The 72,089-nt window shown below is 32.2% G+C and overlaps 2 protein-coding genes and 1 pseudogene across 3 annotated transcripts; 1 reads left to right on the forward strand and 2 right to left on the reverse strand.

Annotated features, from left to right (window-relative positions):
• Nucleotides 1–3,710: 3,710 nt before the first annotated feature.
• Nucleotides 3,711–5,899, reverse strand: LOC144553878 (uncharacterized). The gene is made up of 4 exons (XM_078302066.1): nt 5,430–5,899; nt 4,596–4,647; nt 4,372–4,509; nt 3,711–3,995 (listed from the first exon to the last, which is right to left on the reverse strand). Exons 1-4 carry the CDS (start codon nt 5,441–5,443, stop codon nt 3,711–3,713), a joined length of 489 nt encoding a protein of 162 aa, XP_078158192.1. The 5' UTR covers nt 5,444–5,899.
• Nucleotides 5,900–18,123: 12,224 nt separating this feature from the next.
• LOC144553879 (uncharacterized) lies at nt 18,124–21,070 on the reverse strand (annotated as a pseudogene). The gene is made up of 3 exons (XR_013511460.1): nt 20,884–21,070; nt 19,252–20,576; nt 18,124–19,160 (listed from the first exon to the last, which is right to left on the reverse strand). The product of XR_013511460.1 is annotated as an uncharacterized LOC144553879 (transcript).
• A 530-nt stretch (nt 21,071–21,600) lies between these two features.
• Nucleotides 21,601–23,820, forward strand: LOC144553880 (uncharacterized). The gene is made up of 5 exons (XM_078302067.1): nt 21,601–21,754; nt 21,995–22,177; nt 22,561–22,847; nt 23,214–23,348; nt 23,707–23,820. Exons 1-5 carry the CDS (start codon nt 21,601–21,603, stop codon nt 23,818–23,820), a joined length of 873 nt encoding a protein of 290 aa, XP_078158193.1.
• Nucleotides 23,821–72,089: the final 48,269 nt, after the last annotated feature.

Genomic DNA, 72,089 nt, shown 5'->3' on the forward strand with positions numbered 1-72,089 from the left:
AGAATGTTCTCTGTACAAAATACTTTACAAAGCTATAATTTAGTTTCTGATCATATATATGGCAACAATTATGTGATGATATAAGGTTACATATTTTATTTCTATGGCAACCTCTCACTACCTAATTAGCTAATTGCACATTGTCGTGATGATAAGAGTTGCGGTATACTTTAGGACATGTTTTCAACAAAATTTTATACTCGAGGAAAATATAGATATTTAAGCCAATTGCAATATATTTCTTGGGAAATATATGTATTTATTATTATTATTTTTTAAAATACTTCAGTACAATAAGTTTTTATCGGATGCCTTATATTCATTCAATAGGAAGAGCAAATTTTAGGTACTCAATTACTCTTGTATATGAGTGACTGGATGGTGAAAATTAATTATTGAATTTTTCTCATAAAAATGGTGTACGTGAGAATAACTCAAAGTTTTGAATGTCTTCCGTAGATAATTATACCAACTTTTCAATTTCTATTTAAAATAACTGTTGGCACGAATTTTTTTTTTTTACTGACAAATGAGTTTTTTTTTCTCATTTTCTTCTTTTGCTCGGAATACTATATATATATATATTTCCCGTTCATATCAGCGGATAGTCTCTTTATAAATTGATATTTTAAGTTCTTTTTTTTCACAAAACATATTACTAATTATTCATAACCCTCAATTAAAAACATTTGGAAAAAGTCGAAATGATCAGATCTTGGAATAAATCATTTCTACTAAATAAAAATTGATCTTGGGATCTTTTCGACTACATCAAAAATGAGCGGAATGAAAACCGAACCGACCCAATCGACAGAAGTTCGACAATTTGTGTCCGCCTTTATTTCTAGTATATTTATTTCAAATTATTGAAATACCACATTAATAATTATATTTCAAAATTCATATTACTATTTTTATAATCATTTTATTTAAAGTCAAATAAAATTTACATATATTCAAAAATTGAGATATTACACAACGACACTGGTTTAATTAAGGTCGGTGATGCATTGAATGAAGGAGAGGAGCATCTTGGACCCATAAACACTTCCATTATTTAAAATGTTGTTAAATGACATTTTCATTTCTTATTTAGTTCTCGGTTGACATATAGTATTTCAACTTAATTTAACCTATAATTGAAATAAAATAGCACATCTTTGTATAAAAAAAAAAACAACTGAAACCAAAATTCATATTTTTGGAGGGCTCAAAGTTTTAATACTAGCAATTAATCAACGGTTTTATTTTTATTTTTTAAAACAAACTTTATTTTAAATAAAATCTATAGTCTTAAATATTTGATTTTATTTTTGTTAAACTTCTGCTTTTATTTTAAATAACTTATAACAACTAAAATTGTGCTGAACTTGCAAGGAAAATTTAGATATTGATTTCATCCAATATATTATTTTTATTATTTAAATTAGATTATCACAATAGTTTAAAAAATAGTTGTCATTTAGATTCTTTTTATGTGGCTATATATATTGTGGTGTGGAAATTAACTTTATTTTATTTTTTTCCAAAACCTCATTAGATTTTCATTTATATATATTAACATGTATTGTAAATTTGTCAAGTCACACTATTTTCATTTTTACTAGTCCTAGAAACTCGGTACCTGAACTCATTTTAAGAGCTCACTCACACTAGTGTTGTGTGAGAAGCAATTTACATGAATTTTATATGATTAAAAACCAATGATTATTGTTGCCATATGGTCATTCATACCGTGAATCATTTTATTTTAAATCGGATCATAAAACTGAATATAATTGTTAACATTCGATAAAATTTTCTCAAAATAAAATAGAACAACTAAGACACATGCTATACTAATTTTATCATAAAATCAGTTTTTGTTCTAGTGGTAAAGATAATATTTTCATATAAAAGGTCACAAGTTTTGACATTCAGATAGGAGAGATCGCGCCTGCTTTCAAATCTGAATGAAAACATTTGCAAATATTAAATAATTGGATTATTTTATTGCAAATTTTAGTAAAACTAATTGTTTTTTTTCTTTTCTAATTACTCTATAAAATGGGGGAAGCTCAAAATCCTAATTTTAGAATTGGACCCATAAGTCACGTTTATGTGTTTTATGTCTATATATATTACTATAGTGTCTTAATATATGACATATATAGGTAATTTCTTTATTTTACCATAAAAAAATTATTATAAGGTGCTAGATAGAAATAAATATTTTCTTATGAGGATTTTGAGTTTTCCACTTTAAAGAAATATTTTCTTCTTATTAATGAATTGTAAATTTATGGAAAAAAAAACTTTAGAAGAAATAGAAAGAAATTAGTCATGCATGAATATCGAAATAGTATATTATAACAATTTATATTATCTGGCATATTTTACTTCACTTATAGATAATACTCCCTTAAAATTTAAACAATTTTTAATAACATAAAAGTAAACAGTGTGATGTTGTCGAAGCACTACCTGATATAGATTAATTATTGTCAGAATGTACTTGATCTGAATTTTTTTTTCGAAATCAGATGCTGAAATTTAACCAAAATAAATAAAAATTAGATATTGAACGGATTTGAAACCAATCGGATGTTAAAACGAAAATGTATATGGATATGAATATTGATTAGAAATTGAAACCAAAAAAAGTTCAAATTTTGTACAGTGTACCAAAATTGTTATGAAGTAAATTTTGTAATACAAAATACAGATATTTATCCATATTGGTCATATATATTCAGAACAATATTTTATCCACTTAAATTATTTCAATATTTTTAGTTGCATCTAGAAACATTAGAATATTATTGTATCCGTAAAAAAATTAATATTGATCGAATACGGATGGGATAACTATGTATTGATTTTCATCTATATCAAAACCCTATATAGATGTGTCGGACGAGTGTCTGTATCAAATATTTGTATGATATGGACACGTCTTAGTGCCACGTGTCTATACTATGCAAGGAATTTTATTGGATTCTACACTTACATGACAAGCCCAAAATGTACTTGGGCTTTGATTTGGGGCAGATAGTGATTCAACCGTTGATCTACAAATTAAAGTGCAAATCAGAATGCATGCAGTCGAATGCATGTCTAATAATAACAAGATTTTTAGTTAGTTTTAGTGGCAGAGTAACTGTCATGTTAACAAAACATGGAACAAAAATGTGCATAGCTAATTATCTCCTTGTGTTCAGATAATTAGCAGCATTAAATGCTTATCTGCATTTCATGCATGTTTAATTATCTCCTTGGGTTCAGATAATTTTTTCTTTTGTACGGAAATTGATTTTTTTTTGTATAGTAGTACCGCTTAATTCTTCCAAACTTGGTTTAGAAAATAGTAAATAAGAAAAACTATATATGAGTCTAATTAATATATATAGCCGAGCACTTAATATACGCACATCTCTATGACATGAAAAAAAAATTAAAATAATAAATACCTCTTACATATTAAGCAAAACTCCCCTTCCTGTTATCGTTTTACTATCCATCCCTATTTTAACCCTCAAAAGAACCATGTCTCTACAATCAATAATTCCCTATAACTCCAACATACAGTTAATTAATGGACTGGTAACTTTAAATCGTATAAGATGTATAAGATTGTAATGATATATATGTTAATAAAATATTAGATGTCCATAGCGAGAGCAATAGTAAAACACAGAGACCACAATAAAGTACAAGAAACTATTAGTTAATTAACTACATTTTAAGCATGATTTGTAAAACACAAGTTTTTCTAACTTGTTTGATGGAACATTTGATGAAACCATGACATTATATAGTCTATAGTAATTGTCTTTTTTAAGCATATGAAGAAGTGCTACATCATTGTCAGCAATCCGCACCAAACGAGTACTGCGATAGTGTTCCTCTTCTGGTATGTAGAAATCGAACTCCCGTTTCCTGCATAAGCCCCAGCTAACACATATCTTTTTGTCAGACACCTGGCAACTTGCAAGAACCTTTCTAAGATCTTTAAGCTGCAATAATTTAACATAATCCAACAAAAATAAGCAACTTAATAAGTACTTTCAACGATATTATAATGGAAAATTTATTTCTAGTAACAAAATGATCACATTTCCAAAATAAGCCTCTAAAGAGAAAAAGAAAAAATTATATAATGTTCTTTTCAGTCCATATCTTTCAACTAGATATGACCTTGCAGACCAAACTTGCAAAATTGCCAAATTTATGGACCATAATGCATGCAAATTTGGAAATTAAAAGAACCAAACAGGGGTTTGAGTGATACTTGGGAAACCAAATCTGAATTTATTCCTAATGAAAACAAAGTTCAACAAATAGTGCTCCATAGAAACCAAGGAAGAAAAAAACATTTTAGAAACAACTTACAGGTAAACCCAAATGAAAGAAAGAATAGTGCAACCTGAGCAGGTTAAACACCACATTGATGTCCTTTCTGAAGAAATATAAATATATATCTTCAAATCCAAGTTTTAGGCATTCCATATCATGGATTGCTTGCAAATACTGGAAACGAAGCAGCGGTTCAGATTCTGTGACAGTAGCAAGCATGTTAGACATGAATATATGACAATGTGTAGCAAGCATGTTACATATGAATGCCTCCTGATGTTTGTGCTCTTTACTATATGCAGTCTTCCATCCCTGCATCAGAAATAAGAAATAGAGAAAATGTTGTTTATTATACATTTGGTTTTTCTCAATTGGTCCTTGGCATGTTACACAAAAGTTTACTTAATGCAGTTTATCTAGCATCAGCACATATATACCTCTCTATAGCTAAGTTCATTCACTATCTTGTTAGCCCAGTTGTAGTACAACTTGAATCCAATCAAATGGGAAAATAATGCTACTAATAGAACAATGTTGTTACTTGAAAAGGTAAAAAGTCAATATTAACCAAAAAAAAATTACATGTTAAACATATTTGATCAAACTGCAAAATCTACTTTGAAATAACTGCAAAAATATTGAGTTATGGTCCTAAATATGAGAGTTACGGGTTCAATGTACAATGAAATTTAAAATATGAATATTCTCCAGTACACCATATTTTATTAGAGAATATTCAGTACTTAATTTTGACCATCCCATTAAGAAAGGCAGCTAGAAAATGATTGCTTTGTTTTTAAAACTAATTCCTAACTATAGTCAGAAAATATTCACTAATAAATATGAATCATAATAAAATTAGTTTTATGTCATTATCATTTCATTACAGCAAATTTCAATAGTATGTAGCAATAACCATCTGATTAAATTAGTATGAACCATCCAATAAAAACATGACAAACTGGAGCAATTTTCTTATAAATAAAAATCTATTTTACGGAAAAACCTTCTTTCATTCTGACCTTCCAAAACCAAGATACTCTTAACACACATTTTGCGCAAATAAGTTCTCAGACCAACAAATATCACCTGACCTTGAAATTGACATTGTTTTCAGGTAGATACCGCAAGCTCCGCTTATAGCTAGCTAGAGTTCCTTCCAGGCTTCAATGAAGTCCTTGGAACAATTACCCAGAGATAGCTCGTCCGGCACCTTAATGTATTGCAAACATATTAGTAACAAAATGCTCACAATTCCAAAATAAGCCACTAAAAAGAAAAAGAAAAAAATTATACAATGGTCATTTAACAACAATCACCAAAGAACCAGTTGCATTTTGATCACCAGTCTTTTTTATAAGTATCATTTCACTCTCCGGCCAAAGATAGAAAATATATTACTCATACAGACGCTGAAGCATAGACTATCAGTCCTTGCACATTGACACTAACATGGTTTTCAGTCCATATCTTGCAACTAGATATGACCTTGCGGACCAAACTAACAAAATTGTCAAATTTATGGACCACAATGCAAATTTGAAAAAATTAAGAATCAAACTGCAGGTTGTTTAAGTGATACTTTGGAAACCAAATCTGTAATTTATTCATAATGAAAACAAAGTTCTACAAACAGTGTTCCCTCGAAAGTCGAAACAAAGAAAGAAAAAAACATTGGAGAAACAACCATCCGATTGAATTAGTATGAACCATCCAATAAAAACATGATAAAATGGAGTAATTTTCTTATAAATAAAAAAATAATTTACTGAAAAACCTTATTTTCATTCCGATATTTACTATCTTAGGTAGATACAACACTACCGAAAATCCGTGTACACGGTTTTTATATAAAATTGTCAAATTCGTGTACAATGTGCAATGTACAATGACCCTTTCTGTAGTAGTGAATCTGACATTTCTATATTTTATATAGACAAGTGAAGTTTCCCCGTGCCAGTATCGTGGCTAAAATTGTGCCACTAATAACGTTAGTTTTTGCAAAAATAAATAAATAATTGGAAGTAGTTTTTTTTTGTTAATAAACCATAATTATAAGTTGAGTAAATCATAATGTTATAAAAAAGTGACCACAGTACTTCCTTCATGGGAATATTTAACATAATAAACAATGCATATTAAATGGGATTACGTTAATTAATGGTCAATGTATATAGACTTTATCTATGTTTCAGATGAAAATAAGTGATAACCTCTCACTCTCTTCGGTTAAAGTCACTAGACTTGCTATATTGATTATGATTATTGTACGTAGAAAAGAAAAAAAACAGGTACATTAATTTTTTTCTTACATTTGAAAGAAAAAAAAAAATATTTCTGTTACGTTGTATATTTTAGTCAATAACAGAGAGGTTTACATACATATTTAAAGTAAAAGAAAAAGAAAAAGAGATAAATTCTCTTCTTGAAAATGCAAAACAAGAAATGATATTAAATCCAATTTTAGTAAATCAACAAAACTTTGATTACTGTTTTGACTCTTCAAACTGCTTAATTATTTCTTAGAAGATCGCCATGCAGACCCTTAGATTTCACCCATTCAGTTAACGAAAGCGCGCTCTTAATAAAAATAAACATTCAGTCAAACTTGTTGAGTTAATTCAAAAGTTTTCTTGGAAATACGGCTCATGTTATTGAATATGTATGTGAATCAAATTTTAAGTTGTATATACAAGTCCTTAATCAGTCTAAACCTGGTGTGACCATCATTTACGTTCGAATATGAATCAAATTATAATAGTGCTTGATTTTCTCTATTTGAATTTATATTTGATCCAATGTTTTTTTTTTTTTTTAAAACTATATTTGATCCAATGTTACAGCTCAGAATTAAGAACAGTGTATGACCTGAGCCGCTCTGAGCTAGATTGTGGGACCCGCTCTGAGGCTGACTCACTGGCATGCCTTTCACGCCAAATCACCTGAGCCGGATTTGAGTGGGGGCCATAGAAGCTTTGGACCATTATTATGCCAAGGCAATAATGCTACTCCGACCATTCTTTGGACCATTATTACACCAGATCATTCTTATGCCAAGGTCTCGGGCATCAACTATTATACCCTCAATGGTTGGCCATACAATCGGTATTCATAATGGAAAGGAACGCTACTACACCAGATCATTCTTACGCCAAATCACCTGGTAAGTTTGTTTATTCCCAAGACTTTAATCATCACAATAGTTACAATCAGCTCCATGCTTCTCTGAATTTCATTAATGATGTTAGTACTTTAACTATGGACTATGGACTATAAAACACCAATAAATAGATAAAATTGGAGAAGATGATTGTGACTTGCGAGAGTATTAACCAAATAGAAAGAAGCTATTTTCAATAAATATCCAAAAAATACAGAAAATTGCCAGTATCTTGTATTTTCTTTTCATTCTGAAATGTAAAGCCCGTAGGCTTCCATTTCATATAAACTTGAGAAGATAAACCCTATCAGACTTTAATGCAAGTTAGATTTTGATGTAAGTTTAAATTCAATGCTAGCTTATTTAATGTAAGTTTAAAACCGGATATCATATTTTCATTTTGAGAACCGAATGCCATTGCCAGTTTTTTTTTTTTCCCAATTTGTCAAACGATTAGACTGAAATTTTCTGCTTTGTTGAAGTACCGGGAAGCAAAAGAAAAAAGTGAGAGAGATGGAAAGGGAGATAGGGTCATAGGGATCTGATTTTATTCTCTTACCACCAATTTTCCGCTTTTTATATAAACAAAAGTACAAAACAAACAACATATATATAAGAAATCATTATGTGTTAGATATTAAAGTATGTTTGAGTTTCTAAGACAGAAAATGTGTCCGATCTGCTTTAAGATATTAAAGTATGTGTCCGATCTACTTTAAAACAGAAAATGTGTCCGATCTGCTTTAAGATCTGTGCACGTCGCTTTAATATCTGTGCACATTTTTTTCAAAACAAACATATTTGCCGATTTTTTTATTTATATCCATAAAATAAAAGGAATTTAAAAAAATAACCAAACGGGTTATAAAAATAAAAAAGTATCCAAATCGGCTAACGGTTAACCGGATCCGAATCAAATTTCCGGTTAACCATTAACCAGATTCATTGAAATAATCCGGTTAACCATTAACCGGTTTGGAGATTTGGATCCGGTTAACCGTTAACCAGACTTCTTTTTTTTTTTTCAGTGTGGGGTTTTAACCGGAAATGAAATAGAGTAGGTGCTGACAGTAATTGGCTCCCAACACTAGTGGAAAAACAGGAATCAGGATCGGTTATATACACATATCAGTATCGGAATCCAACCGATCCTGATGAAGGCGATACTGATACTATCAGGATCGGTTTTATATTTTTCAAGAACCGATCCAAATAGAAACTATTAGGATCGGTTTTTTAATAAAACCGATCTTAATAGTTGTTATCTAGATCGGTTTTTGACTAAGAACCGATCCCGATACGTACTATCAAGATCGGTTTTTATATAAGAACCGATCTTGATAGTATTTTCGAATTTTTTTTTTAAATTACATAACAACCGATCCTGATACGTACTATCAAGATCGGTTTTATATTAAAACCGATCTTGATTGTATTTCAGATCATAATTCCAAAAAAAAAAAAAAAAAACTTTTAGGATCGGTTTTTATTTAAAAACCGATCCTAAAAGTTTTTTTTTTTTTTTTTTTTTTAATTATGATCTGATAAAAAAAAAACTTTTAGGATCGGTTTTTATTTAAAAACCGATCCTAAAAGTTTTTTTTTTTTTTTTAGAATTAGGATCGGTTATTTTAAACAACCGATCCTAATAGTAGTAATCTGGATCGGTTGTTTCAAATAACCGATCCTGATGTTTTATTGAAGCTAAAAAAAATATTTTTATTTATTTGACCAGCTTCCATATATATTTTGCTGGCCAGCATCCTAAATTTTCTTTTGTTGCACAGTAAGAAGCAATAATCAATTAAATATCATATACACATTCTAAATTAATTATCATACACATCTTAAACTATTACAAAAAATTCATGTACTTCATAAAAAGTTTTGTGAAGCATTACATGTTATAACAAGAAATTTAAATCCAAAAAAAAATTAATTAACAAACATACAATTGACTAATTGGGCTATTTCTTCAATTAACACACATTTATACAATATACACATTTATGCAATTAATGTAAAGCACAACAATAAAAAAATCAATAATTACCTCTTTTGCAATCACATCACTTGAGCTTAAAAAAGACCCTAAAAACAAAAACAAAGGTAACAATTAGATGGAAAAACATTTTCCAATAAAAAATACAAAAAAATGTGTTTTAAAAGTATAATAATGAGAAAATTAGATAAAGCTAATACCATGATAGTTGATCGGCCGGATGATTAAGTAACTTGAGAGAGATGTCCTCAAAACTGTAAAACAATATATAAACACCATTAATTAATTTTTGAAACAATAAAACAAATTAAAAACTGGCACAATTGAGTCGGAGGTGCGAGAGGCTCGGATTTGAGAGGAAGAGACGGAGAGAAAGAGAGAGAGAGACACGGAGGAGAGGGAGAGACGGAGACAGAGAGAGAGAGACAGAGTACTGAGGATTTGAGAGGAAGATACGGAGACAGATCCTAATAGAGACAGATGCTAAATTGAAAATGAGAGGCGCGAAATGAAAATAAGAAGAACCCTAGCTAAGCTGGTTATATAGGAATTATCATTAGGATCGGTTGTTTATAAAGAACCGATCCTAATAGTATCAGGATCGGTTTTATAATAAAAAAACCGATCCTGATACTAATTTTTTTGTATAAAAATAGTATCAGGATCGGTTTTTTATTATAAAAAACCGATCTTGATACAAATTTTTTTTTTCAAAATTGATTCTGTAAAAAAAAAAAAAAAAAAAAAAAATCAGGGTCGGTTTTTTATAAAAAACCGATCCTCATAGTATCAGGATCGGTTTTTTATAAAAAACCGACCCTGGTTTTTTTTTTTTTTTTTTTTTTTTTTTTTTTTTTTTTTTTACAGAATCAATTTTGAAAAAAAAAAATTGTATCAGGATCGGTTTTATTGCTAAAAACCGATCCTGATAGTATCTGGATCGGTTTTTAGCAATAAAACCGATCCAGATAGTTTTTTTCTTTTATTTGGAAACTCTTTTCATATGGTTATGTTTAAATAAATATAAAAAATTACATATTAGAAATATAAGTTAATTATTTAATAGAAATTTTATTTAATTTTCAAATTCTACTTAAATAATATTAAACAGGAGATAGGTACTATTTGACATTGACATTTCATTAATGTAATTTTGATGAAAATTAATGTAATTTATATTATTAAAATTTATGTGATAATATAATTAATTATTTGACATTGATATTTCATTTTGAAGTCATTTTGACTATTGAATTTTTTTATACAATCTGCATGATGCATCAATGACTTGTGCCATATAATAATATACATAGGACTTGAATCCTTGTTGTGTGGGGTTGTGAAGGAACGAATACGAACATTAGCATTTGGTCGATCGGAACCGTTAAAATGAAAGAATGTCATATTAATTTCACCATTATAAAATTTGATACAATTCGGGATTCATTTACTAGTTCATCAAAGCAAAACAATATAGCAACATCGCACGGCCGTAAATAGTTTACGTTGGATCTTAATATTATTTAAGTAGAATTTAAAAATTAAATAAAATTTCTATTAAATAATTAACTTATATTTCTAATATGTAATTTTTTATATTTATTTAAACATAACCATATGAAAAGATTTTCCAAATAAAAGAAAAAAACTATCAGGATCGGTTTTATTGCTAAAAACCGATCCTGATACAATTTTTTTTTTCAAAATTGGTTCTGTAAAAAAAAAAAAAAAAAAAAAAAAAAATCAGGGTCGGTTTTTTATAAAAAACCGATCCTAATAGTATCAGGATCGGTTCTTTATAAAAAACCGACCCTGATTTTTTTTTTTTTTTTTTTTGCAGAACCAATTTTGAAAAAAAAAAATTGTATCAGGATCAGTTGTTCTAAACAACCGATCCTAATAGTTTAACTATTAGGATCGGTTTTTTAGAACAACTGATCCTGATACTATCAGGATCGGTTTTTTAGAACAACCGATCCTAATAGTTTAACTATTAGGATCGGTTTTCTAGAACAACCGATCCTGATAGTATCAGGATCGGTTTTATAAAAAACCGATCCGGATAGTTCACAAATTAGGATCGGTTGACTAAAAAACCCGATCTAACTAGTTTTTAGGATCGGTTTTGTTCAAAAAACCGATCCAGATAGGTATTAGTATCGGTTGTTTCATATAACCGATCCAGATAGGCCGATCCTGATTCATGTTTTTCCACTAGTGCAAATTTCTATATTACTTTGAATCCCCTTCGTTAGTGTACCAAGTTACTGCATTTCTTTTTTTATTATCAAAATGACCCGTTATATGAAAAAGATATGCCGACAAATGACGCAAGAGAACAAAAGTAGATGAGGGTGGGTACTCTTTTTAATTGTTGATTTAAATATTCATTTTTCAATGCTAAAGTTTTGCGAGTTTTACGGCTGGGACAACGCTGGAGACCAATCATAAGGTCTTGTGTGTGTGGGACCCAGTCAAATCTCACTTTGACTCCTCAATCCCGGCTTTGCATCTCAAAATGGACGGATGAGATGGACTCAACATATGACTCAATAACCAAAATCCCCAAACCGGTTAATGGTTAACCGAATTATTTCAATGAATCCAGTTAATGGTTAACCGAAAATTTGATTCGGATCCGGTTAACCGTTAACCGGTTTGGATACTTTTTGATTTTTATAACCCGTTTGTTTTTTTTTTAAATTCCTTTTATTTTATGGATATAAATAAAAAAATCGGCATATTTGGAGCAAAACTAGGGTGTGATGTGCTCACCAAGAGGGGTTGGTGAGCACACCTCCAAATGACTATCGGATTGACTTTGAATTATGAATCTAAACCGTTGAAATTCAAGTATTTCATGAGTGATGCATGTACATACAAAAATTTTAAAGTTTGGAATTCATTTAGCACATGGTCAAGCGGTCAAAACAATAAACATTTTATAAATTATTTTTTTAATTGTTTTATGTATTAATTTTTCATTATTGTTTTGACCGCTTGACCGTGTACTTAATTAATTTAAAACTTTAAAAATTTTGATGTACATGCATCACTCACGAAGTACTTGGATTTCAACGGTTTGGATTCATATTTCAGAATCAATCCGATAGTCATTTAGAGGTGTGCTCACCAACCCCTCTTGGTGAGCACATCACACCCTAGTTTTGCTCACATATTTGACTATTTTAACAACATATTTGACTATTTATATTTTTCTATATTATTTTAATTATGTTAGAGTTTCTAAGAGTTAGTCATTATGTGTTGTTAGCTTCTAAGTTAGAAATTTAGTTTTTTTTTTTAATTATTTATTATATAATTGAAATATTATAAGAAAAGATGGTATACTATTTTTTTTAGACTTTAATTAACATATGAAATGTTTTCTTATCTTCTATCTTCTTGTAATTTTTCTCTTCTTTATCTAATTTATCTTTTCAAATATTTAATATCTTTCTAAATTAAAAAATTGTAGATACAAAGGAGAGTTTGAGATATGTTGTTCAGATACCCTCTATATCTTATGCAACTGTTAATTCATCTTTTTCTTTTTTCCAAAATTCCGAATTGTCATGTCATGCATGTAAATACTTTTGTCACAATCAAAATAAAAATATATAATAAATGTGTAATTATTATTTCAATATTCAAAATTTGCTTATTCAGGATACTTTGCATCTCTTCCAATATTAAAAGACATGAAAACGTGAACAATGTATTAAAAATCTATTTAATATTGAAAGTGCTGTTAGACGGAGTTGTTGCAAATAAGATTTTTTTTTTTTTTTTTTGAGAAAATGCAAATAAGATATTTATTCGTCTATCAGACAGGTGAAGTGACCACTGACTAGTCAAGTCGGTTGACCTTTCACAAATAATATTTTGAACAGAGGTACGAATATTTTGCACAGAGGTAGGAACCTACGTTATACATCTCTGTGCGATATATGAGAAAAAGTTTGCGATCTTTTTTCTCTTTCTTTTTTTGTAAAATATTTTTTTTCTTACCCAGATTCACAAATAGAAATGATACGGGACCACTCTCCGTGCACGCACACCTTGTAGGCTTGTACTAGATTACATGAGGCATATAATAGCACCAAAGAAAAAAAATAATATGTTCAAACTTTGTAAACTTTCAAAACTGTAAATGCTTCATTATATAAAATTTAATGGTTTATAAAGTGTAATTAGGTTTATACCTGTCCAAGTCAAACCGTGTCTCAAAGGAGTTGTCGACTAAAAATTTGTATTCAGTGAATCAAACGGTGGATGAAAAAGTAAAATTTTTACACATAAGGTTCATAATTATTCGTCTTACCCCTACTGTTGGGTGGAGCACTCTAGTACAAGTGTTTGAATCCAGTGCACAAATTAGATCTAAGAAGTAGAGGCACTTTCAATCATAGAATTAAGCTGCAAAGTAGAGGTGATTTTCCAATCCAAACAATCCAATGCAATTAAAATTGATGTAGAGGTAAGTTACCTCTACCCATGGATCGTTATTCGTTCATGCATTTTATCATTTTTGGTTGAGGTTCATTGAACCTCTCCTTCCTTTTGCCAACATGTGCGGTTTTATGAACGTACGACTATGTAAATTTAAAAAAAAAAGAACCAGGATTCGTAATTTGTGGTTTAATGGAAATCGCAAAAATATTTTTTTAATAAAAGTTGGAGATCAAATTATTCAACTATTTAATATTCACAAATAATTACTTTTTTCGGATTTTGAACATGCAACTTTCCATATAGAGAGAAATATTGTTTTTGCCAATAGATCAAAAACTAGTTTTCAATTCAAAAAATATATATTAAATTAGCTCCTTCGATTTTGATTCAGCTCGTCATGACAAGTTCATTCTTGACTTAGCTCGATTCGAGCTTGACTCGACTTGTTTTTCAACTCGTTACAAGAAGAAGGTCAAATTATTTAACTATTTAATAACCACAATTAATTGCTCATTTCGGATTTCGAACCTGCAATTTCCCACATAGAGAGAATTGCTTTGCCACTAGATCAAAGACCGGTTCTCAATTAAAAAAAAAAATTAGCTTGTTCGATTTTGATTCGGTCCGTCATTGACAAGTTCATTAATTCTTGACTTAGCTTGATTCGACCTAACTCGACTTGTTTCTCAACTCGTTACAAGAAGAAGATGAACTTATTTGCCGACTCTTTCACTATTTCTCTTGAGCAAATCTAGTGTATGCTATGTTCATCAAGAAAGCTATCTATTATATTGGCTTCAAAAATCAAAACTATTAAAATCGATATACTTTACGAGTAATGCATGTACATGCAAAATTTGAAAATTTTGAATTCATTTAGTATACAGTTAAATAGATAAAAATATAAACATATTAAAAAAACTTATAATTCATTTTTTTTTTTTGCCATTTACAATATACTATTAGGGATAATTTTTTTTATATATGTGTGTAAATTTATTGCTTACGAAAAATCTCCCATATATCGTTATATAAATTTAATGTGATTTACTCAAGTTTTGCATTTGTAATTTTACTCTTTTTTTATTAAGAAGGTAAATGCTGCTTACAATGATTTTTTTGTTTATGCTATTGTAATTATTTGTATACATATGTTTTTATTTAAAACTTTTTTATCATTATTAATCTCCTAATTATAACATTATAATTAATTTGGTATGATCTTCTAGAGATGGAGATTCATTGACAACCTTAAAAAAATATTTTCGAAATCCAATAAGTAAAATGTGAAATAAATTTTATACATGTCATCCATAAAAAATAATGAAAACCTTGTGCAAATTTATGAGTGAGTCTATGGTACTATGCATATTACGATTTGGCACTGTGCTACGGCTTTATATTTGAGTTTTTAAATCCTAACGGTCGATCCGAACCGTTCATCTTGTTCTCCATATTAATATGTGTTTGGAGATCAAATTTTACATTTTTTGAAATTTTTTTACTATTTTTTTAGATTTAGTGAAAATCACTGTTTTTGGATGGTCCAGAATTTTCAGATCAAGTGATTTTATAAATATCTAAAAAAATAGTAAAAAAATTTCAAAAAATGTAAAATTTGGTCTCCAAACACATATTAATATGGAGAACAAGATGAACGGTTCGGATCGACCGTTAGGATTTGAAAACTCGAATATAGAACCGTAGCACGGTAACAACCCGTGATATGCATAGTACCATAGACTCACTCCAAATTTATTGTTACTCAAATGACATAACATTCGCACCATTTCTTATTTAATAATATGGATTAATCTATTAAAAAGGGGGATTGATTTTAATTACCCATAACATTGTAGAGAAATATTTTTGTTTAAATTATCAAGCTATTAGTTTGTAAAATGTTTTTAGTTTCCACATATATGCACAATATACCCAGAAAGGTGGTATATTAGGTTTTAGCTTCTGGGTATTAATATAATTGAATGTTTTTATTTTGTTAAACATATTTATTCTTTCTTTACTTCAGCATTTAAATATAATTATTTCATCCTGGAAATTCGGTTTATTCGAATAAAGTGATTAAAATTTTGGGAGCATAGGTTAATTACATGACTTGTTGTTAGGTGCCGTGTTGTCATTAAATTAAGTTTTTATGTGAAATATCGTATCAAAATAATTACAACACGCGAATAGTCACGGTACAAAATACTAACACAAAATACAAGAGATCAATTTAGTATTTTTCATGCTAATAACATAACGAATTATAAAGTTTGTATTGTATCCTATTTCCAATATGGGAAAATGATTTTTCTTAACAATTTAACATATATAGGTCGATTTAGATATTTGGTTCAAGAAATTATAATGGATCAAAACACATATGGTTTCTGTATTATTATCTGTGATATCCAAATTAAATAAACTATTAGCACGTACTTGGTTTTTAGATCCATACGTATACATATATAGATCCACTTCTCGCACAGGAAATATTCACACAAGTGTGTGAAACAGAGTCACAGTGAAGGAAAATTATGACATGATGTTACTTGATATGATGACCAGAATTATGTAAAATTATGAGTAATAGATGAATAAATAAAATAAATTCAAACAACAATAATGTAATTTAACTGTCATAGTACACATTTGAGCCCTCTTCATATAACAAATAACTTAAGTGTTGTTGGACAATTCGTATCATAAATTATTTTTAAATTATTTTTAGTATAAAATAGTAAATTTATTTTTCAATGTTGTGTAAATATCATTATTAAATGAGGGATCAGATTAATGGTTTAGTTATTTGAAAATGTGTTAATGACTTTGTCTGTTACTAATTTATTTCTAAAAATCGAAATTCTAATATACAATCGATTGCACCACGCCTCTCGTACAACTAAGTCATTTTTCGATTTTTAAAGTCCAAATGATCGATCCAAACCGTTAGATGTCATCTCCATATTAAAATGTGCTTGGAGACCAAATTTTACATTTTTTGAAATTTTTTTACTATTTTTTAAGCCACTTTGAAAATCGCTGATCCAACGGCCTGAAAAATATTGATCCGGGTTATTTATTGCAGTCTTTCTAATAAATCAAATTTTATTGTATTCTATCTATTTTCAAAGAAATATATTCAACATTTCTAATATTTCAATACAAAAAATAAAAAATAAAAAATTCAAAAATTTCTATTTTTTTTAAAAAAAAAGGCAAAATCTATAACTTTCCAGTTACTAAGTAACCGGAGAATTTAGCCACCGGAAAGAGGGCCCAAATCCGGTTATTTGGTAACCGGAAGGGGTATAAATCGAAATTCATTCAAAAGTTGGGTAGATTTCATAATTCCATATTTTTTTTGGGTATTTCTAAAAATTTCGGTTATTTTTTTTTTTGATGGTTTATATGGTTAGTTAATGCTAGGGACATGACCTCTGTATTTTTTTTATGAAAACATGACCTCTGTTGAAATGTGTTACAGTGAGTATACCCTTAGTGCGTATCCTCTGGGATATCTCAACTTTTGCGTGACCGACGTGTCCGGTGCCTATTCGGGGGTGATGTGGGGGGCGTGCTTTGAGATTCGTGTATAACGCAATTAAACGGTTTAGATTTTCCATAAAGTCACGCAAAATTTGAAATATCTCAGAGGATAAGAATTCGTATACCCTTAGGTCTCCTCCTCTCCGTCTCCATATTTAAATTGACCCAATTGAAATGTTCGGGTCCGCCCAGCACAAATCCCCTCCCCGTCTCCTTCTTCTCTTCGTCTCCTTCTTCTCTGTTTCGCGCAAGAAGGCAGAACCCTCCCTGTCTCTCCTCTTGCCGCTGCCAACTCTGCCCCACTCATCTCACTCGCTCTCTCCATTTTCTTTCTGACAGCCATGAGGCGAGGTGATTTCGTTGGAACCGGCCATTTCTATTCCTCTCCATCTCGTGCTTGCTCTAATCGGGTAAGTTTTAGCACCTTGCCTTTTTCTGTGATGGTGCTGTGAAAGATTGAATTTTTGCAGCTTGCTCGGGTTGTTGATTTTCCCGGCAAGCCAATGCACGTGGCTGTGTTGCCGTGCTCAGGGGCGGATCCAGGATTTTAGTCAGGGGTAGGCACAAAACACTAATAAGAGCTCAAAAAAAAAATTTATCATATAATCTCATAAGTTAAAGTACAAAATGCTAACAAGACTATAAAACAAAAAAAATAGTATTGTTTTACATATAAAAAAATATATAATAATACCTATCTAGTCAAATCAAGTCGATGACGATGAACCAAGGTTGCCTCTACGGTTCTTCATATGTTGAAATCTTTGCATAATTCTTTCATTATTAACACCCTTGAACAAATCCCTCTCAATATAAGTAACCAAACAATCATTCAACCATTGATCTCCCATGCTATTTCTTGAGTCGTTTTTCACCACATTCATTGCCGAAAATACCCTTTCGACACTAGCGGTAGCCACCGGCAATATCAATGTCAATTTCACTAATTTATAAACTAAGGGATAAACAATATGTTTTTTCTTTTCCACAAGTTTTTGAGAAAGTTCAACTAATCCCCTTAACTCCAAAAAATCACTATTGCTTTTCAAATCCAAATGATAATTCTCCAATTGATTTTCTAGAGTACCAAGCTCCCATTGGTTGAAATCCGAGGGATAGAATTGAGCAAGTTTAAGCAACTTGTCTTTTTTAAATGAAGAAAAAGAATCATTTGGGTCTAAACATGACATACACATAAGAAGTTCGGTAGTTGTTTCCGTGAATCTATCATTAAGCTCTTGTAATTGCATATCAATAACCGTGTTAAACATTTCAACACGATAGTAATGCAAATTATTAAATCCCGTTGGCCGACGCCGTGATATACCGGGACGGATACCCTCCATGTCCGGAATTTCAATACCGTGTTTCTCACAAAATGCACACACTTCTTGGAATAACAATCCCCATTCCCTATCCCTCATTGTTGCAACCGAAGTTTAGCGGTTCTCACCAAACACATAGCATTAACCACATCTTGATTTTTACGTTGCAAGGCTTGGGATAAATCATTGGTGATGCCTAATAAATTTCTCATGAGATGACAATTAAACACAAAATCAAAAGAGCGCATCGTTTCCAATAGTCCAATTGCCTCTCCTCGATGTTCATCTTTTACCCCCTCCAATTCTACTTCCTCAATTACATCTATTGTGGCTGAAAATAATATAATCAAACTATTTAAAGTTTTGTAATGAGAACTCCATCGTGTCACATGGACGTGCAAGACTCATTTCTTGGTTCAAACCTTTTCCAGTTACAATCTCATCATTTGAAAGAGCTTCCACAATTTTCTCTAATTGTTTCTCACGTAATTGATCACGCTTTTTACAAGATGCACAAACAATATTAAGAATAGTAGAAACAATTTGAAATAAACGCCAAACCTTATTATGTTTCTTGGCCACCGCAACAAGAGTTAGTTGAAGTTGATGTGCAAAGCAATGCACATAGTATGCGGACCCATTTTCCCGCATGATTAATGTTTTGAGCCCATTGAACTCCCCTCGCATATTACTAGCTCCATCATACCCTTGGCCACGTAATCTAGAAAATGTTAGACCGTACTTACCAAATAAACTCTCAAGTGCCGTTTTCAATTGGAGAGATGTAGTGTTGGGAACATGAACAATACCTAGAAACCGTTCGACAACATAACCTCCTTTATTCACAAATCGAATCACAACTGCCATTTGCTCTTTGACTGAGACATCCCTTGACTCGTCAACCAAAACAGAGAACCATTCATCTCCCAGTTCTGCAATTACCTCCTTAATTGTCTCCTCTGCACAAGCATTCACTATCTCCTTTTGGATTGATGGTGCGATCAACTTTAGGTTTTGAGGACACTTGTCCAAAATCACCTTATCTATTTCTTTATTATGATCTCCTAAAAATCTCATAAACTCAAGAAAATTTCCTTGATTATTAGAGCTTTCGGACTCGTCATGCCCGCGAAATGCCAAACCTTGCCTCAAAAGAAGTCGAATTGTATCTACAGTAGCATTTAGTTGTATTCGATAATCTATATCTTCTTTAACACTATGTCTATCTAACACAGTTTGAATGCTTTGATTTTGATTCATCAAATTCATACACATCCTATATGCTTGGTTGTGCAAACTATTTGAATCACCGACATGTTCGTCAAACCCTTTCTTTGATTTCCAATTTCTATAACCCTCTCCAACAAAAATGGTCCTTCCACCTGAACCAACATAATTCGGTCTAAATAGATAACAACAAAGGCAAAATGCCGCATCTTTTTCAACGCTATATTCCAACCAAGTATTGTATTGGTTAAACCAATCTTTGTTAAATCTTCTCATCTTACCACCTATATCTCTTTGGGGAAAATTATGGTTGTAAGGTTGAAATGGTTTTTTTATTAGATAAGAACGACGTACACTGTCTTGCTCATTGGGGTTGTATTGAGATATAGGTGGCCTTAAACCAGGATCAGGAGGAGGTTCTTGTTCGGCACTATTAGGCTCAATTTGTCTTGGTTCTTGTGAAGTTGAACCAATTGGAGACTTAGGCACAGGCTTATAGAACTTGTTCATTTTTAATACCCTAAAATGTAGAATTCAATGTCATTAATTAGATCAAGCAAACTATACCCTTTCACCAAACTATATACAATTCACAATTCAAGATTTTCAACATTTCAATTCTCAATTCAAGCACACTTTAATTTCACAATTCAAGGTCTTCAACAATTCAAGGTCTTCAACAATTCATTTGAGAAATGTGTGAAATTGAGAAAGGATGTGCAACTGTGCAAGAAAGGTTTGAAATTGAGAAGGTTATGAATTTTCTACATGAATTATGCAAGATATTAATTTAATTAGTCAATTCAAACTAGCAATTGAGATCTTACAAAAAAAATTAAGAGAAGGAGAAGGGTGTGCTGATGCGTGAAGAGAGCGGGCGGAGAAGGAAGAGGCACGATTCTTCTCTCTAGTGGGCTGGCGCGTGACAACGTGAGGCAAAGGACGGAGCCGCGGAGGTGCCGACGGGTGGTGCTGCTGCCTGGCGTGACTTAGCGATGACCTAGCGGAGGTCTTTTTTTTTCTCAATGGTCTTTTTTTTTTTCGTTTGCTCTCTGGCTCCAGAGATGCATCACGCATAGGTCTTTGTTTTTTTCTTTTGGTTTTGCTCATCAGAATATCTAAATTTATCTGGAGCGGGCCTTGTTATTTAAAGCCTGTTATTTATTTTTTGGTTTTGCTCTCTAGCTCCAGCGATGCAGTTATAATTTTATCTGGGCCTTGTTATAATTTTATCTGGGCCAGGGTTAGGCACTGTATCTGAACCAGGGTTAGGCACAAGAGTAAAAACGTACTGGGCCTAAAAAAAAATTCAAATTCAGGGTTAGGCAAGTGCCTAACCCTGGGCCTATGTGGATCCGCCAATGGCCGTGCTCTCTGACTTGTGCCTTGGCTGTGCTCCCTGCTCTGTTCTGGTTCTGTTTCATATTAGGTTTCGTCTTCAATTTTAGTTTCCTCTTTTTTTTGGTTGCTCAGGAACTTCTTTGAATTCCTTGTTTATTCTCTGAGAAGAACAAAATAGGGCGCCTCTGCCTCGCTATACTCAGATGTTTACACGGGCTTTCAACCTCCTTCAACATCAAGAGAGGAGGAGAAAGGAGAAGGAAAAGGAAAAGGTACCCTTTGTAACTCCAACTGAAGCATATCATCATGGATCTATTATATTGTCTGTGGAGAAGAAAGAGACCGGCACTCCCGGAGGTACAAAAGAATTTTCTTTACCTAAGTATATTTTTATGTGGTTATCAAAATTACCCAAATATAGAAACCACTTTTCCTTCAAAAATGTAACAAAACAAGCAGAAAAGGGAAAAAAATGCAATATAGCTTTTAGTTCTTGCTAAAACATATCAATTGTAGAACTTTTAAGTTGTCTCTGGATTTTCTGAGAATTTCTCTTGTTCACCTTGGTTTCCTAAATTATTGAAAACTTAATGACAGATACACTGGAGCAGTTAGGCCAAAAGGCATCTGGATCAATGCAGAGTGGGTTGGCCACTGCGGAGGCAATCCGGGAAGGACGAGAAAAAATCATGGCAACGGTCTCCTCTAAACCCAGCAAAATTGCCTCTGATTTTACATCATCTGTCCCGCTTGTCAAGAAGCAGCAGCAGCCAGTTGCTAGTAAGTGGTTTTTATTGTAGTTATCATATTATATTATTGTTCTTCTGTTACATTGTATGGCACTCAAGATGCACAAAAAATACAAAAACAAAAAAATAGATCTGGTGTGGGCAACCATTAGTTCTATAGCTTTATTTTGCTAATTAGATTTGTAAACAAAATAGGTTAGACCTGTAACAGTACACTCTAGCTGGTACTGACACGCACCACATAGTGATGGTACCTAACACTGATAGCTATCTCTACAAAAAGGGTTGTATTTAGGAAATGTATGCTCCAAAGTATCACAAGATTTAACAATGTAATGTTCTGCAAAGTCCTTGAAGTAAGGATTTGCATTTGTCTGGTCAATTATATAAAGATTGTATTGGGGGTAATTGTAGAGAAGAGAATAGTAAGAATTCCAGCGCTGAAGGCTGCGGAAGCGAATAGAAGACTAGAAGAGAAGAAAAGAAATGAGCGTGAGCTGCAGAATGCAGCAATGAAGGCTGCCATGGCATTCAAAAAGCAACAGAGGGAGGAGAGAGACAAGAAAGAGAAGGACAAGGAAAAGAAGCACAAGTGCACAGAGATAGATCGTCAGACTCAAAGGGAAGAACAAACCAAGAAAGAACCACCGAGGAGAGCTCGTGTGGTCAGAGAGGTGAAAGAAGTGCAGTGCAATGTTATTGTAAGTCTACACCTTTTATTATGTAATTTTTTTTTGCGCTTGTCTGTGTTTGTTGGTTTATGATGAGAGACCTTTTGCTGCACCTTTTCTTGTTGTCCGTAACAGGGAGAAGCCTATTCATGGAAACATCTGTATAGCCTGTTAATGGAATTACATTAGGAACATGTCTTTTTAGACAATTCTTCTACAGGGAACACAAGTTAAACACATAATTGCTTATGTAATAATTTAAAATTAACGCAACACAGTTAAAGCTCCTTATGAATAGACTGAGTCTGATTTGGAACAAGACTTGTGTGATTAATTGATTGTACTTTTGCATATTGTTTTCTCTGTTTGATATATATGATTTCAAATTGATAATAGGATGACAAAGAACAGTCAAAAAGGAAAGACTGTGGGAAAGAAGATGCTTTTGTCAGGCCCAGAGAAACAGGTTCCTCAATTATCATTATTGATGATATAGTAGAGGTTCCAGAATTGCCTAGAGTGGTTGAGAAGGTAAGATGAGCTCGATGAATTACTATTATTGGTTGATGTTGGAATTTAAGATTTACCTTACCTATTTGAAAATTGCAATTATTCTCTAACAGGATCCTTTACTCAGAGTCTCATACTAGTACCAGTAGAACCTCCTGGTTTGATTTAGGATAGTATGTCAAAAAGAACTTGCAAAGGACTTGAAAGAAAGAAAATGAAAAAGTATTGGATCCTACTGCTATAGTTATGGTACTTACATATTCTTGAGATTTTCAGAAACTATCTAAGAAGAAACCTCACTTTCAAAACCAAGGAAAAAAATGTTGTTTTGATAATATGAAATGTTGTTCACAACGACTAACATCTAATGTTTTTCCAGTCATATGAAATGTCCCCATACAAGGACTCTGATGCAGAAGGTGATGATGGCCTTCATGAGTTAGAAGAAGATATGACCGGGCGAAAGAAGTACATCCCTTCATGGGCGCGGTAATTTTCTTCACCGACTTGTTTGCTTGCCAAGACACTTTTCTTTTCCAGGCATCATTATTCACCCTACTCTTATTTTTCCAGGAGTAAACACTTCCTGATCAGTATTTTGCTAATATGCAAATTCATCTTGGCATCGACAGGATCCACCCAAGCCTATTTAAGAATTCAATGAAAATCTGAAATAGAATTGGAGCATAACGAATCCAAATGGTCCAGGCCTTGACCTGAACCCAAATAATCCAAAAGGACCTAGACCTGATTTGACTTAACCAGTACAACTTGGCACCTGAACTGCTAGGACCAACCTGTAGTTTATAAATACTAAAAGTGCTAGAGCTTGCATGTGAAAGATTTTGTGGCTGCTATTGGCAACTGATATAGATCTGGGTTTGATTTTTCAATGCACAGGTTGATGTTGCAAAGATTTGAAGGTTGATGTCTTTTGCTATTGGGGTTTGGGATTTGGGGTTTAGGGTTTGATATCATACTGTATCCTATGTGGAATTAAGTGGAATTATTGTATATTTATTGTAGCTTCTGTGGTTTTTAATATCATACTGGACCCTATGTGGTATCTATATACGTTCAATATTTCTCTTGGTATTTACTATTTAAGATGAAGAACTTGGATCAGACAGTGAATTTTTGTAATGTAATTACTAATTAGGCATATATATACTTGGGTAGATAATTAAAAAATATTTTGGTCTACAGAATTATAGGGCATTTAAAATATTACTGCAAATAATACATTAGGAACCAGCTGATGCTCATCTGAAGCGTAGAAAAAGAACAGAGGTTTTACCAAATAATCAGTCCGTTTATTGGAACAAAAATCAGACAATGTGAATAATATATCATTATTCACCCTACTCTTATTTTTCCAGGAGTAAACAATTCATGATCAGTATTTTGCTAATATGCAAATTCATCTTGGCATTGACAGGATCCACCCAAGCCTATTTAAGAATTCAATGAAAATCTGAAATAGAGTTGGAGCATAACGAATCCAAATGGTCCAGGCATTGACCTGAACCCAAATAATCCAAAAGGACCTACACCTGATTTGACTTAACCAGTACAACTTGGCACCTGAACTACTAGGACCAACCTGTAGTTTATAAATACTAAAAGTGCTAGAGCTTGCATGTGAAAGATTTTGTGGCTGCTATTGGCAACTGATATAGATCTGGGTTTGATTTTTCAATGCACAGGTTGATGTTGCGAAAGATTTGAAGGTTGATGTCTTATGCTATTGGGGTTTGGGGTTTGGGGTTTAGGGTTTAGGGTTTGATATCATACTGTATCCTATGTGGAATTAAGTGGAATTATTGTAGATTTATTGTAGCTTCTGTGGTTTTTAATATCATACTGGACCCTATGCGGTGTCTATATACGTTCAATATTTCTCTTGGTATTTACTATTTAAGATGAAGAACTTGGATAAGACAGTGAATTTGTGTAATGTAATTACTAATTAGGCATATATATACTTGGGTAGATAATTAAAAAATATTTTGGTCTACAGAATTATAGGGCATTTAAAATATTACTGCAAATAATACATTAGGAACCAGCTGATGCTCATCTGAAGCGTAGAAAAAGAACAGAGGTTTTACCAAATAATCAGTCAGTTTATTGGAACAAAAATCAGACAATGTGAATAATATATCATTATTCACCCTACTCTTATTTTTCCAGGAGAAAACACTTCCTGATCAGTATTTTGCTAATATGCAAATTCATCTTGCCATCGACAGGATCCACCCAAGCCTATTTAAGAATTCAATGAAAATCTGAAATAGGGTTGGAGCATAACGAATCCAAATGGTCCAGGCCTTGACCTGAACCCAAATAATCCAAAAGGACCTAGACCTGATTTGACTTAACCAGTACAACTTGGCACCAGAACTGCTAGGACCAACCTGTAGTTTATAAATACTAAAAGTGCTAGAGCTTGCATGTGAAAGATTTTGTGGCTGCTATTGGCAACTGATATAGATCTGGGTTTGATTTTTCAATGCACAGGTTGATGTTGCGAAAGATTTGAAGGTTGATGTCTTATGCTATTGGGGTTTGGGGTTTGGGGTTTAGGGTTTAGGGTTTGATATCATACTGTATCCTATGTGGAATTAAGTGGAATTATTGTAGATTTATTGTAGCTTCTGTGGTTTTTAATATCATACTGGACCCTATGCGGTGTCTATATACGTTCAATATTTCTCTTGGTATTTACTATTTAAGATGAAGAACTTGGATCAGACAGTGAATTTGTGTAATGTAATGACTAATTAGGCATATATATACTTGGGTAGATAATTAAAAAATATTTTGGTCTACAGAATTATAGGGCATTTAAAATATTACTGCAAATAATACATTAGGAACCAGCTGATGCTCATCTGAAGCGTAGAAAAAGAACATAGGTTTTACCAAATAATCAGTCAGTTTATTTGAACAAAAATCAGACAATGTGAATAATATATCATTATTCACCCTACTCTTATTTTTCCAGGAGAAAACACTTCCTGATCAGTATTTTGCTAATATGCAAATTCATCTTGGCATCGACAGGATCCACCCAAGCCTATTTAAGAATTCAATGAAAATCTGAAATAGAGTTGGAGCATAACGAATCCAAATGGTCCAGGCCTTGACCTGAACCCAAATAATCCAAAAGGACCTAGACCTGATTTGACTTAACCAGTACAACTTGGCACCTGAACTGCTAGGACCAACCTGTAGTTTATAAATACTAAAAGTGCTAGAGCTTGCATGTGAAAGATTTTGTGGCTGCTATTGGCAACTGATATAGATCTGGGTTTGATTTTTCAATGCACAGGTTGATGTTGCGAAAGATTTGAAGGTTGATGTCTTATGCTATTGGGGTTTGGGGTTTGGGGTTTAGGGTTTAGGGTTTGATATCATACTGTATCCTATGTGGAATTAAGTGGAATTATTGTAGATTTATTGTAGCTTCTGTGGTTTTTAATATCATACTGGACCCTATGTGGTCTCTATATACGTTCAATATTTCTCTTGGTATTTATTATTTAAGATGAAGAACTTGGATCAGAAAGTGAATTTTTGTAATGTAATTACTAATTAGGCATATATATACTTGGGTAGATAATTAAAAAAGATTTTGATCTACAGAATTATAGGGCATTTAAAATATTACTGCAAATAATACATTAGGAACCAGCTGATGCTCATCTGAAGCGTAGAAAAAGAACAGAGGTTTTACCAAATAATGAGTCAGTTTATTGGAACAAAAATCAGACAATGTGAATAATATATCATTAGTCACCCTACTCTTATTTTTCCAGGAGTAAACACTTCCTGATCAGTATTTTGCTAATATGCAAATTCATCTTGGCATTGACAGGATCCACCCAAGCCTATTTAAGAATTCAATGAAAATCTGAAATAGAGTTGGAGCATAACGAATCCAAATGGTCCAGGACTTGACCTGAACCCAAATAATCCAAAAGGAGCTAGACCTGATTTGACTTAACCAGTACAACTTGGCACCTGAACTGCTAGGACCAACCTGTAGTTTATAAATACTAAAAGTGCTAGAGCTTGCATGTGAAAGATTTTGTGGCTGCTATTGGCAACTGATATAGATCTGGGTTTGATTTTTCAATGCACAGGTTGATGTTGCGAAAGATTTGAAGGTTGATGTCTTATGCTATTGGGGTTTGGGGTTTGGGGTTTAGGGTTTAGGGTTTGATATCATACTGTATCCTATGTGGAATTAAGTGGAATTATTGTAGATTTATTGTAGCTTCTGTGGTTTTTAATATCATACTGGACCCTATGTGGTGTCTATATACGTTGAATATTTCTCTTGGTATTTACTATTTAAGATGAAGAACTTGGATCAGACAGTGAATTTGTGTAATGTAATTACTAATTAGGCATATATATACTTGGGTAGATAATTAAAAAAGATTTTGGTCTACAGAATTATAGGGCATTTAAAATATTACTGCAAATAATACATTAGGAACCAGTTGATGCTCATCTGAAGCGTAGAAAAAGAACAGAGGTTTTACCAAATAATCAGTCAGTTTATTTGAACAAAAATCAGACAATGTGAATAATATATCATTATTCACCCTACTCTTATTTTTCCAGGAGAAAACACTTCCTGATCAGTATTTTGCTAATATGCAAATTCATCTTGGCATCGACAGGATCCACCCAAGCCTATTTAAGAATTCAATGAAAATCTGAAATAGAGTTGGAGCATAACGAATCCAAATGGTCCAGGCCTTGACCTGAACCCAAATAATCCAAAAGGACCTAGACCTGATTTGACTTAACCAGTACAACTTGGCACCTGAACTGCTAGGACCAACCTGTAGTTTATAAATACTAAAAGTGCTAGAGCTTGCATGTGAAAGATTTTGTGGCTGCTATTGGCAACTGATATAGATCTGGGTTTGATTTTTCAATGCACAGGTTGATGTTGCGAAAGATTTGAAGGTTGATGTCTTATGCTATTGGGGTTTGGGGTTTGGGGTTTAGGGTTTAGGGTTTGATATCATACTGTATCCTATGTGGAATTAAGTGGAATTATTGTAGATTTATTGTAGCTTCTGTGGTTTTTAATATCATACTAAACCCTATGTGGTGTCTATATACGTTCAATATTTCTCTTGGTATTTACTATTTAAGATGAAGAACTTGGATCAGACAGTGAATTTGTGTCACACCCCAAATCCACCGGGTCTGACAGCCTGCCGCGTGTATTTATCTAGTGTCACATATACACGCAAGGCAGTGGATCTTTTATATGCATTACCTATATCCTCATTTGTTGCGTCCGTGTAATGAACCTGAAAATAATCGGTGAGAGGGGGTGAGAATAAATTATCAGTGCGAAATTTGCCACAGTTTAGATTATTGGACTTGCAATCAAACTCTATATTCAACAATGAAACCCAAACAATAACAATGCAAACAGATATATATAACAATTCATAAATAACAGAATGCCAATGCTCGACAACAATTAATCAACCTGAAACACAGTTCACGGAATTTCCAATATGAATTTCAACACACAACATATATACTTGGCTTAACTCATTTCATTATGACTGGTAGCAACCACAGATGTTCTTTCGAGCTGAACCGTTATCAAACCCACATCTGTAGGGTTACAGACGCCTACAGATGGCCAACCAAGCTGGACCCTTTATCAGACACCCATCTGCAATTGCTGTTTGGCTTAACCCTTTCCTAAGGTCCGGTTACAAGTCACCAATACAGGTCAACTTGACAAATGCAATCACATGGAATCAAAGTTACCAATACAGGTCAACTTTGCTAAATCTCAAGCAAATATATCAAAGCCACACATATAGGTCAGCCTCGCAAAATCATCACAGGTCAACGCATAAGTCAGCAGCGTCACCTCATCCAGCCGCCTAAACAGGTCGGTCTGGCAAATTCGAACAGGTCAACGCATAAGTCAGCAGCGTCACCTTATCCAGCCACCTAAACAGGTCGGTCTGGCAAATTCTAACAGGTCAACGCATAAGTCAGCAGCGTCACCTTATCCAGCCACCTAAACAGGTCGGCCTGGCAAATTCGTAAACACAGGTCAACGGATAGGTCACCGTCACCTTATCCAGCCACCTAAACAGGTCAGTCTGGCAGATTCATTCACATCAAGAACAATTAATAGAACTAATCAAATAATAACCATACCAACATGCCAAATAACCTTAACCGAACAATTCAAATCATTATCATTTATGCAAGAATTCATATACAGCATGAATTCCAAAATATGCAACAATTAAGCATTCAACATGACAAACGAATAAACAGTTTAATTCCTGAAAATAAAGTATCAAAGAAGTCCAAGAATCCCGCACCTGATTGACGAGCGTACCGCTTAATTTAAACATCAGGCGTCTCGAATTGCCTCGCGAAATCTTGCTCGACTGAGCCTACACCTATATTATACGTTTACTTGGTTTAGTTCGGTTACATTATCAAAACTTAAATTCCAAAAGCCGTCTTTTAATTCGTCAATTCTTTTATACCTTTCGGCTCATTTACAATAATTTAATTCAAGTCCAATTCCAAATTTACATATACACATCATGTCATATTCATTTCAATATTACAAGGCTTATGAAATTACAAGTCCAATTCACCTTATTTATCCAATTAAACATTCAAAGGCCCAATTTACTCAATTATTTCTCTTTGGCCCATTTACGTATCAATTATTTTATTCTAATTCAATTTAATTAAAGGCCCATAATTTAGCAAAGGTTTACGCCTCTAATTAACGATTCACAATTTACTCCACGTCCATTTATAACATTTCTAATGCATAGGCCGGCCATAGCCTCAAACAATTTACATCTTCCAATTTGGTCCCTTATATTTATACAACTCACATAGGCCTTATATTTTATAATTCATACCCCTTATTTTTATAAAAATTCCCAAGGCTCGTATTTTGCACAAAACAGCCCTCAATTTAATTTATTTACATTTTTGGTCCCTGTCAAGTCAAGGACTGGTACACACACAAAATCAGCACAATACCAGTGGTATCACTGGGCCAATACCGACTGGTACCAGCAGCACATACACAACAACAACATGGATGTACTAGTCGCAATTTACCAGTACAACATCAACATAAAACCAGCAAAACAGAACAGAAAGCAAGACAACAAAGCGAACCAGCAAAACAGAAACAAGTCACAGGTCAGATCAGGATAGACACACCAGAAATCAACATCACGGCTCAAGCCTCAAGTCAGCACCATTTGTCGGGAAAATCAACAACCCGAGCAAAGGTGAAATTAACTACAATTCCCTTTAATTAATACAAATCACAATGGTCATATATTTTACAATTCTGACCATTAATAAAAATCATTTTGCAATATAACCCCTTATACTTAATTTATTCGAGCAAATCAATCGAGTCGGGAAAATCAACAACCCGTACTCGAAACTAACAAATTCACATCCTACGACATTAATCAATTCATTAAGACACAAATCAAGAAGTTTAGAAATTATTTTAGCAATTACCCGAACTAGAAAATGTCAAAAGAAGCGGCCGATTCCGAGGGTTTCGCCTCGCCTCGCGGCCATCTCACTCGAGCACTAGCAATCACCATAGCACCCCAAGATAGCACCAATCGAGCACCGAGGCAGCACACATCCTCAACCCTAGAAAGTAGGGTTTCATGGGAGGGGAGGGGGCAGAAACCGAGAGAGAGAGAGGGGCGGCTGTGGCTCTCACAGGCAGAGAGGAAGAGAGGAAGAGAGGAGAGATCGGAGGCGGGTCCGGTGGGGTTCGCCAGCGACGGAAGAGGGGAGGGCGGAGCCCTCTCTGATTTGGCGGAGAGGAGAGGAAAGGGGGGCGGGGCTGTGGGGGGTGGCGGGTCTGGCGGGTCAGACCGAGAAGAGAAGGAGAGATATGGGGCTGGGGCGCGGGCGGCTCGCCGGCGACGGGAGAGGGGAGGGGGCGGAGACCCCCCCTTGGTTTGGCGTAGAAGAGAAGACAGAGAGGGGGGGCTGGGTCTCACGGGTAGGGAGGGAGAAGAGAGAAAGAGAGGGAGAGGAGAGTGATGTTATTAATGAATGCTTCAAGATTCGTGCTAGATTAGATCCAAGGGTTCAAACAATTCTGAATTTCAATAGGATCTCATTTAATTGGTTTAAATCTGTTTCTCCTATAAATTCGAATCGAAGTTTCGTAAAAATTATTATAACATCGTACTATTATTTTAGGGCTATAATAATAATGTTTTTAATGTACATAATATCCAATTAGTCTGTATAATTTATTATGAACGAAATTTGAAATCTTTTATATAATGTTAATCATACAAAAGTTTGTATTTTAATCTCTTAATTAGAACTTCATATATTCGTTATAATATTTCAGATGTGAAATTCTAAATTTCATATTCGAATAATTTCGATATCAAATAACATGTTCATACACACATATTTCTAATCCCTAAATTTTATTATACATAATTGCATACATTATTTATTATTTCGAAATTTTAGTTTCATTTTAGTCGGTCAGGAAATTTCTGAACGATCGTTAAGTTAATCCAAATTTTTATTTAAGCCAAATTATCGATTTATCAATTTAATCTTGTTTTAAAATTTCGGAATGTAACAATTTGTGTAATGTAATTACTAATTAGGCATATATATACTTGGGTAGATAATTAAAAAAGATTTTGGTCTAGAGAATTATAGGGCATTTAAAATATTACTGCAAATAATACATTAGGAACCAGCTGATGCTCATCTGAAGCGTAGAAAAAGAACAGAGGTTTTACCAAATAATCAGTCAGTTTATTGGAACAAAAATCAGACAATGTGAATAATATATCATTATTCACCCTACTCTTATTTTTCCAGGAGTAAACACTTTCTGATCAGTATTTTGCTAATATGCAAATTCATCTTGGCATTGACAGGATCCACCCAAGCCTATTTAAGAATTCAATGAAAATCTGAAATAGAGTTGGAGCATAACGAATCCAAATGGTCCAGGCCTTGACCTGAACCCAAATAATCCAAAAGGACCTAGACCTGATTTGACTTAACCAGTACAACTTGGCACCTGAACTGCTAGGACCAACCTGTAGTTTATAAATACTAAAAGTGCTAGAGCTTGCATGTGAAAGATTTTGTGGCTGCTATTGGCAACTGATATAGATCTGGGTTTGATTTTTCAATGCACAGGTTGATGTCTTATGCTATTGGGGTTTGGGATTTGGGGTTTAGGGTTTGATATCATACTGTATCCTATGTGGAATTAAGTGGAATTATTGTAGATTTATTGTAGCTTCTGTGGTTTTTAATATCATACTGGACCCTATGTGGTGTCTATATACGTTCAATATTTCTCTTGGTATTTACTATTTAAGATGAAGAACTTGGATCAGACAGTGAATTTGTGTAATGTAATTACTAATTAGGCATATATATACTTGGGTAGATAATTAAAAAAGATTTTGGTCTACAGAATTATAGGGCATTTAAAATATTACTGCAAATAATACATTAGGAACCAGCTGATGCTCATCTGAAGCGTAGAAAAAGAACAGAGGTTTTACCAAATAATCAGTCAGTTTATTGGAACAAAAATCAGACAATGTGAATAATTTTTACTAACAAATTCTGAACTGCATCTCAAAAGAAAGAAATCACCAAAACAAGCAAGTTGATATTGTACCTAGTTCGTTGGAGGATTTGCTGTAAGTGTCATGCATTATTTTTTCAAATGTATGGTTACCCAGCATGAATGGTTAAATAAATTCTTCAAATAGTTACCCAGCATGAATGGTTAAATAAACGCCTAAAGAATGTCACAAACACACAATATGTGATCTCTACAATAAAATGTGCTTGGAGATCAAATTTTACATTTTTTGAAATTTTTTTACTATTTATTAAGATAGGTACAAAAACTAGTCAAATTCATATCATTGAATTTTGTACCAATCTTAATAAATAGTAAAAAAATTCAAAAAATATAAAGTTTGATCTGGAAGCACAATTAGAATTTTAGTCCCATAGAGGAAAAAAAACTATTCAAGGGCAACTTACTGTTCTCAAAAAAATATTTGCATTATTCTGGTAAGTTTGCTCATCTCATGTTAAAAAATTCAATCTCAATTTGACAACAAAATACCAATAAGGCCACAACTAAATACAGTCAAACCCTCTATAGCTAAAAAGCAGGAATAATAATTTCACGAGTATGAAAGAAAAATTAAAAGAGAGGAGAAAAAAAATAGGAAAAAAGGAATAATAATTGCATGTAACCAAATAATGCATATTCAAAGAATAATTCAGAAATGAAACATCTTTCCAAGTCATAATTACATTTACCTCCATATCTTAGTTTCTAATTTGTATGATTGTACCATCTTATTGTCCGTTTTTTTTTTCCTACCACCCTCAAAAATCAGAATTAAATGAATACCACCCGAATAATCAGATTTCAGATTCCGCCACGTTCGCATCGTGGATCTGCGGACGGATCGCCAACCCGTTCGCGAAATGGATCTGCAGACTGACCCGCTCGCACCCTGACCCGCTCGCGTGACCCGTTCGCACTGTGGATCTGTGCACTGACACGCTCGCTTTGACCCGCTCGCGTCATGACCCGCTCGAGTGACCCGTTCGCACTGTGGATCTGCGCACCGACCCGTTCGCACCGTGGATCTGCGAACGGGTTAACCCGTTCGCAAATCCACAATGCGGACGTGGCGGAATCTGAATTCCGATTTTTCGAAGGGTATTCATTTAATTCTGATTTTTGAGGGTGGTGGGAAAAAAAAACGGTCTTATTGTTTCTAACCTTTCATAACTGAAATTACAAAGGGAGCCTTCGAGTGCATTACTTGTTGTATGAAATTAATTTATTTAAATATGGTAAGAAAAAAAAATCTGGAGCAAATCTTGGCGTGAAAGGACAATCTAGCACAGATTTCTACCCAGGCATTAATTCGTATGCACAGATTTGGACAATCTTGGCGTGAAAGGACAAATCTGGAGCAAATCTAAATCTAGGCCTTGATGCGTCTTAATTTTGTTCTCTTCCGAAAATGGCGGCAAAAGTGACAACAAAAATCCAGCACGCATTGTTTTTCTATTTTTTTTTGATATAAATAGAATGGGACAAGAAGTACTTACACAAACCTTTAAGCAATGTTTAAATATATATATATATATATATATATTTTTTTTATAACCTAGATGAAAAATTAGAAATATTAGAAATGTTGAATATATTTCTAATATTTACACAAACCTATATATATATATATTTACAAAAACAGAATTTTTTATTTATTTATTTATTTTTTGAATTGAAATATTAGAAATGTTGAATATATTTCTTTAAAAATAGATGAAATACAATATAATTTAATTTATTAGAAAGACTGTAACAAATAACTCGGATCAATATTTTTCAGGCCGGATTTTTCACGGCTGTAAGAAAAATTAATATATTTCTTTATGTGTTATTGGAAAAAAATAAAAATGCTTAGATTCTGAGTTATTGATCCCGGTTCAAAAGTCACTTCTATGTAATCTAGAAAATATTGTGATCCTTCTAGGACATTTAATTTATAAAAAGTTGTATCTATTTTGAGAATTCTTTTTGAATAATAATTGTTAAATAACTTAAAGTTTTTGTTTTTTTTTCAAAAATAGATACAACTTTTCATAAATTAAATGTCCTAGAAGGATCACAATATTTTCTAGATTACACAGAAGTCACTTTTGAACCGGGATCAATAACTCAGAATCTAAACATTTTTTATTTTTTTCCAATAACACATAAAGAAATATAATAATTTTTCTTACAACCGCGAAAAATCCGGCCTGAAAAATATTGATCCGGGTTATTTTTTACAGTATTTCTAATAAATTAAATTATATTGTATTCCATCTATTTTCAAATAAATATATCCAACTTAGGGTTTACGCTTACATTTACCTTCTTATCGAATTAATTAATGTAGCTGGACTGTTAATTGTTGTTGTTTTGGTGTCATATTCTCTTATAATTGTTCGCTGCTTGCCTTGGGATTAGCTATATATATTCTCTCTTTTCAGATTTAGGGATTATGTTTACCAATTTTTAATGAGGAGAGTTCAAATGCCTCCATGTTTTTGTGCCTCCATTTCTCTCCATCATTTTCAAAGTTTAAACAGTCGATCAGAACCGCTCAACCTAACCTCCATACTAAAATATGTTTGGAGACCAAATTTTATATTTTTAGGAATTTTTTTACTATTTTTTTAGATAGATACAAAAATATTGTTTTTAGATTATTCAGATTTACTGATTTTGTACCTATCTAAAAAAATAGTAAAAAAATTCCCAAAAATATAAAATTTGGTCTCCAAACATATTTTAGTATGGAGGTTAGGTTGAGCGGTTCGGATCGACCGTTTGTACTTTGAAAATAATAGAGAGAGATGGAGGCACAAAAACATGGAGGCATTTGAACCCTCCTCTAAAAAATATATATATATATATATATTTAAACATTGCTTAAAGGTTTGTGTAAGTACTTCTTGTCCCATTCTATTTATATCCAAAAAAAATTGAAGAACAATGTGTGCTGGGTTTTTGTTGTCACTCTTGCCGCCATTTTCAGAAGAGAACAAAATTAAGACGCATCAAGTCCTAGATTTAGATTTGCTCCAGATTTGTCCTTTCACGCCAAGATAGAGTTTGGCTAGTATAACATCAGTGTTATTTCAACCTATATAACACCATTAATTACACCAACTCTTAAATCTATCAAACTGACTTCAAATGGTGAATCCAAATCGTTCAAACCAATCTACTTCATCAGTTGTCCATTTACATGCAAAATTTATAACTTTTCAAATTTATTTAGTATTAAGTAAAGCGGTCAAATGTGTGAGTTTTTAAGTTAATTTTAATACATTTATTTTTCAATACTTTTACCACTTGTTTGGATTAGTCGTTCAAAGTCGATTTGATAGATTTTAGAGTTGGTGTTATATAGGCTAAAATGACACTGATATTATATTAGCCAAACTCATTAAAATATTGTCTGTTGGCAGAGATACGAAACTTTCTCATGCATAATTATTGGCCGAAACTTTCTCTTTTGTTATATTAAAATATTATTTTGTATTAAAATATTGATCGTTATATTAAAATGTCTCGTGCCGGTCAAAACAATCTCATGCATAGTTTTACCATGGACCAATTAGAATGTTTGAGTGTTTGAATGTTCACACGAAAAGCCTGAGTAAAACATTTCATTTCGATACAAAATGTTTGATGGTTAAATCGATACAATTCTTACTGATTTAAACTCTTTTAAAACAATGCAGACACACTTCAATATCTAAAACGACCAACTAATTAATTAAATTACGTGATCCCCGATGAAATTCATCTATCTATTATTCAAAAGTTAGATTTACCATTTGAATATTTTGTATGCTCAAGCATTGAATAGACCAGTATGTATGTCGGCAGAGTATATGGCTAATTCATATACATTCACAATACACCAAGGATGTAATATTGACCTTCACAGGTATACGTAAATTAGTTTCTGGTACAAAAGAGGTTTGAACAATGAATTTCAAAACAGAATATAATAAAGATAGAATGTGTACTTTTATTTAGATATATCAACTTCTGAAACTTGACAGTATGATAACCATCTATCAATGTGCACCCAAAATATAAATGTACATTTATAGGAATGTTTTTTCATAAACCATAATTAATAAAACGAATTTTATGGAACCAATATGATTGGGTTTTTTTTTTTTTTACAAACCATAAGGACCGTATGGTCCCTACGGTCTCCAAAATTGCATTTTTTCATACCGTAGGGACCATACAGTCTTACCATTTTTTTTAAAACATAAATTTTTTAAATTTTGTTATTTTTTGTATTAAAATATTAGAAATATTGAATATATTTTTTTGAAAATAGATGAAATATAATATAATTTGATTTATTAGAAAGACTGCAACAAATAATCCGGATCAATATTTTTCAAGTCGGATTTTTCGCGGCTGTAAGAAAAATTAATATATTTCTTTATTTTTTTTCCAATAACACATAATCGAAGATGCGAGACATGCCCGGCCATCATGAGATAGAGGGGAGAGCGTGCCCGGCCGTCACGAGAGAGAGAGAGGGGAGAGGTAGGGTTTAGGCGGGTTGCGCATGGGAAGAGAGAAGGCGACGGAAGGGGGCAAGGGTCGGTAGATGAAAAGCCGCTAACAGAGAGATGAAAGGTGTATTATGTCTCCGTTATTTTTCTCAGCGTCAATCACCAGCACGAATTTTAAAGCTAATCCAACGTTGAAAAAAGGGGTAGCAAATAGTCGTGTTAACTACCGGTAGCTTCCTAGCCTTACTCGTCATGAGGAGATTATTTTCGTTACGAAAGTGCTAGAATTATTTTCTTATGTCATAATACCTAATAATTATAACGTTAGTAATGATGCCTTCTAATGTCAGGACTCATGAGGATATTACTTCATGTTTTTTTTTTTTTTTAGAAACTGATAGTGGCTAACTGGCTATCAGTGTATTACAACAGTAAGTAGAGATTACCTCATGTCTCACGCTTTGGATATATCCAATTCATGTGATGATTCATAATTGTTATCAACCATCCCGAACAGCATAATTAACATGATTAACAAATATTGTTGTTGCAGTTTCTAAACTAACTTCATCGTTTTAACTAGCTCTTAACCCAATTGCACAACATTTCCTTAACGCAACTGCACAAACTTAGATTAGATAATTCATGGTGTCATCAAACCAGGGAAAAAAATTACAAAAAAAAAGGGCCCATCACTAGAACGCAAAATAAACTGTATCACTTCATACCATAGTATCCCCTACTACACTTTTTGGAGCCCGTGATCATATTAATGAAACCAAAAGTTAAATTACAAACAGCAGCTTTAAAAGCAGTCTCCCAACAAAATATTTGGAGGCACATATAATAACCAAAACATCTGTGCCAAACACTCATAAGAGAAATATAACCTACATTACATGATCTGATCACCCAACATTACAAGAAACACAAACCTCCCACCACAAACCTCTTCACTATCCATTGTAACCTCTATCAGCAATTCAGCACATGTACGTACGCATTTCTATGGTTCTAGGAGTTATTTCTTTGCACCGTTCGTGGCGTTTGCCTGGGCCCCACTTGGATTCCTCAGCCTCTCGTTTTCTTTTATCGTGTACAAGTATTCCTTGTCCGGCTTCTTTGCTCTTTCCACTGCTTCCAATCCTGGTAAACAGACAAATGTTCGTTAGTATGCATGTTTAGTGATATACTATCATATATTTGAAAGATGATGCCATGAATCAAATCTAATGGTAAGTTCACTCAAACGGTCTGTTCATCTCATATAATAATCTTTTGAAATGCGTGGCAACAATATATATACAAAGGACTTGTAATCCGCAAATTTTAATCAGTGAAGAGCTTCATTTAAACATCTTATTCAGTCAAGAAGTTTCAAGACTATGAGCCCAATTAGAAAAAGACATAAAAACAGGTACATAAAAAAAAAAGCATTAGTGTAGGCTATTTATTAAAAAGCCGACACTAATAAGCATTAGTGTCGGCTATTTATTAAATAGCCGACACTAATACTTATTAGTGTCGGCTTTTTATAAATAGCCGACACTAAAAGTTAGTATTAGTGTCGGCCATTTAATAAATAGCCGACACTAATGCCTTACTTTTAGTGTCGGCTATTTACGAAGTATTAGTATCAGCCCAATTAGTGTCGTCTAATGTCTGACACTAATACCCATAAATAGCCGACACTAATTCCAAGTTCTCCACTAGTGAACCTCTCACTCTCTTCGGTTAAAGTCACTAGACTTGCTATATATATTGATTATGATTATTGTACGTAGGAAAGACAAAAACAGGTACATTTTTTTTTTACATTTGAAAGAAAAAAAAAAATTTCTGTTGTATATTTTGCTCTTCCGTATTTCATGCAGAGTTAACCCCAGTTAGTCTTACTGTAAAAAAAAATGAACACCATATCAATCTAATTCTACCTTACCTTAGAGGACACCAAATTTTGACCGCAGGTCCTTTGCACAACTTTGTAAACCCCATACGCCAACCCCAAAATTTGTTTACAAGCAATTCGAAATTATTATCGACCAGATTTTATTTCATAAATAATAAATGGCATAAAACATATATAGAGAGGGTATATATATAACTCAAAGATGAATAAAGAGATTAGCAACAAAATGGGCACACATTAATTCATGAGTACCTACAGCCCTTTCCAACTAAGCACCTACATATGGTATAACATTAGGGGTGTCAAGGGCACTCTTTTAATTGTTTATCCGATCCGTATCATATCCGTATCATATCCGATAAAACAGATATGGGTAAAGATTATTTTTCATTAGCTTATTGAGTATGAATAAGGTTTTTTTTTAGCTAAATGGATTATAAGTAAAAGTTATTTTGTATCTGCCTATATTTTAATTACTAAAAATAAAATTATTTATAGATGTATATTAAATTAGGGATAATATAAAATATCGAACGTACCATGAATTGAGCATAATAAATGTTTCGTTGGACTAGTGATTTTATTTCTATGTAATTGTGCATCTTATTTCTTTGATTATTTTTATTTGAATGTCTTGTTTTTCAATTAAAGATTTGAAAAAAGATGTTCATGTTTTGGATTTTTTTTGCTTTGATAATAAATAATTTAGTTGAAATTAACCGCATGCACATTTGGATTTGATTTTTATATTAGTCATGTACGTGATTGCATATGTGTGAAATGAATGAGTTTTGATAGTATATTTGTAAGAAAATAATAATAATAATAATAATAATAATAATAATAATAATAATAATAATAATAATAATAATAATAATAATTAATAATTATAATAATTATAATAATAATAATAATAATAATTAACTAAAGAATTAGCTGATAAATTGCTCACCTTTGTCTCTTGACCTTCCATTTAGAAGAGAGAAAAAAAAGAGGTATGTGGAGACTAGCAGTAATGAATGAATGCTAACTCATAGAATTTATATTTGGTAGGTATCAAAATGAAGAATAAGATTTGATTTATAATTTTATGATTTTTATCATTACCACGCAGCTTATTTATATTTTTGTTAAATTCTCTACCAACAAAATACAAGAACAAAAACTTCACAATTTCTAGTCTATTATCTTTATCGATCATCATATATATTGTATATTAAATTCTCTGCAAGAATCGATCAATCAATCTGCATATCGATTAATTGCCTGGCAGGTAAAATTCTATCCATCTGTCAAATAGATACAACTTTTTACAACACTAGACACGCTAACATGGTATGATATCTATCAGAGATTCAATTCAACAATTTGTGAGTGAAAAGAACCACTATATCCTATTGTATTTAGTACACTAGTTTTTTTGCAAAAGTTAATTAAGATTAGATGATACTTTAATTCAATTATTTTTTACATTTAATGATTTCAATTTTATGATCCGATTCCATTCATCATGTGAGCGATTTTAACTAATATTTTTTATGCCAAAATTTCCATTTAGATTTTCTCTTTCAAAATTTCCTTGTTTAATTATTATTTTTTTTGGAGAGGAAAAACGACAAGAGAGGAGAATTAATCACAAGATCAGGTGGTGCATGGTGAGAATTACATACGAGTGACTAATAATTTCTGATATGGATAATGAATAGTTACTATTTGATTGGACAGACATTTTAATTTAGTAAAATAGTGATTTTATAAAAAAATTGTCATAATACTCTGTAATTGTTCTACTTTATTTTGAGAAAAATTTAATGAATCCTAACGATTATATTCAATTTTCCGACTAATTGTTCTACTTTATATATATAATCTGATTCAAAATAAAATGATTCATGCGTGGTACAAATGATCATATGTTAATAATAGTCTTAATTTGTTTTTTAATCATATGAGATTCATGTAAATTGTGCTCACACAACACCTGTGAGAGTGAACTCTTGAATGAGTCCAGATACATAATTTCTAGAAAATGCAGTAAAAACGAAAATAGTGTGACTAAAAAAGTTGACAATACATGTTAATATAAATATACATCTAATAAGATTTCTGGTGAAAAAAAAGAAGAGAATTTTCATAGGGAAAAATAGCCAGATAAAAAAAAGGAGATAAGAAGAACTTCTTAAAATTGTTATAATTAATTATAACAAGAATAAGATATTGGATGAAACCAATATTAAAAAATATGAATCAATTCTTAATTTAATTATGAGTGGTTAAACATGCAAACTAGAGTAAAAAATTATATAATAAAAAAAGAAAATGAAAATAATATTACATATCACCAAACTAGTACTTTCATTAGTGTTCATCTTAATAAATCAGTTTCACATAATAAATGTGAAACATATATTTTATCACACATTTTTGTTCCAAATTAAGGCGGTTGTCACATTATTATGACAATCCAGTAAGAATAATACATGGTATCATCTAGTAACAAATGTGAAACATATGTTTTATCACACATTTTTGTTACAAATTAAGACAGTACGTTATTGTCACATTATTGTGGCAATCTAGTAAGAATAAGGCATGGTACCATAGTGCACATGGCACCGGTTTCTCAATTTCATAATGCAAGAGCAATAATTGGCACTTACAGTTTCCTGAGCTATAAAATTAATTTAAAAAAATTGGGTTCGTTGATAGTTAATTTGAGCTTTTAGAGAAAGAAATATCATATAAGAATTTTTGTTGGATTTTACACTTATATCACAAGCCTGAAATGAACTTGGGGTTTGATTTGGGACCGATAGTGATGATGTACAAATTAAGTGCAAATCAGATGCAGTCGAAAGCCTAATAAGAACAATATTCTTTGTTATTTTTAGTGCCAGTGTAATTATTTGTTTATTTTTTTAAAGAAAAGGTGCGTACGTTGTGGAATATTTCCTTGGGTTTAGATAATTAGCAGAATTGGTTATCTGCAATTTATGCATTTCGCAATCTTTTCTTTTGTAAGAAAAATCGATATTTTTTTATAGTACCGCTTAATTCCTCTAAATTTTACTTAGAAAATGGTAAATAAGTAAAAGTATAAGTATGCCTAATTAATATATGAGGAGGATCCAATTACATCCTTTTTTAGTGACACCAAATTATATCCTACATTTTCAAAATTTTCAAAGTCTAAACAATCGATCCAAATAGTTTAACATGATGGATATATTAAAATGTGCTTGCATATCAAATTTTACATTTTTTTTAAATTTATTTACTATTTATTAAGTATTTACCATATCGTTATTTTCAGACTATTGAATTTTTGTATCCATCTTAATAAATAGAAAAAAAAATTCAAAAATAGCCATTGAGGTCCATGCGTACGATCTAAACCAAAAAATTATGATTTTAAACATTTTGATATCACCAATTATATTTTTACGAAACCATGCATGTATCAAAAATTCAAAATTGTTTCGATTGGGTAAAGATATCTTATTTATTTCAATACAAAGTGACATGACACCATTTGCTGGGATAAAATGATTTTACCATTAAACTGTTTGTTGGAATAAAAAAATATATTATACTTTTTACGCAATTACATATTCACATACCAAAATTATACTGTACCCGTACTAGGCTTGCTAGTGGAATTCTAATCCTTGTAACATGCATTTCTTGCCGAAATTTTTAAAAACACCATTTTCGGAAAATTAATAAACCAAAACATCATTTCTGAATTTTTTTTTTATTAAAAACACCATGGCCGCTACGGGGACCAGCGGCCACGTTGTAGGAGACCGCTATAGGGGCCAGCGGGCACCTTTACTAGGCCGCTTCTAGGTCCAGCGGCCCGGACCGCTTTGGAGGGCAGTGGCCACCCTATACCAAACGCTGTGTACATACCATCTCTTATGAAACTTTACACTTATTTCATTATTCTAATGTAATGCTTTTCAATTTCTTCTATTTAATAATCCTCTTCACATCAATTTCTCTTGTAATTGTATGTATGCATGTACAAGTTCCCCAGAGTGTGCATTTGTTAAACGATAAAAAATAACAATAACAAAAGATATACATTTTGTTTTTTTTAATGAACAAAACAAAAGATAGATCAGTTGGTTACGTACACATATACCATCAACACATTCACAAAAATGCATAATAAAACTGAGCTGAAACAAAGAAAATAAAATAAAATTACATGAAAATCATACCAACAACTCGACACCTAAAACATGGTCAGGGAATAATTTAATTACATATGCCGTATGTTTCTCTGACCCAAATAAAAAAGTTTGGATCGGTAGTCTATCGATCTAACCCAATTTGTATTTGTTTTCTTTAAATTTTTTCTAATATTTTTTTTATAAAAATAGATAGAGTATCTTAAAATATATATAGAATAGAAACATTTCATCTATTTCTTGAAAAAAAATTAACATTTACTAGAGATATAATATAAGAATTCCCTTTATCTATGCATCAGATAAAAAAAAATTAAGTTTAAATCGGTAAAATTCCTACTGATCCAAACTGGTTAATTTTTAAAATCGATAATAATCCTACTGATTTTTAAACCAATCGAAAATATGATATACTCTTTTTGGTTCTCTCTCTTCCTTTTTTTTCTTAATTTTTAACGGATAAAATTTTTCCAAATAACACCGTCGCTCGTTGGTACACCTCGTTTTATATTTGTATATACTTTTAATTGTAAAAAATCTCAAGCATTCTAATACACAAATAAAATGATGGCCTTCAGCTTCTACCACACTCAATCTCTCAACATCCTCTCCAATGTAGGTATTATGACCGTTCCAATAAGATCACCCATTCAATGGTACATGCTTCCAGTTCCGGAATGGTCCGGAAGGGTTGCCCTACCTTTTCAAATGCCCATGTTCTTTTGTCTTTTTCTATATCTGGTAAATTTCGTCCGGAATTGAATAAAATTCTATGCCACTATTTCGGTCCGGAATCAGCCGAAACGGTACGGAAGCTTGGCACATCTATTGCTGCTCCCATCACTTCAGTCCGAAGCGACTTCCACTGTGTCTGACCACTACCAATTACTACTATAATATTCATGCAAAAATTTCCTCAATGGCAACGCCTCTGATCTTCTTCTCTGCTTCCTTGTTATTTGTTTTGGCCTCAATCACAGCTGTTCTTATGTTTCAAGTGAGGTTTTCGAAGCCGATCAAGAGCCAGGGAATCCTTTTCGCGTATGCAAATGAAGCTCCGAATCATTTTCTGCTTACGAAACATGATGACAAGATATCTATCTCTATTGAATTTAATTCAGGTTTTGTTTTATCCTTGTGAAATAATCACAATAATTCATGTGGCCACTGCCCCCCAAAGCGGCCCAGTATGCCCGCTGGCCCCCGTAGCGGCCATGGTGTTTTTAATAAAAAAATCCAGAAATAGTGTTTTGATTTATTAATTTTCCAAAAATGGTGTTTTTAAAAATTTCGGCATTTCTTATATTTAAATGTTACACAGATAATCGGTACTTTACAATATCTTACTTTTTATTCACATTTTTTTTTTGGATTGCTAAATAGTTTAATTTTGTTTTTCAAAATTTATAGTATCCAACAAATTATAATATGTTTTGGAAAATTAATATAGTATAATTGTTTTTGTAAATATAATTTGAGAATATGTAATCGTATAATTAAAATCACAAACATGATGTTTTACCAAAATCAGGAGATCTTATGGGCCGGTGTCTGCGCGGTTCACGGTAAACCATTTTAAACTGGTCAACATGTTCGGTGCACGTTCTTTTCATGCGTGACTGATGCACGGTGCACGTGTGGGTTTTGTGCGGGCGGTCTTTGTGCAGTCTACGAGTCTGCCATACCAAATTTCGGATAAAATGATTAGACACGGTATGATCGTGGTCTATTGAACCAATTGGTCCCTCAAATAGTTATGTACTGGTTAGACTCGGTCCACACGCGGGTTAAATGGTGATTTCAGTTTGCTGTTTTACAGCATGTTTCCAAAATTAAATATTTCAATATCATTGATTATATTTTCTACAAAATTATGTATTAAAATAATTGAAAATAATGGATATTTTTGTAATTTTTTATTTAATAATAATATTAATAAATAATTAGGCATGTTATACTAAATTTTTTTTAGTCTAGTAATAAAGACTATTTTTTATATGAGATATCACAAGTTTTCACATCCACATAGATGAGCTTTTAGGCTTTGAAAGCTGAATCAAAATCTCTACAATAGTAGATAATTAGATAATTTGCATTCAGGCTTTTAGTAAAAAGAAATACAAGTAAACTTTATCATTTTTTTAATTACTAAAATGACGTAAGCTCAAAATCCAAATTTTAAAATTATACACATAAAACACGTTTGTATTTTGTGTCTATATTCCTATGATGGTTTCTTAATATTTGAATTATATATTTAGATATTTTATATATTTTATATATTTTACCAAAATAAATTTAATTTTATTATAAGATGTTTGACATCATTAAAACAAGAGTTTTAGAATTCTTATGAGGGTTTTGAGTTTTTCATTTTTTATGAAAGAAATAGTTTCTTCTTATTAATAAATTGTAAATTTATGAAAAAAAAGTACCTTACAAGAAATACAAATAAGTTTGTCATGCATGTATAAGATAAAAAATGTTCCATGTATTTTTTTTTTCTATACATGAGGTTGATGAAATTCGAAAAAGAATACTAAACAATTTATATAATCTGACATATTTTATTTTCACATAAAAAATACTCTCTTAAATTTAAACAAATTTTAATGACATAAAACCTAACCGTTATTTTAATTTAGTTATCTATAATTTGCATCATCGGTCAACTAATTAATTCAGTGATTAGAGAGAACAAGACGTCTAATTCTTTTTTATTCTTTTTGAAAAAGAAAATTCAAGACTCAAGAATTTAAAAATGTCTAATTAACTATTTTAACGTGGAATTAAATGGTTAGATTAGACCATATAACGGGTTCATGCGAAATTTTGTGTCAAAGACAGAGAATGTTAGCGAATCGGATTTAAGATTTCCCAAAAACTTTGTCGGATGGAAACCGTTCAACTTGCTTTGATACTTGTGCCAATAGATCTATTCTCATTCGTGAATCTACTGTTTGAATTTAATACTGATAGCGGCTTAATTAGATCTGGCTTTTAATTTGTTAAGAGCATCTACAAAGCAGATTGCTAAAGGATTGCTTAGTCTGACGTGTCAATTATTTTTGTAATTGCTGGAATGCGTTCAAATTTTTAATTAGAAATATCTGTGTGCGCTTGCATATGGTCTTACTACACAAATTAGTTAATCAACCTATATAATGATCATTCTAACTAATTAATCCAATGAAGTATTGTTAGCCGTAGCTAGTTTTTATGAAGTTATCATTTCATGAAGGGTCTCTCTAGATTGAAATACGGAGGAAGGAAGGAGAGAGCAGAGCGAGAGAAGAGGAGAGAGCAGGAGCAGGAGCGAGAGAAGAGGAGAGAGCAGGAGCAAGAGAAGAGTGTCTCTCAGATTGACCAACGAAGGAAGGAATGAGATGAGAAAAGGGTCTCTCAGATTGACCAACAGAGGAAGGAGCTGTTTTTTTTATTATTTTTTGCTGATGTGGCATTAATTGCAATCTATTATTAATTGCTGGGCTGGAGCGTTTAGCAATTAAAGTTAATTGCTCCATTGGAGATGTTCTAAGAACGTGTTCGGATGACCAATAGAAATTGGGATTGAATGGGTTTTGCAGCTAATTAGGATTTTATTCCGAACAGGAGTTCGGATGACTAAAATTTGTCCATCTGTTTCTACTTTTCTTCCTACAAATGTTTCCATTTCAGTTCATTTTGCTGGGAAAAAAAAAAGACCTCAGACTTGATGTTAAATATCCCAAACTTCTCTCTCCTCTTTTTACTCTCCACGTGGCTCTTCGAAATCAACTTCTCTTCTCTTTCAAGCGGTGCAATGAGAGAATCTTTCTCTCTCTTTACCTTTTTACTTATAATAGTAATATTACTTAGAAGCCTTATATATACAATTCTATTTTAACTTGATTTCTAATGTGGCACTAACCAAACAATCCCGATCCGGATAGCTTTCTATTTTTTGTACAAATTTAATAATTGATGAGAACATTAAATAAATGATTATTTTAAATTACATAATACAAATTATATAAATAGTTCAGAAATTTAAATTCAAAATTTTTAAATTACTTACAATTTACAAATTACATAAATAGGCGAATTTTTCTAATACAAATTATTTTTTTACTAATAGATAAGATATTACAAATTATATAATTATTTTTTTACAATTTTTATAAATGTTTATAAATGTTTATCAATATTTATATTTTATAAAAAGTAATTAATAAGTAATGTTTATATTTTATAAAAAATAATTAATAAGTAATGTTTACATTTTATAAATAATAATTAATAAGTAATGTTATGTTATTATTTAATTTATTGTTTAATGTATTAATAATGATTTTATTAATTAAAATAATTGCATAACATCAAGTATTTTGGAAGGAAAAAAAAGATATCCTACAACTAATCCCACAGTACAACCAAACACTCATTTTTAATTGTTGTTTTCTTTTTGTTTAATTTATTTATAAATATTTTCTTATTTTATTTGTACCATTTTACTAATATTTTTTATTAGAAACTGTTCGTCTTTTTAATATTATTATTTAATCAATTTTATGTAATTTCATTAATATATATTTTTTTAAATATGTTTACCAAATGTTACAATTTACAACCCATTAAAATATTAAATTTACAATATATTATTGGTCTAAATAAATAGATGGTGGCATGAAAGTTTTTTTTTTCATTGTAATTTTATATTTAATTACTTTTTATATTAAGTTAACTTTAACTTAATTGGTTAAAATCAATACAGAACAGAATGCTATACTATTTAAAAACAATAATTAAATAAAAAAATATTTAATAACTAAACTAAACTAAAATAATTAAATAAATATACATATTTTAAAATAAATAAAGATTTTCCATAATTAATCCCATGATACAAACGAACACTCATTTTCTCATATTTTCATAATTAATCTCGTGCATTCTGTACCCGTGGGTTCCCACTTTTTCAAATTTCAAAAGTGAATTTCCATTCCCATTCCCATACATTACCATTTCGTAATTCCGTGACATTCGAATGGAAATATTCAAGGATAGTTATTGCATTTGTTTTAACTTCCCCCAATATTTAAATATGTTAGTTGTGTTATTGAAAATAGGGTAAATTGTTTTTATGCCACTCCAAAACATAGAATTTAGGAATTTGCCACTCCAAAATCTTAAATTAGCTAATTGCTACTCCAAAATCATTATATTTAGCAAATTGCCACAATTATACATATAATTCAGATATTTTATTAAAAATTTTCTGAAAATTCAACAAATTTCAATAGTGACCAAAATACCCCCATCAGAATTGCCCCAAAATGCACCCCAACTACTGTCGCTTCATCTTTGTCCCTTCATTTTCTATTTCGCTAATGGAGTCCTGCGCGCTTAGCGTTGCTGTACCTTCTCTATCTAACTCTTGCTCTCTCCCTCCCCCAGTCGAAACTTCCTAATACTCAAAGTGGTGACACCTTCATCACTCGAACTAATCAATGGCTCACCTTCATCATTCTTTGACCCACTCAACCCTTAAACCAGCTCCCAATTTGAAAAGAACGAAACAATACAGTGCTACATATTTGCTAAGAGTATCCGTCATCCAACATTTCCATAAAATTGGAGCAAGAAATCCATATCACTATATTATAGTGCTTTTTTTATAGGTACTAGTAACTTATATTTAGTGTACGGGATAACACTATCAAATCCCTACGAAAGAAAAGCACAAACTTCAAAAAGCCAAAGGATGCACTTTATGAAACAATGTAAAATTTGAACAGATAACATTCTACAGGTATGATGATCAATTTACTTCATACATGATAACATTCTACTGGTATGATCTGAGACTATTGGAAGCTGCCTATTGATTTTAAACACCGTGAGGTTTTGGGATGTGACACTTTTGTTTAAAAGGAAAAAAACATCCAACCATATAATTAGAATAAAATATTTATATTGCATATATAAGAAAATACGGTTACATACTGTTTTTTTAGGGTAAACTATTTACACTAGTGTTTGCTCACCTATTTACATCACAACCCAAAAACTAGAATTGAGTTTTAAAAATAACTCTCCATCCTAATTACATCATCAACAGAAACTATAATTGAGTTTTAAAAGATAAATCTCCATCCTAATTACATAACTATGTAAAATAGTTTATCTCCAGCGCCGAATTGTCAGTGCTGCCTCTTGTACCAATTGCACCTCAGGCTTGCGCTCCTGACTAAAAAGTCTCCTATTGCGTTCACACCATAGTGCCCAAGTACCGACTGTCATAACAGTTTCGCCTAGTTTCGTTGCGTGGCTGCCTATGCCCTATCTACTGGCATGCCACAAGTGTAGCAAGTTCTGAGCATTTTTGTTTACCGGTGCCGTACTAGAAACCGTAAGTACCCCAATCTAGAAATATTCAGAATAATTACACCTTACCTGTATATGATCCCCGGTTTCCAGCATTGCCCCTCCACACAAAACACATCCCACTGGTACGGTTACATACTTACAATTAGTGTAGTATAACACCGATTATTTCTGATTTTGTAAAGATTTGGTATGGATATCAGTAACACATCTACATCACTATTCACATCGGCAACAGGTAGTGGTTAGTACCTCTCAATGGCATTTATCTTATTAAACCAACAAACCAACTTAGTGACACTATCTTTGTTTCCAACAACTCTAATCATGCTGGTGTACAGTGTACCACCTGTATCACTCTCGCAATAGATCTAAAAATTGGGATATAACCTGCCATTGTGATAGATTGAAACTTAAGACCTTATCTAGCATCAAACCCCAAGCTTCAGCCCCAAATTAGCTAAGAAGATTGTGCTAAATTTTTTAACTGTTAGAAGAGCGGAGAAGAGCAGAGAAGAATCGTGCTGTCCTATTGGAGTAGAATCGTTTCTAACTCCTCTGAAGGTGGCAGATCCATTTTTAATTTTTGGTTCTTCGGAGAAGAAGAGAGCAGAGGTGGTGGCAAGCGGTGAAGGTGAGAGAAATTCGGAATTTTGGGAAAATGCACCCGTTTGGGAAGATGGTTCGACGGAGGGTAATTTTGGAAATATCAAAATACGGTTTATTATACACTATTTTTAAAAAAAAAATTAATCAAATATCTGATTTATATGTATAGTTGTGACAATTTGCTAAATATAATAATTTTGGAGTGGCAATTAGCTCATTTAAGATTTTGGAGTGGCAAATTTCTAAATTCCATGTTTTGGAGTGGCATAAAAACAATTTTCCCTTGAAAATAACATATAATTTTATATGGAAGAGAAATACTTTGTCATTTACTCTTTTTATCTGACTATGTTTGTCGTGGAGAAATTCTATTTATTTAATTTTTTCACAAACTTGTTACTTAGATATTAATTTATGTAAATAAATATGTATGTCAATTTTTTAAGTTACACATACTATTTTTGTTTTCACTCACACTATCGTTGTATGAGAAACAATTTATATGAATCTTATATGATTAAAAAACAAAGCTCTTGTTACCGTATGGTTATTCGTATCGTGAATCATTTTCTTTTGAATTAGATCATAAAATTTAATATAATCCATAAGAGTCGTTTAAATTTTCTCAAAATAAATTAGAACAGCTAGTTACATTGTATTACAACAAAAATTTATTAATAAAATCACTATTATACTAAATTAAATTATGACTGCCCAATCTAATATAATAAGGCACATGTTATTTGAGCTGAAACTATTCATTTTTCATATCAGATATTATTTGCCACTTGTATGTAATGCTCACCGTGCACCACCGCTTGTGATTCTCCCCTTCTTTTCTTCTTCCTCTCCATCAAAATTAAAAAAAATATATCATTTAATCTTAACTTATGCAAAATATCTAGCGTAAATTATGCAATAGGATATAAAGGTTCTTTAGACTCACATGCAAATTATCGAATTGAATCCATATGACTACATGTTGCACTATATATGTATTTCACAGATGTATAGGACTTTACCTACCAATCAATTAAACCCATATGCGGCTTAATTAAGCGATTATTGCAGAGAATTTAACATAAAAATATATTTGACCATAAAGATTAAAGACTAGAAATTGTGCAACTTTTGTTCTTATATATTGTTCGGAGAGATTAAAAAAAATAAAAATAAGATGTAAGAGAATGCAGAAAATCAGATCTTATTCTTCATTTTGATTTCAACCATAAAAAATTTCTTTCAAATTTATGTGCAACACTTGTGAAATGTTCACTTCTATATAAAGTCGACTATATACTTATAAAAAAAATAAATAAATAATGACACGCGGTTCTGCAACCGTGTTCGATCACATTGCGTATGAAAGTATCGCTACATTGTACACAGTTCTCACAATAAAACCGTATGAGATCATGACCAAGAAAAAGATCAAATTATTCCTTTCATTTTCATTTTCAGTTTTCTACTATGGGCTTTCCATTTTATTTGATTCATTCAATAACCAAATCCAAGGCCCAAAACAAGGATTTTAATTCATTTTACGGCCGAACAACCCTCATTAAAATTTCCAAATTTTACATTTCGGTCCCCCTGACAAGGGGAAATGATCATGGCCTTTACTATTAACATATCAGCCCCTCAGTTTATAAACACTTTCGTTTTGGTTCCTGTCATAATTATCGTCTATGAGAAATCAGATCAGGACATCGATTCTCTGCTGGATTGGATTGTAAAACTGAATATTATTTCTAAGATTCGAAAATTTTTTCTCAAAATAAAGTAGAACAACTAGTAAAATAAACTGAATATTAATTTTCTCAAAATAAACTGAATATTACTTTTATTATAAAATATGTTTTTGTTTTAGCGGTAAAGACTTTTTTTTGCCAGAGAGGTTACAAGTTTTGACATCTAGATAGGAAATCTGAATGAAAATATGTGCAAATATTAATTAATTTAATAATGTGTATTCCAACTTTTAGTAAAACTTTATTCTTTTTTCTAATTACTGTATAAAATGACGTAAGCTCCAAATCCAAATTTTAAAATTGTACACATAAGTCACGTTTATGTGTTTGTGTCTATAATTTGTATTTTTTTACCATAATAAATTTAATTTTATTATAAGGTTAATTCTAGATAGAGTCATAAAACAAGACTTTTAGAATTCTTATGAGGGTTTTGAGTTGTTCACTTTAAATAAATATTTTCTTCTTATTAATGAATTGTAAAATTTTGAAAAAAATTATTTAGAAGAAATATAATTAAATTACTCATGCATGCATGTATAAGATGAGAAATGTCCCATGTATTTTTCTTAATAGAAAAGAGGTTGATGAATATATACATCGAAAATGAATATTAATTATAACGACATATATAGTCTAGCATATTTTTCTTTGACTTAAAGATAATACTCCCTTAAAATTTGAACCAATTTTATCGACATATAAGTTAACAGTAAATCGAGTATATTTGCATCATCGGTCAATCATTGTAGTGATAAGTAAAACCTCATATATGACTAATGGTTTACGACCTAATGGGGATGTTAATTTATCCGAAATAATTACTATTAGTTATTAAGTATCATTATTATGGGCAGAGTACAAAAGGAAATATGTGACATGCCGTGACTTGACGTGACAAACACGTTGTGATTTGATCATGTGACATGACGTGACTTGATTATCTTTTTTCACGTGGCGTGACTAAAATAGTGGCAGACAGTCACGTCATGATCACACGTGACGTAACATGACGTGACTTAAATTAGTCACATCAAACTTTTTTATATTTTAATTTAAATTGTTGAAAATTTAGAAAAAAAATATCAAAAAATATGAAAAATTCTAAAATAAATAAATCATGTTGAAAAATTCTAAAATAAATAAATAAATAAATCATGTTGCAACTTAATACTAGTACCACACATGTTCAAAGTAAATCCAAATCTAAGAAGAACAACTACAGATGCAAGATTTCGTCGAATGTCAGGTGCAAAGAGAACATCATGTAAGAGGAGGGTTCGACCATCACGCATATCCAACTTGCATGTGCCTATACCCTTGATTGGTACACGAGAGTTGTTTCCTACATAAAGCCATTTTGAACCTTGCGGAATTCGACGAAAATCCACAAACAAATCACGGTCTTTGGCTACATGGTCTGTTGCCCCTGAGTCTACAGTCCACAAAGGATGAGAATCAGCAATAAAAACAGAACTGGAAACATATGAAAAATATGAAAGTTTTTCTATAATTTGTACCTTGCAGGGCTCTTTGCATTCACGAGCATAGTGACCCTTCTTGCCACAATTGAAACACTTGATCTTGGCCTTATTATGCTTCTTAAAATTCTGAGAAGCCTTTCCCTTGCCACAATCTTGCCCCTTATGCTTTTTCTCTTGTTTGCCCTTCTGACCATAATTTGACTTACGCTTCTGGCCTTGCCCTCCATGAGAGCTTGAACCAGCCAAATGCACAGCAGATTCAGTTTCTTGAGGCTTGGATGCCTCAATACGATCTTCCTCAAGTTCCAGATGCCTTGCTGCATCGTTGAGAGTTTTAATACTCTCATTGTGGGTCAGATTCACCTTCATGTGTTCCCAAGTATGAGGAAGTGAACGAATCACTGCTTGAAGTTGTTGCTCATCAGTCAAAACATGGCCAGTGTCTTTCAACTCACTAATCATATTTGACATCTCCCTGAGATGTTGCCGCATGCTATGATTAGGACGCTTCTTGTAAGTGTCAAATTTGATGGTGAGTTGTCTCAGTTTTGTAACAAAAGTTCCACCAAACTTCTGCTTCAAAGCAAGCCACATCTCTTTTGCAATCTCATATTGCCTAAACTCACGTATCACATCATTATCCATATTGCTCAGCAATGTAATACGAGCAATGAAGTTCTTCTTTTTCCAGGACTCATATCACTAGTGGAAAATATGGAATCAGGATCGGTTATATACACATATCAGTAACGGAATCCAACCGATCCTGATGAAGGCGATACTGATATTATCAGGATCGGTTTTATATTTTTTAAAGAACCGTTCCAAATAGTAACTAATAGGATCGGTTTTTTCATAAAACCGATCTTAATAATAGTTATCTAGATCAGTTTTTGAATAAAAACCGATCCAGATAGGATCTATTAAGATCAGTTTTAATATAACAACCGTTCTTGATAATATTTTCGAATATTTTTTTTTATTAAAAATTTCATATCTAGATCAGTTTTTGAATAAAAACCGATCCAGATAGGATCTATTAAGATCAGTTTTAATATAACAACCGTTCTTGATAATATTTTGGAATATTTTTTTTTATTAAAAATTTCATATCTAGATCAGTTTTTGAATAAAAACCGATCCAGATAGGATCTATTAAGATCAGTTTTAATATAACAACCGTTCTTGATAATATTTTGGAATATTTTTTTTTATTAAAAATTTCATATCTAGATCAGTTTTTGAATAAAAACCGATCCAGATAGGATCTATTAAGATCAGTTTTAATATAACAACCGTTCTTGATAATATTTTGGAATATTTTTTTTTATTAAAAATTTCATATCTAGATCAGTTTTTGAATAAAAACCGATCCAGATAGGAACTATTGAGATCAGTTTTAATATAAAAACCGTTCTTGATAATATTTTCGAATATTTTTTTTATTAAAAATTTCATATCTAGATCAGTTTTTGAATAAAAACCGATCCAGATAGGAACTATTGAGATCAGTTTTAATATAAAAACCGTTCTTGATAATATTTTTGAATATTTTTTTATTAAAAATTTCATATCTAGATCAGTTTTTGAATAAAAACCGATCCAGATGTTTTGTTGAATGTAAAAAAATGTAATTTTAATTATTTGGCCAGCTCCCATTTATATATATATGCTGGCCCAATTAATATGCTACCGATACAAATCACAGATTGATAAATATATATGCATACAAATCACAAATAGATATCAAACACATCCTACAAATTAAGTTTACATATCCTAAATTATGTTTACACATACAAATCACAATAAAGTCCGAAATTAAAAATCATAAACATACACATCCTAAATTGTTGTACTTCATGTCTACCGTACCTCTTTCAAGAAAATTTGAACCCACATTTTTCGTAAGTCGGTCAAGCGTTGTACAGTATGTTTAGCGGGAATGTCCTGCATTTTTTAAAAGATAGAAGAGCATGCACAATTAATTGTGTATTTTATTATATTTGAAGCAACAATGGTTAATTACTTTTTGAAAATATATAAATGCATACCTTTAAGTTCGGAAAAGTATATATGTGTTCGTTTATTATGTCTTGCATGAGCAACATGACATAATATGCACATTCCCAGCCGGCTGGTTGTTGTGGGCACTACATAATAAGTTTGAAAAAATTGAATTGTATGTCAATGAGCATACAAATGGCTTATATGTCTAGATATTCACAATTTTTTGCATCTAGGTCCTTACAATTATAACTCAATAGAAACTAGTACCTTGCATTCGTTATGAATCGTCAAAGAAGTCTTCATTACCCTGACGAAAACACTGTTGAAATATGCACACATTGAACAATCAGTACTTACGAGGGATATTTAAAATGATAAATGAGAAAATAATAAAAAAATCTAATGCATTCTAAACAAACATAAAATTTAGGATGGCACTTACTCCTCGACCGCAGCAGTGATCATTAGCATTTTTTTACTTTTCTTATCAGAATCGTACACGTACAATGCACTCTCTCCTGGGATAAGCACGGTCAATACCCAATGATTGCTGCATGTTAGGTTTGTAGCATGTCATATTATATAATTTTTATATTTTGACATAAATATAATAAAATTAGAATATATATATAACACTAACATGTGGTGATAAGGTATAAATATCAATCTCTTGTCCCGATTTTCGTTGAGTGCTTGCCCTATGTATTGAAGTACACCTCCTCGATCATCACTCAGCATGGTGGCATTCGTCCGCTGGGGGTCCATGAAACCAACATGCACATCGGGAAATTCCTCCTTGATGTATTTGTGCCAATACCTAAAAAAAAGAAGGCATACAGGTGTTCTCAAATTTGTTTTATTTGAATTGAATGTACTAAATTCTATAATTATTATGAATATTAACTCACAGCATCCACATCTGAATGATTGGTCCAGTGAGCCACTCCCGTGGTGCAAGCAAGGCCGCAAAATCATCTGCATAAACGTATATGGAGTCTGCTGAACAGAAAAGATCAAGTGGCGGATCGATTTTGAATGGACTGCCATCTAGCTCCGCAAATCGATCACGCAGATTCTTGAATGTTTGTCCCAGCTTGTCAAAGTTGATACCATCGAGCGCCTTGCAGTGACTCGTTGCTTTCCCACCTACAGGAAGATGTACCTCTTCGCGTGGTACCTGCAAAATTTCGTAATAAATTGAAATAAAATCCATAATGAACCATGACTCTGTCATATAGATACAAATTAAGAAGTATAAGAACTTAGCAATAATATACCTCGTCTGAACCTGTCAATATCATGGGAATCGGCCATACAGTGAAACTGCCGAGGACCGATCCAAGGGTTAACTGCTCACCATTTGGTACAGGTAAGGGGAGCTCTAGGAAGTCCGCATCTCTAACACCATCCACCGTTACTCTTGCATGGTCGGGCGGCATCGGCCTGTTGTGAATTGTTCCACCGGGTACAACTGGAACATGAATTGTCCCCATGGCCACCACAACAGTATTCTCACCTACTTTCGCCAGGAGTTTGCAGCTGAGTTCTGCCTCCTGTACAAGTATATGTATTTACTCGAATAAAATCCGAATATATATGAAACTAAGGCATAGGCCAACTGATTTAAATATAAATTTGCATTACCTCAGTAAACCCGGAAAGACCGGCATATGGTTTGACTGACTGGCAACTGCTTTGAAGGACCGTTGGGGTAAACGTCTTTCCTTGTTGGGCCATCGTCTCCTGAACTAAAATTGCAAGTTCAGATTTCATTTGCTGCTTTATTTCTAGCCGTAATCTCTCCTCTATTCCTCTTACTCTCTCCTCCACTCTTTGATCCACTCTCGCGTTAATTTCTTCTTCTGATGTCGTCAAGGTACGTGGCCTCCTTATCCGGCCCTTCCCGAATGTTTGTGACTGTGGAATCAGACCTCCCACTCCTCTTACCCTCCCAGGATGTTCCGGATTTGGCAGAGATTTTCCTAGAACATCCTCGTATCGTACGATCGCCAACTGCCCTTGTTTGAAAGCCGCTTCTTGTTCTTCCTGAAATGATAACATGCATGTTACAACATAATAATTTAAAGTTGAATTTCAATGAATAACAATATCTAAATCCTCACAATTCTGTTGATGACCGGTATGTATGTTTCTGGATAAAAGCGTTCTTTGGTCTCGTCTGAGAGCTTCTGTCTGGCTAGTTTCCATGCGACGTGCCTATGCTCAACCGACAAATCAACAAGCTCCTCTGGTGTCAATGCAGTAGCAGTTGACCCTTGGGAAGACGGATCACTAGCTGCTTTCTCGTCTGCAATCACCTGCATAGCATCTTTAAGTCTGTTCTGGAAAGCTGCACCATTGTAACCTCTGGATCCCAAGAAATGCGGATACTTGTTGTGGGTCTGGTTCTCCGTCCCAATCTGGCTGGCAGCCTTCAATTTCAACAAATAAATAATTGGCCTTAATTATTAAAAAAATTGAATTCTAGATTAGAGATAAGATAGGTGTTTCCTAGAAATAAACATACATCAAATTCCGCTGACATTCGGTACTCGACAAATTCTTCCCAGTCTTTTTCTTCAATCTGGAGCCTATCAAAATCGGGCGTCTCACCCTCGCGAAACACTTTTGTCAACTCGCTTCTGAACTTCCGGTGACAAGCACCCATTTTCTGATAATAATATTTCTTCACTTCTTTTTTTTCGGGTAATTTCCAGCTCACCTACCAAACAAATTGAAATTAGGGTTTATAGTTAAACTAATCAAATGGTTTTTAATGAAATTAGTACCATGTTATTTACCTTAAGTATTTCCCAAATTTTTTGCTTGTACTCATCTGGAACATCTTTCCATCGTTGGAACCTTATAGGAATTTCCCTTCTTACCAATATCCCAAAATCCGTCGAAAAACTCGTTGTCTCTCGAGTAAAAACCGGCCTGAAAAATTTGTCAAGTTCCAGCGTTTTGTCTTTCTCGTTTAACTTCTCCTTAATTCTGTTAGGCCCTCTTCCTCGTTTCTTAATCGATGCCGACACAATACCATCATGATCACTGCCACTTTCCATTTCTGTTTTTTTTTTAAAACAATTAATTGAACTCAATGCTACATTATCTCTAGAGAACTATAATTAGTAGAACCAAGTTATACCATACAACAATTAATAGCAATGCAATTACCCGATTATACAATGCAATAAAGAGGATATAATCCAATCCATGCATAAAATTAAAATGAGACCACAAAATTGATCTAAAAAATTACCCGAAGTAACAAAAATAATTAGATAAACCGAATTAATTACCCGAATTAATTAGCAACAATGCTAACAACAATTCTCACAAAGTATATACCATGCATAATCTAATCCAAAATAAAACTAGTCTACGCATAATCTGCTCAAGTGATTTCAGCTACCACGAACTTTTGAAGTCCGATGTTCTGGTAGAAGTCTGAAGCACAACCAACTTATCCTTTTTACTGTCCTAAAGCAAATTAAATGAATTTAAAGATAACATCATGTTTAAATTAATAACCTAATTGCTTCAATAAACTTTCTGTTATTGATCCGAATCAAGTGAATTGGCACATAATATTACTAGTCTTTATTGGTAGAGAAATTTGTACATATGCCCATCAGTACTTTATGATTTACATATTTGTCCATCAAAACTGTTAATAAAACTAGTCTACGCATAATCTAATCCAAAATAGAACTAGTCTACGCATAATCTAATCCATGCATAATCCAAGTGACGAACTTTAGACTCTAAAGTACCACATCATATAAATTCACATTTGCATTTGAAATTAACATTTTCATTCCGAATTCACATTTGAATTTCAAATTAACATTTCAATTCGGAATTCACATTTGCATTTCAATTTGACAAACCCTAAATCCGAATTCATATTTGCATTTCAATTTGACAATCCCTAAATCCGAATTCACATTTGCATAACCCTAAATCCGAATTCAAACTTTGCTATAAAAAATTAGAAAACAAACCTATTAGGAGAGAGAGTTGATGCTAGGGATTTCGTGGGAGAGAGACGCCGGCCACGGTGGAGATCGGCCCCGATGGAGAGGGAGCCACGGCGCCGCTAGGGTTCCGTTGGTGAGAGGTTGAGCCGCCGTCGCCTTGATGGGAGTTGGAGCCGCCGCTTGATGGGAGGTGGAGCCGCCGTCGGTTTTGGTTTTGGAGGAGAAAAATAAGGGTTTTGGAGAAGGAGAAGGGGAGAGAGTGGTAGAGGCCACGGTTTTGCTTTGGAGGAGATGAGATGCATTTCAAAATATTTGCCTAAGTACTTAAAACCGTGTATAACACAATCTGGAACGGTTCTCTGTTAAAAACCGTTCCAGATAGTATCTGGATCAGTTTTTAACAGAGAACCGTTCCAGATTATTTAAAAAAAACCAAATCCAAAAATAATTACTCCAATTAGTTATCAATAAAACGATTACAAAAATTTTAAATAAATATACTCCAGATGCTATTTTCCGATATATTTCAATTAATAAGATTTATTTGAGATATAAGTAAGGTAATTTCTAATATAATATATATGGATTGTGTATAATAATTAATAAGATATATTTTATGAAATAATTTATTATCTAATATAAGATATATTTTTCAAATAAATTGCAAGTAATTATTAAAAAAATATTTGGTATCTTAATATATAATTGTACAAAAAGAATTGTATAAAAATATGTAAGTTTATGTTTATATACATGTGTAAACAAACAACAGTGATCCAATGAAATAGAAGCTTCCTTATATATGTATATATGTGATTTTCTGCAATCTGGAACGGTTCTACACTAAAAACCGTTCCAGATAGGTATCTGGAACGGTTTTTACCTGTAGAACCGTTCCAGATAGTAAATTTTAATTTTTATGGAATGAAAATATAAAAATTATATAAGAAAATTTATAAAACAATTTCTAAAATGATTTATATAGCAATTTCAAATATAATTTTTGTATCTTAAAAAAATATGTGTATGTAAAAAAAAAAATGTGCATGTGTACGTGTATATATATGTGTATGCTAAATTCTGCTTTATGTAAAAACAAAAACATATAAAAATTATTTTACAAAATAAATGTTTACAAAATTAAGAGATAAGCTTAACAATTTACATTCAATATGAATATAAATAAGTGTACAAGTGAATGGTATGTGTATGTGTATGTGTATATGTATGTGCTTGTGTATATATGTGATTTTCTGCAATCTGGAACGGTTCTACACTAAAAACCGTTCCAGATAGGTATCTGGAACGGTTTTTACCTGTAGAACCGTTCCAGATAGTAAATTTTAATTTTTTTGGAATGAAAATATAAAAATTATATAAGAAAATTTATAAAACAATTTCTAAAATGATTTATATAGCAATTTCAAATATAATTTTTGTATCTTAAAAAAATATGTGTATGTAAAAAAAAAAATGTGCATGTGTACGTGTATATATATGTGTATGCTAAATTCTGCTTTATGTAAAAACAAAAACATATAAAAATAATTTTACAAAATGAATTTTTACAAAATTAAGAGATAAGCTTAACAATTTACATTCAACATGAATAGAAATAAGTGTACAAGTGAATGGTATGTGTATGTGTATGTGTATATGTATGTGCATGTGTATATATGTGATTTTCTGCAATCTGGAACGGTTCTACACTAAAAACCGTTCCAGATAGGTATCTGGAACGGTTTTTACCTGTAGAACCGTTCCAGATAGTAAATTTTAATTTTTATGGACTGAAAATTTAAAAATTATATAAGAAAATTTATAAAACAATTTCTAAAATGATTTATATAGCAATTTCAAATATAATTTTTGTATCTTAAAAAAATATGTGTATGTAAAAAAAAAAATGTGCATGTGTACGTGTATATATATGTGTATGCTAAATTCTGCTTTATGTAAAAACAAAAACATATAAAAATAATTTTACAAAATGAATTTTTACAAAATTAAGAGATAAGCTTAACAATTTACATTCAACATGAATAGAAATAAGTGTACAAGTGAATGGTATGTGTATGTGTATGTGTATGTGTATGTGTATATGCATGTGTATATATGTGATTTTCTGAAATCTGGAACGGTTCTACACTAAAAACCGTTCCAGATAGGGATCTGGAACGGTTTTTACCTGTAGAACCGTTCCAGATAGTAAATTTTAATTTTTATGGACTGAAAATTTAAAAATTATATAAGAAAATTTATAAAACAATTTCTAAAATGATTTATATAGCAATTTCAAATATAATTTTTGTATCTTAAAAAAATATGTGTATGTAAAAAAAAAAATGTGCATGTGTACGTGTATATATATGTGTATGCTAAATTCTGCTTTATGTAAAAACAAAAACATATAAAAATAATTTTACAAAATAAATGTTTACAAAATTAAGAGATAAGCTTAACAATTTACATTCAATATGAATATAAATAAGTGTACAAGTGAATGGTATGTGTATGTGTATGTGTATATGTATGTGCTTGTGTATATATGTGATTTTCTGCAATCTGGAACGGTTCTACACTAAAAACCGTTCCAGATAGGTATCTGGAACGGTTTTTACCTGTAGAACCGTTCCAGATAGTAAATTTTAATTTTTTTGGAATGAAAATATAAAAATTAGATAAGAAAATTTATAAAACAATTTCTAAAATGATTTATATAGCAATTTCAAATATAATTTTTGTATCTTAAAAAAATATGTGTATGTAAAAAAAAAAATGTGCATGTGTACGTGTATATATATGTGTATGCTAAATTCTGCTTTATGTAAAAACAAAAACATATAAAAATAATTTTACAAAATGAATTTTTACAAAATTAAGAGATAAGCTTAACAATTTACATTCAACATGAATAGAAATAAGTGTACAAGTGAATGGTATGTGTATGTGTATGTGTATATGTATGTGCATGTGTATATATGTGATTTTCTGCAATCTGGAACGGTTCTACACTAAAAACCGTTCCAGATAGGTATCTGGAACGGTTTTTACCTGTAGAACCGTTCCAGATAGTAAATATTAATTTTTATGGACTGAAAATTTAAAAATTATATAAGAAAATTTATAAAACAATTTCTAAAATGATTTATATAGCAATTTCAAATATAATTTTTGTATCTTAAAAAAATATGTGTATGTAAAAAAAAAAATGTGCATGTGTACGTGTATATATATGTGTATGCTAAATTCTGCTTTATGTAAAAACAAAAACATATAAAAATAATTTTACAAAATGAATTTTTACAAAATTAAGAGATAAGCTTAACAATTTACATTCAACATGAATAGAAATAAGTGTACAAGTGAATGGTATGTGTATGTGTATGTGTATGTGTATATGCATGTGTATATATGTGATTTTCTGAAATCTGGAACGGTTCTACACTAAAAATCGTTCCAGATAGGGATCTGGAACGGTTTTTACCTGTAGAACCGTTCCAGATTACTTTTTCTGGTTAATTTTGAACTAATAGTTATATCAGACATATTAGAAAGTTACAAAAAAAATTAAATAAATAACTGCACAAAATTTTTTTATAAAAATGTGCATGTGTATGTGTATATACATGTGTTAAAAAAAAACAATGACCTAATTAATTATATATAAAAATGTTCGGTTTAGGGATTATCTTATGATAATATTTTCAAATAAGCTAAGTAATTATTTTAGGATTATATTTACAAAATTAAAAGATAAGCTTAAAAATTTACATTCAACATGAATATAAATAAGCTACAACAAAATTCGAATAATTACTTGCATGCTTCTCACTATCTAGTGGTTCAATGCATCCTGAAAAAAAAAATTTATCAATTCAGCAATATTAACAAATATTAAGTCACATTTTATTTTTTAATATTTTGACATACCAATAAGAGCTTTTAGGGATTGTTGCTAGTGGGAACTCCTTCAATCCATTCTCCTTCATTATGATCATTGCGCGTGTGACTTGTTTCATTTCCATCACCGCTTGATAAAAATACCATGCCAGTGGAAAACGGTGGTATCTCATCAAAATGATCGTACGCTTCTTCGTCTTCCACATTATCAATCCCGATTATACGTCTTTTACCAGGGAGGACAACATGTCTTGAACGATCGGCGGGATCAGTTACGTAGAACACTTGTGTGGCTTGTCTTGCAAGTATAAATGGATCATCCTTGTATCCAGCCTTACTGAAATCCACCAAAATAAAACCATCTTCGTCGACTTTAACCCCCCTACGGTTATCGACCCATTTACACATAAATAACGGGATGTTAAATTTTCTATAATCTAGCTCCCAAATTTCTTCAACAAATCCGTAATATGACATCGATGCATGCGATGGTCCGGCACCTTTGGGATCTGACAAATCACTCGAAATTGCTACTAATGTCACTCCACTGTTTTGCACGGTACTCTTTGCATCTTGCTTTCTTGTGTAAAATGTGTAACCGTTGATGTCATATCCTTGGAAGGTCCTAACGACATGTACTGGACCAAGAGCCAACAATCTGACAGTTTCTTTAATGTTTTCTCCCTCCGGAGCTTGCATGACTCTACGTGTAAACCATCTTTCAAACTTTTTATTGTGTTCGCTGATTAACCACTTGTCAGATTTCTTGGGATTCTGTTGCCGTAAGAGAGTCATATGCTCGTCCCAAAATGGATGAACGTCAGTGAGGTGTTGCAAAACATGGAAATGTGCTAGTGACATCGTTGTTCTATCGGGCTCAAATAATTTTGCACCGATTGTGCCTACCCCGTGAAGTCTACCCTCGTGCCGAGATTTAGGGATGCCGATAGCTTTCACATCGTCCATGTAATTGGTACAAAACTCAATAACCTCTTCGGCAGCATAAGCTCTTACAATGCTGCCCTCAGGCCGATATCGATTCCTCACATATGCCTTTAACAAGCCCATGTATCTCTCGAACGGATACATGTACCGCAAGAAGACAGGTCCACACATCTTAATTTCTCTAATTAGGTGAACGGTTAAATGAACCATTATATCAAAAAAGGACGGCGGAAAATACATTTCAAGATGACAAAGAGTGACAACAACCTCGTTCTGCAGAGCATCCAGCGTATCAGGATCATTTACTTTGCAACAGATGGCGTTAAAGAAAAAGCAAAGCTTCGTGATAGTCTGCCTAACACACTTTGGCAATATGCCCCGAATTGCAACAGGAAGAAGCTGTGTCATTAAAACATGACAGTCGTGAGACTTCATTCCTGTCAATTTTAAATCTTCCAGTGAAACTAGGTTTTTAAAATTCGAAGAATATCCAGATGGAACTTTGACACCATGAAGGCATTCCAATAAGCTTTTCTTCTCTACTTTTGACAGCGTATGCATTGCAGGTTTTAGATATGTACAAGTTTTCCCATTTTCTCTTTCTTTCTCTGTTGGTTGTAGATCCGACCGTATGTTCAAGAACTGCATGTCTTTCCGAGCATTGATACCGTCCTTAGTCTTACCCGGAATATTCAATAATGTTCCAACCAGGCTATCACACACATTTTTAACCACATGCATCACATCGAGACAGTGTCGGACATCTAAGTGCTGCCAATATGGTAAATCCCAGAATACTGACCTCTTCTTCCAACTAATTTTCGGTGCCCCTTTCTTTCTCACCGCCTTTTTTTTAAATTTCCCAAATTGAACTTTGATATCCTTAACTCGCGAGTAAACAGCTTTACCGGTCAACGGATAATTTGCTCTGGTATTCTCGGTCTTTCCATTGAATTCTTTCTTTCTTTTTCGGTGTACGTGGTTGGCAGGAAGAAATCTACGATGACCCATGTACACGTTTTTAGAGGAGTTAGGTAGCCACACATCGACTGTATCGTCCAGGCAAACAGGGCACGCTTTCTCTCCTTTGACACTATAACCCGATAAATTTCCATAAGCCGGAAAATCATTAATGGTGCAGAAAAGCATGGCCCGTAAAGTGAATTTCTCCTTACTGTATGCATCAAATATCTGCACTCCGGGTTGCCATAATTCTTTTAAATCCTCAATTAATGGTGCTAGATACACATCTATGTCGTTCCCGGGCTGTTTGGGTCCTGATATGAGCAAGGTCAACATGACGTATTTGCGCTTCATACATAACCAAGGCGGAAGATTATAAATGCACAATAGAACCGGCCAACTGCTATGCTTGCTGCTCATGCTACTGTGCGGATTTATTCCATCTGCACTCAGCCCAAGCTTTAGATTTCTAGGGTCACGTCCGAATTCGGGAAACTCTCTGTCAATATTTCTCCACTGAGGAGAATCAGCGGGGTGCCGTAATTTTCCGTCTTTTTTCCGGTTATCGGCATGCCAACGCACTAATTTTGCATCTTTAGCATTTGAGAACAAACGTTTGAATCTCGGTTTCACGGGGAGGTACCACAATGCTTTTGCCGGAGGTCCTTTATTCAGTTTGCAATCATCACTTTTACCGCTGGTTACCTGCTTTGGTTTGTAACGTGATACACCACATTTGGGACACTCGTGAAGATCTTTATACTCATTTCGATATAATATACAATCATTTGGACACGAGTGTATTCTTTGAACTTCTAAATCCACTGGGCACAATATTTTCTTCGCTTCATAAACATTAGGTGGTATCTCGTTTCCATCCGGTAACATTTCTTTCAAAGTTTGTAATAGCTCAGTAAAACTTCTGTCACTCCAACCGTTAGATGCTTTAAGGTTATACAATTTTAATACACCTTTCAATTTTGAAAATTTCGAACAACCAGGATACAATTCCTTATTAGAATATTCGTACAAATTCTCAAATAAACAATACTGCTTATCATTATCAAAATCCTCTTCTAAATCACGTAACATTTGATCAAAATTATCACATCTATCTACAACCATATCATCATTTTCTTCGGTATGATATTCCTGGTGCTTGGTACGAGTGTCTATGTTGGTTTCCAATCCCCGTAGATCGTTCCCGTCATTTCCATCGGTACAGTATTCCTGATGCTCACTACCTATGTCGGTTGGCAGACTCTCACCGTGGCATAACCAACACTTATATCCTTGCTTGAATCCACGACGGAATAAATGGTTCCTCACTTGGTTCGGGTTGGAAAATTTTTGACCATTGTTACAATCACGACAAGGACAAGACATCAGTGCACTCCCCTTGCTCGCCATATCTTCCATACCAACTCGGATAAATTCCTCGACACCTGTCATATATTCATCAGATAGACGTGATGCTTCATACATCCAACTGCGGTCCATCTGCAATTATAATAAACACAATTAATTAAGAATAAGGTTTGGGGTACTCAATTCTGTTCACAATAGGGCTTACATGGGGCCGGGTTACCATCCTATCCCACTCTCTGAATACTTTGCCTCAGTAGTGACCACATGTCAGTCGTGTTTTAGCATTTAAGAAAATTTCGGCAGCATTTCCCCTCAGTTCCCCGAATACTCGGGGAACTCAGGGGAAATGCTGCCGAAATTTTCTTAAATGCTAAAACACGACTAACATGTGGCCACATCCTAAATGAGACAAAGTATTCAGAGAGCAGTCCCAAAATGGGGACTATTCAAAATTAATCCCTAATGGATTAATTTTGAACGGGTATCATGACCTAAAGGCATCAATCATGCGGTTGTGGCTCATAAGACAATACTCAAGCTAAATACCTATATATACATACAGAGTAATGCTGGGGTGCTATGGATAGCATAGAGGCCTCTATGCTACGGCTCAATATTCAAGTTTTCAAAATCCAAACGGTCGATCTGAACCGTTCATCTTATTCTCCATATTAATATCTGCTTGGAGACCAAATTTTATAATTTTCTGAATTTTTTTACTATTTATTAATATGGAGAATAAGATGAACGGTTCGGATCGACCGTTTGGATTTTGAAAACTTGAATATTGAGCCGTAGCATAGAGGCCTCTATGCTATCCATAGCACCCCAGCCTTACTCATAATATATATACATCTACGTACGTACTCTAGTTATCGAAATACACATTCATACACAAAACTAATTAATTAAACATGAGTTTTATGCATGTTGTACTTACAACTTTCTTAGATGCCGTACCGAGTGAGATGAAGATTGCTGCACCAAATCTCTCGATAATAGCCAATCTACAAAATTAAACCGGAAAATCGGAACCTAATTAAGAGATGTACATATAGCATATATCCTACAAGTTGAAATAAAAAAAAATTGCTCATATAGCATATATATAGCAAACTCAAAATTCTAAAAAGCATGTGCATGCAACTCTTGAAATAAGAAGATCGAGGAATTCAAACTTGTAAAGAAAATCTCAACATATAAATAATATATAGGTCATATATAGCTAATATATTTGCTCATAAATTACACATATAGCTTGTGCATCCAAATATCTCTATTTAAAAGAAAACTTGAAATGAGAAGAGGTATATTCAAACTTAAAAGCTTTTGGAACCAATAAAAAAGCTAAATCAAAACTTATAAGGATTAGATTTTGAGTGGGGCCGGATCATAGCTAGTAACGCACTTGTATAGGCCGAATTTAGGGTTTAGGGTTTGAACCGAATCATAGCTACCTAATAAATGGAGCATGCTTCATTAATATCACATTTGAGAAAAGAGATGATCAAAAGTACCTGAGATCAGAGAGCTGAGATAGCTGAATCAATGGAGGGCGAAATAGCTATTGCGCTAATTAAGAGAGGCGAGACCTAGGGAGAGAGACGAGATTCTGACAAAAATCGGGCTGATTTCAGCCTTATATGCACTATTAGGATCGGTTTTAGGAACAAAACCGATCCTGATACTATCCGGATCGGTTCTTATACAAAACTGATCCTAATACTCAACTATTATAATATATATATTAGTTCAAAATAAATCAGAAAAAGTAATCTGGAACGGTTCTACAGATAACAACCGTTCCAGATAACAATCTGGAACGGTTCTACAGGTAAGAACCGTTCCAGATAACAATCTGGAACGGTTTTTACCTGTAGAACCGTTCCAGATTATAAAAATGACCAAAATATTAAACTTTTTTTACATAAAATTGCACATACCTACACATACACATACTCAAACACATTTCTATACAATTCTTTTTGTACAGTTAATTATTAAGATAAAAAAAAATCTTGTACAGTTATTTATTTAATTTTTTTTAACTTTCTAATATCTCAGATATATATATTAGTTCAAAATAAATCAGAAAAAGTAATCTGGAACGGTTCTACATGTAAAAACCGTTCCAGATAACAATCTGGAACGGTTTTTACCTGTAGAACCGTTCCAGATTAGACAAATCACAAAGATAATCAATTTTTTTACATAAAATTGCACATACCTATACATACACATACTCAAACACATTTCTATACAATTCTTTTTGTACAGTTAATTATTAAGATACAAAAAATCTGGTAGAGTTATTTATTTAATTTTTTTTTAACTTTCTAATATCTCAGATATATATATAGTTCAAAATAAATCAGAAAAAGTAATCTGGAACGGTTCTATAGGTAAAAACCGTTCCAGATAACATTCTGGAACGGTTGTTACCTATAGAACCGTTCTAGATTAGAAAAATCACAAAGATAATCAATTTTTTTACATAAAATTGCACAGACCTACACATACATATACTCAAACACATTTCTATACAATTCTTTTTGTACAGTTAATTATTAAGATACAAAAAAATCTTGTACAGTTATCTATTTAATTTTTTTTTAACTTTCTAATATCTCAGATATATATATTAGTTCAAAATAAATCAGAAAAAGTAATCTGGAACGGTTCTATAGGTAACAACCGTTCCAGATAACAATCTGGAACGGTTCTACAGGTAAGAACCGTTCCAGATAACAATCTGGAACGGTTTTTACCTGTAGAACCGTTCCAGATTATAAAAATGACCAAAATATTAAACTTTTTTTACATAAAATTGCACATACCTACACATACACATACTCAAACACATTTCTATACAATTCTTTTTGTACAGTTAATTATTAAGATAAAAAAAAATCTTGTACAGTTATTTATTTAATTTTTTTTAACTTTCTAATATCTCAGATATATATATTAGTTCAAAATAAATCAGAAAAAGTAATCTGGAACGGTTCTACATGTAAAAACCGTTCCAGATAACAATCTGGAACGGTTTTTACCTGTAGAACCGTTCCAGATTAGACAAATCACAAAGATAATCAATTTTTTTACATAAAATTGCACATACCTATACATACACATACTCAAACACATTTCTATACAATTCTTTTTGTACAGTTAATTATTAAGATACAAAAAATCTGGTAGAGTTATTTATTTAATTTTTTTTTAACTTTCTAATATCTCAGATATATATATTAGTTCAAAATAAATCAGAAAAAGTAATCTGGAACGGTTTTATAGGTAAAAACCGTTCCAGATAACATTCTGGAACGGTTGTTACCTATAGAACCGTTCTAGATTAGAAAAATCACAAAGATAATCAATTTTTTTACATAAAATTGCACAGACCTACACATACATATACTCAAACACATTTCTATACAATTCTTTTTGTACAGTTAATTATTAAGATACAAAAAAATCTTGTACAGTTATCTATTTAATTTTTTTTTAACTTTCTAATATCTCAGATATATATATTAGTTCAAAATAAATCAGAAAAAGTAATCTGGAACGGTTCTACAGGTAAAAACCGTTCCAGATAACAATCTGGAACGGTTTTTACCTGTAGAACCGTTCCAGATTAGACAAATCACAAAGATAATCTACTTTAATTAAATAAATCAAAGATACAAAAATAATTAAATAATAAGTAAAAAGTTAGTTGAAGGATCATCAAAGAAAGGGGAAGAGATGGATGTAGGATCTTCGGAGTCAGATGAAGGATCTTCGGAGTCAGATGAAGAACAAAATGAAGAGTCAGACTGAAAAAAATTGGTTCTTTGAATTTTGGATGACTGGAGCTCTGAAGATTTTTACTATGTTTTTGTAATTTAACACTGTTTCTTAATGAAACTGGACCTTGGCTTTTTACCAAAAAAAGAAGTGTAATCTTATATGTTTTGGAATTCTAGATTTATGGTTCTTGGTGTGTGTTTTGTTTCTTTTGGAGGTTTGTCATCAGCAATGACACTTAATGAGGGGACAGGTGCTGTGATATGCTCCTGGAAATTTAGTTCTCTATTCTCTGGAAATAATGTATCTCTTTCTTTTTTCAATTTGCCAAATGTTACATCGAAATCATTTATAACTAATATGTATATTCATGGAATAAAAAAAAAAATTTCTTTCTAGTTTCTTAAAAAATATACATTACTATCAGGATCAGTTTTATTTAAAACAGATCCTGATAGTATCAAGATCGGTTCTAACCAATAACTGATCCTAATAGTTCAAACTATTAGGATCGGTTTTTGTTGGAAACTGATCCTGATACTATCAGGAACGGTTTTTAGTAAAAACAGATCCAAATGATTGAACTATTAGGATCGGTTCTAAAATAAAACTGATCCTGATAGTATCAAGAACCGTTTCCACAAAAAACCGATCCTAATAGTATTAAACTAGGATCAGTTGTTACTAAAAACCGATCTGAATAGTTTTTAGGATCGGTTGTTTTAAATAAACCGATCCAGATACTTATTAGGATCGGGTGTCCATATAACCGATCTAGATAGGCCGATCCTGATTCCAGTTTTTCCACTAGTGTATGCAGCCTTATCAGCAATGTGCTTTTCAGTTGTACCTTTTTCTGGTTCGGTTAAAATACGATCCAGGACCGAAAGAACCTCTTGTTCTTCCAGGACATACTGAATTTTCATGGCCCAAATTTCATAATTATCGCCATTCAGTTTTTCACCCTTATTGAGTTCTGCCACAATATTCCTAGATGCAGATGTCATTTCACTAAGAAATTACAATTAAACTAAGTTAGGACATATCACAATTCTAATGGCTTAATACAAATTATTTAATACCTAGCATAACACTTCTAGTTTTACAACAACTGTGAAATAATTTAATAATAATAATACTTATAGATTAAAATCGAAATATCACTAAGTTTCACAATCATCATTTAATTATATAAATTTTATTATCATTAATTATTCACTGTGCAAAAACTCCCACTGAAAATTATACATTAATATATAATTTTAACAAATAAAAAAAAATTAT

The sequence above is a fragment of the Carex rostrata genome, chromosome 5 (assembly GCF_964058835.1).
Source record: "Carex rostrata chromosome 5, lpCarRost1.2, whole genome shotgun sequence".
In the NCBI taxonomy this organism is placed as follows: Eukaryota; Viridiplantae; Streptophyta; class Magnoliopsida; order Poales; family Cyperaceae; genus Carex; species Carex rostrata.

Coding starts and splice junctions, on each gene's coding strand:
- LOC144553878 (XM_078302066.1), bottom strand. Junction 4,510..4,595: donor ACATCAGGAGGCATTCATAT/GTAACATGCTTG, acceptor CTTCGTTTCCAG/TATTTGCAAGCAATCCATGA. Junction 3,996..4,371: donor TCTTTCATTTGGGTTTACCT/GTAAGTTGTTTC, acceptor AAATTATTGCAG/CTTAAAGATCTTAGAAAGGT.
- LOC144553880 (XM_078302067.1), top strand. CDS start 21,601: ATGTTTACACGGGCTTTCAACCTCCTTCAACATCAAGAGAGGAGGAGA. Junction 21,755..21,994: donor AGAGACCGGCACTCCCGGAG/GTACAAAAGAAT, acceptor ACTTAATGACAG/ATACACTGGAGCAGTTAGGC. Junction 23,349..23,706: donor TGCCTAGAGTGGTTGAGAAG/GTAAGATGAGCT, acceptor ATGTTTTTCCAG/TCATATGAAATGTCCCCATA.